The 70,791-nt window shown below is 35.5% G+C and overlaps 5 protein-coding genes across 9 annotated transcripts; 1 reads left to right on the forward strand and 4 right to left on the reverse strand.

The window, feature by feature from the left end:
* Positions 1 to 13,330: 13,330 nt before the first annotated feature.
* Positions 13,331 to 30,730, reverse strand: LOC125680697 (sodium-dependent proline transporter-like). 3 transcript variants are annotated; one of them, XM_048920417.2, is made up of 15 exons: positions 30,525 to 30,730; positions 25,182 to 25,302; positions 19,214 to 19,345; positions 18,876 to 19,097; positions 18,015 to 18,159; positions 17,646 to 17,784; positions 17,088 to 17,222; positions 16,725 to 16,828; positions 16,302 to 16,426; positions 15,745 to 15,857; positions 14,804 to 14,935; positions 14,392 to 14,491; positions 14,173 to 14,273; positions 13,839 to 13,991; positions 13,331 to 13,704 (listed from the first exon to the last, which is right to left on the reverse strand). In XM_048920417.2, the coding sequence occupies exons 1-15, from the start codon at positions 30,531 to 30,533 to the stop codon at positions 13,516 to 13,518; spliced, it is 1,920 nt and encodes a 639-aa protein (XP_048776374.2). In that variant the 5' UTR covers positions 30,534 to 30,730; the 3' UTR covers positions 13,331 to 13,515. The 3 variants fall into 3 exon arrangements, with proteins under 3 accessions (XP_048776374.2, XP_048776375.2, XP_048776373.2); XM_048920418.2 differs by lacking the exon at positions 30,525 to 30,730 and adding an exon at positions 24,048 to 24,170 and having other exon boundaries at positions 25,182 to 25,292; XM_048920416.2 differs by lacking the exon at positions 30,525 to 30,730 and having other exon boundaries at positions 25,182 to 26,003.
* A 5,913-nt stretch (positions 30,731 to 36,643) lies between these two features.
* On the forward strand, positions 36,644 to 39,650 carry LOC125680698 (uncharacterized). Of its 3 annotated transcripts, XM_048920419.2 has the most exons (4): positions 36,644 to 37,000; positions 37,274 to 37,326; positions 37,468 to 37,490; positions 38,495 to 39,650. In XM_048920419.2, the coding sequence occupies exon 4, from the start codon at positions 38,664 to 38,666 to the stop codon at positions 39,252 to 39,254; it is 591 nt and encodes a 196-aa protein (XP_048776376.2). In that variant the 5' UTR covers positions 36,644 to 37,000; positions 37,274 to 37,326; positions 37,468 to 37,490; positions 38,495 to 38,663; the 3' UTR covers positions 39,255 to 39,650. The 3 variants fall into 3 exon arrangements, with proteins under 3 accessions (XP_048776376.2, XP_048776377.2, XP_048776378.2); XM_048920420.2 differs by lacking the exon at positions 37,274 to 37,326; XM_048920421.2 differs by lacking the exons at positions 37,274 to 37,326; positions 37,468 to 37,490.
* Positions 39,651 to 40,132: 482 nt separating this feature from the next.
* Positions 40,133 to 41,129, reverse strand: LOC125680700 (uncharacterized). Its single transcript, XM_048920422.2, has one exon. It carries the CDS (start codon positions 40,835 to 40,837, stop codon positions 40,349 to 40,351), a length of 489 nt encoding a protein of 162 aa, XP_048776379.2. The 5' UTR covers positions 40,838 to 41,129; the 3' UTR covers positions 40,133 to 40,348.
* Positions 41,130 to 43,061: 1,932 nt separating this feature from the next.
* LOC125679524 (uncharacterized) lies at positions 43,062 to 43,916 on the reverse strand. The gene has a single exon (XM_048918802.2). The coding sequence runs from the start codon at positions 43,728 to 43,730 to the stop codon at positions 43,242 to 43,244; it is 489 nt and encodes a 162-aa protein (XP_048774759.1). The 5' UTR covers positions 43,731 to 43,916; the 3' UTR covers positions 43,062 to 43,241.
* A 7,008-nt stretch (positions 43,917 to 50,924) lies between these two features.
* LOC125681921 (uncharacterized) lies at positions 50,925 to 54,334 on the reverse strand. The gene has a single exon (XM_048922198.2). It carries the CDS (start codon positions 53,757 to 53,759, stop codon positions 53,268 to 53,270), a length of 492 nt encoding a protein of 163 aa, XP_048778155.2. The 5' UTR covers positions 53,760 to 54,334; the 3' UTR covers positions 50,925 to 53,267.
* Between the last annotated feature and the right edge of the window lie 16,457 nt (positions 54,335 to 70,791).

Raw genomic sequence — 70,791 nt, forward strand, 5'->3', positions numbered from 1 at the left:
TGATTGCACATGCAAACTCAACAATGGACATAATAAAAAGCATTTGAACAATGAAACTCTAAACCAAACCGTCGGAAAGTTGCAAGTAGGCGTTCGTCAGAGGGGTTAGCCAGATGAATTAAACTCCCTCCCTGTACAATAAGGTGGTTGTTCTAACAGTATTGTCGGAGAGGATCAATAAATCACCCCTAATCCCTGATCGAGGGTTGTGACAACCCCATGTAAAAAGCGTACGTAGGGCAATGTCGCTTCTGGGACAGATTTTTGACTAAGGATAACTCAGTTTACCTGATCAAAATATAGGGGTCATGGTGGATGTGACCGATGGACAGGGGGTGCTTACTTCTCCAAGGCACATGATCCCACCTTTGGTATATCCCGGGATCAGTGTTTGCCCAACTCTCCATTTTGTATTCCTTTTAGGAGTTATGAGATTGATCACAGTTCGTTATCCCCACCTTTCATATACGACTGCTGTGTACGACAAGGTGGGCTCAAATTGAAACGCTATAGGATCCGCTACAGAAAGCCTTACAACTTAAATCGCATTATCGACGTTACAGAGTGCAATGGACCCCGACAGAGGCCGAAACAAAATCAAAACTGGAAAAATAATTTTCATTCGATATAACCCAGTGAATTCATTATTAATAAAAGACAACACAGAGCCGTCCACGTTTGCTTGAAGGAAGATGATAAACTTTAATTTGGCTACATGAATTTTCATTCATGTACTAAAGCGGATTATTATATGACTGTACACACGGTAAATCTTTGATATCTTGAAGGATTATCTGTTAATCCGAGGGATACCAACCAATCTATTAGAGCATGTGCACTTTATACACTCTGTAGAGTGACACCTTTTTTTACCTGGCGACGTGTCAGCCAGTATTATCTCGTGATTGTTTCTATTGATGAAAAAAATAATATCGAGCGACAAGTATCCTCGGGAACTGTACAGCTCGATGGTAAAATGAAAGGCGAAGATAACGAACAGTGATCAATCACAGAGAGTTGGGCAAACACGGACCCCTAGACATATCAGAGGTCGGATCGGGTACCTCGGACGAGTAAGCAGCCCCTGTCGAACACTAACACCCGACGTGAGCCCTATATCTTCATCAGGTAAACGATGTTATCCATAGTCAAAATCAGTTTGTCAAGAACGGCCTAACAATTGGTATGAAACAAAAGTAGATCGCTTTAACGGCCATAGAATTTGCGAAATACTGACTTTAAACAAGACTGTTGAAACCCCTGCACCATCAACTTCTTTGTCAGTAGCCTCCCTCGATTTAAAAACTGATCATACGCAGAACAAGCTCTTGCATATCGAATCAGTTGAGATATATAAGTTATAAAATTTAGAAATTCATTTCAAAATTAAGGATTATCTCCCTAAGGCATATCTCTTATCCTTAAACGAATTTGAATCCACTTTTTTGGCACACTGTTTTTGCCTATAATAATGAATTTGCTGCTAGAGCTAGAAAAACTAATTTAAACTTCCTTTGGCCCAGATCTTTGGTGTCGGGTCGTTCAGTTTCACGGTTGATCCGTCCCAAGATGGTCTAGCTGTCTCGTTGATCCAGTCCATTTTACTTAGTCGATTCGGCCCCCGAATTAAAGATTGATTACTTAAGAAAAAAGGGATGATTTTACATGCATAATTTAACATGATTTGGCAGAGATATTATAAAACAAGTTTAGGTCTCTGAAATTATTATTTTTGTTTGAAGTACAAAAATCAATATGGTTGTTTATGAAAAAGTATGATCATTAATTATTGTAAAAACATTGTTATTTAAGTGTGCACAGCAATCAGTTTTAAAAATTTGTTCATTAATCATTGTTTAAAAACACTTATAGAGCTTTGTTTTACGATCTTTGATCATTAACCTAACAATTTAAAAAAAAAATTCTTAAGAAAAAGAATTACTCAAAGCTTAGGCATATTTTTTGAGCTACCCAAACGAAGGATATGTAATCCGATTTTCAAAATGGTCTGTCATTAAAATGTAAATAACACTGGGTAAAATTGCTTTAAAACGTAGTAATAAATTTTTCTGAAGGCTGGATCGACCTGTGGGGTATTAACTAGGGAACGGAAAATTTCATCTTGAAGAACATTCTAGGTGTACACAATAATAAAGCATCTAACTTGGCTAAAAAAATTGAACTGGGCAAATTCCCTGTACATGCTACGATATTTCAGCTCGCATACACATTATTTGACCCATTATAGGGAGCTTGATAGCCATGGTAACCCTCAAGCTTTCAAAGTCACTACATTGAAAATGCCCAAAACGGCTTATTAAAGTCAAGTGTAAACAGCACTGCCTGTGAGCAAAAACGCATTTCAATATTATGGTAATTCAAATATTTTTCAGTTTGAACATTAGATATGCATTAATGTGGGTAAAATATTCATTAAATAAATAGATAAGTCCAATTTCATTGCATATACATGTATAGGTGTGGATCCTTAATTTTTCTTTTTGTTATACAGTCTCCCTCTCCATTATGAAATTGATAAAAATCTTCAAATATGTATCTATTATGGCAAGGCCATGATTATCCTGAATACTGATATAACAATTCCCAAGTAGCAATCACATAAATTAGAACAATATAATATAATGTGCAGAATCCTATGTATTTCACACCTTGAGGCCTGAATTTTAGTATGCAAATATAGATATGCACCATACACCCAACAGGGGGAAACTTTTTTCATCTCTAGACTTGCAATGACTAACAACATTTTTCTATAGGTGCCTTTGTCTTTACAAACCATGTATGCTCTTGTCCTGTTTGATATTGATGGCTGCACGGCTATTATTGATGCTAAGAAGTTTAAAGTCCCTGATGCAAAAGCTTTGTGCAAAGGACAACAAGTATCTGTGCAGTACCAGAAGAAATCCTTAAAAGTGGAAGTCTTAGAGTTGTCAGGTAACTTTAAAGAATTGCAATTTTGTAGTACATGTACATCTGTCTAGTATTAAAGATATATCAGATGTTTACTGGTACAATGCGCCATGGTACATGTACCAATCACACCTACTTGACTATTTCCGTAACCGCAAATGAACCTCGTATGTGGATCAACGCCATCAGTTTGTTACACAAATGTAACGATGATGTCACATTCGTACGTTACAATATGAAACGCGAATTTTCAAATTCATCCAAGATGTCATACATATCTAAGGTATTCTACCACTCTCATTTTCCACTTGTATATACAGTTTATGTATTAGAGTGAATAAGACGTTGATGATACCAAAACTGAATCTGTGGTGAAAATATGAATAACGCATTATACAGGGAGACGGTTCTGGCCTTTTAACCTCATCCACAGTGCTTCCGGCGAGGAAATACATCGATTTGATGCACTTTTTGCACTGATACATGTCCGAGTCTTCTTACTATTTACACAAAAGGACGAGCGCGTGATCCGATCGGTACATGTACTCTTGCATAGAAAACTTCTCATTAATAATGACTATCATGACAAAAATATTGTTAATTTAATGTATATCTTAGATGGTATATTCTCATTTCATAGAATCCAGAGCCTTTCTGAATACATTTGAGGATGAGTGGTCTTCAAGCCATAGATCAATAGCTTTGGACAATGAAAAGAAAAAGAATAAAGAGCATGGATATCTGTCTGTCTGGCCACATAACCATGTACTGCAACTTGCAACATATATCAAAAGATGTCAAATAACATCTTCAGGTTTGGTACCATAGTCTGTGCTTTTAATTACATTTATTCATAAAATTTTATAGATTAGATAGATAAGATACATTGTAATATGTTTTATGAAAAAACAAAGATGGCTTGCATCATAGCAAGCCATGCATGGCTGAAATGTGTTCCTAAAAGGCAGAGGAGCATACAAGTGTACATTTCAGCTGTGGTTTGAGACATATATGACTTGTTGATTATGGAGCGCCAAATTAACATAAACTCAAATAATTGAAGATATCTTCAATTATTTGAAGATATCATCAATTCATTTGATGCACGCAACAAGTTAATTGAATTAATGATCTCTTCAAATGAATTAATGATTTCAACAAATTGAATTGATGCGTGCTAGAATTCAATTGAGAAGCACATTAATTGACATAATGCGCGCATTATTATTTTTAATAATTAATTTATTAGAGCAGTAATTGAATTGATGTGCACATTAATTCATTTGATGAGAGCAATAATTGATTAAATGCGTGCATTATTATTTTTAGCTCCTCTGAGCCAAAGGCTCAAAGAGCTAATGCTATGGCCATTTGTGCGGTGTGCGGTGTGCGTAAACTTTTTAGAAAAAGGACTATAACTCAAGAACCCCTTGGCCAATTTTTTTCAAATTTGTTACAGGGTATCATTGGCCCAAGGGCTTTCATACATACTAAATAAAGGGATGTGACCCTTTAACAAGGGGAGATAATCAGGAAAATACAAACAAAAGTAGTGGTTGCTAAAAAATCTTCTTCTCAAGAACCACAAGGCAGATTATCACCAAACTTACACATAAGGATGAGGATATGTTGTAGATTTAAAATTGTTCAAGGCATTACCCTGGGGCAAAGGGCATGGTCTCAAGGTCACTTCAAAGTTGACCTAAATTTAAAATTTTTTAAAATTCCTTAAATCTTAGATATTTTAGTCATTATAAGGACTAGGATCATCAAATTTTGACAGTTGATGCATCTTAGGACCTTGTGTCAAGTTGTCTCAAAAGTAGGTCACGGTGACCTACTTTTTGAATTTTGCAGGTATTTATTTTAAAATTAATTTTGATGCATATCTTGGACACTTTGAAGCCTATGATCATCAAAACTTGTCAGTTGGTGGATCATGGGACCTTGAAATGCGTCAACTGAAAAATAGGTCACCGTGACCTACTTTCTGAATTTTATGGCTTATCATTTATAGATATATTTTAAGTTGTTATTTCAAATACCGAGAGGTTTAGAATCATCAAATCTTGTAAGTTGATGCATCTTGAGGCCTTGAAACATATTTATAAAAAAAGTAGGTCACAGTGACCTACTTTTTGAATTTTGCAGATATTCAAATTTCACATTTTCAATTTTAGATGCATATTTTGGGCACTGTAAAACCTAGGATCATCAAACTTTGTCAGTTGATGCGTCTTCAGTCTTCGGTTTGTGTCGACCAAAAAGTAGGTCACCGTGACCTACTTTTGGTATTTGACAGCTAAATTACTATATTTCAGACACTATTTGACCTACAATCATCAAACTTTGTCAGTTGATGCATCTTGAGTCTTCGGAGTGTATCGACCAAAAAGTAGGTCACTGTGACCTACTTTTGGCATTTGACAGTTATATTTATATATTTCAGTCACTAATTGACCTACAATCATCAAACTTTGACAGTTGATGCATCTTGAGTCAATGGAGTGTGTCGACCAAAAAGTAGGTCACCTTGACCTACTTTTGGAATTTGACGGCTATATTTATATATTTCAAATACTATTTGACCTACAGTCATCAAACTTTGTCAGTTGATGGGTCTTGCATGTTCGAAGGGTTTCGACCAAAAAGTAGGTCAACTTGACCTACTTTTGGAATTGGACACCTATATTTATATATTTCAGATACTATTTGACCTACAGTCATCAAACTTTGTCAGTTGATGCGTCTTGCATGTTCAAAGGGTGTTGACGAAAAAGTAGGTCACCTTGACCTACTTTTGGAATTGGACGGCTATATTTATATATTTCAGATACTATTTGACCTACAGTTATCAAACTTTGTCAGTTGATGGGTCTTGCATGTTCGGAGTTCGCTGACCAGAAAGTAGGTCACCATGACCTACGATTGGAATTTGACAGCTATATTTCAATATTCAGATACTAATTGGCTTAAAATCATCAAACTTTGTCAGTTGATATTTCTTGGGTTCTCAAAATGTGTAAACCAAAAAGTAGGTCACATTGACCTATTTTTTTTGAATTCTTAGGATTTAACTAAAGATTTAGAATACTAAGAGGCTAAGAATAGAAATGGTGGGGTTGTACAATTTACCAGAAGAGCGATTCTAGGCCCTTGGGCCTCTTGTTAATAATTAATTTATTAGAGCAGTAATTGAATTGATGTGCACATTAATTCATTTGATGAGAGCAATAATTGATTAAATGCGTGCATTAATTCAATTAGAGAGCAATAATTAAATTGATGATATCTTCAAATAATTGAAGATATCTTCAATTATTTGAGTTTATGTTAATTTGGCGCTCCATAGTTGATAGTTTGTAAAAATAGGTTTTCTATCAATTGTATTCTATTATGGCTTTCTAGGAGGATGTTACAGAAGATCAAATGGAAAGTTCTGCATGTAACAACAGTGATGAGGAAACTCAAGAGAATGTAAGTTTTTAAAAAACTAATCTTAAAACCAGTATAGCTAATTTTTTGACTGGAAGCTAATTAATACCAAGAATGACTTTGGTATCTTTGGTTTCTTTCCGTCTGAAATTTTCAGCAGAATTATTTCCCTCAGAATTGAAAATTGTATGAGTTCCGAATTTTTCTGTAGTATGCTTTAGGTCAAAGAATATATACATGTAAATCACAGGCAGATTCAGAAACTTTGTGGGGGAGGGGGGGGGGGTGCATGATCATTTAGGGAAAATCTTTAAATATGAGTCAAGGTGATGCAGGTGAGCGATGTGACCCTTAGGTCTCTTGTTATTTAATCAGACAATTTAGAGTGATTGGTATATTTACATTGATTACAGAATGAAGAAAGTAATGACCAAGAAGAAAGGAATATTAGGAGAGACCAAGAAGAAAGAAATATTAGGAGAGACCAAGAAGAAAGAAATATTAGGAGAGACCAAGAAGAAAGAAATGTTAGGAGAGACCTTAAGGTAATTTCTAGCCAAATCAGTATCATTAACATGATTAAGTTAAGGTAATTCTGATGGAGTACAACTGTGCTTTTCATTATTAGCTTTTCTGATCAAAACTTGTTGGCATCATTGCCATAAACTTTCAATTTGATATGCATATTTTCGTATATCAAGTGCAAAAAGGTCAGTGTTTATTTCCATTACATTTCTTTACTGATCGCCTGTTGTCCATCTGTAAACTTTTTACATTTTCAACTTTTTCTCCAGATAATTATATAATTCATTACAAAATCGTGTGAATGCTTTTCCTCCTATATGGCTTATCGGATAGACTGAAAACTTTGTACAATGCTTCATTGCCATTTGTAGATGTGCATATTGTAGGAATAGGGGGATCCAATCGTTATCCTTAAAGTTAATAGTGGATCTGAAGTCTGAAAGATATAAAATAGTTTGTGAACACTTCTCCTATGTGAACACTTCTCCTATGTGGCTTATCGTTCATGTCTATGTTCCTGCTCATGCTTTCTCTTCCTTACCATGCAGTGCATTAAGGGGAAGTTTTATATGGAACACTTCCAATTTGGGGAGCTGCGGAGACATTTGTTTTTCATAAAAACAATCTCTAGTTTATCTTCAAATTTATTCAATAAGTACAGGTATTATGATCAAATCGCAAGTATTGACTATGGTCAACTTTATTTTAGGGTTCCAAGGGTAGAAAAATCTCCATCTTGTTTGAAGGATCTGCTGCAGGTCATTCACCAGATGCCAGCCCACAACGGGATCCTTGCTACTTCAGGGATCTTTCTACAGATGAGGCTGAAGTTGTAGAACTCCAAATGAAACATTTTTCGGAGGGAAAGATTTGCTCATCTTCTCAAACAGAACAAGTTATTGTGATCGAAGATGAACAGGAGATCGTTGATCTCATTTCAAAGCAAAATGGAAAGAAGGAAAGCAGAGAAGTATCGACTCAGACCGACACTGTAGAGTGTTTAAGTTCTTCTGTGCAGACTGACTCTCCTAATCCAGATCTTGCTGCAGTCCATAGGAAATTGGATGAGATACTTGGAATTCTTCATGGAGGGTTGGAGAATTCCCTAAAATGTAGCAATATAAGTGACATTGTTCGATGGGTAACAGATAACACCTCAACACCTCAGCCAGGTTGTGCATCTGTAACAATAGTTCCAGTGGAGGAGGCAGTACTTCCTGCACATTGTGAAACTGTTGCCTCCCCAATACTGACAAGGGAACCAATCCCGAGAGATGAGGAGCACATTGCCAAGTCACCAACATACTTTTTTGCTCTCCAAAGTAGTTCCCTCACCTCAAGATTATCACGACAGCCATCGCCAGCCAGTCCATCTCCGCCTGCCAAGAGAATTCTGTTTGAGGAGGACGCTGAGAATTTTGTGCTCAAGAAAGATGTTGAGCCTAATGGTGAAATGGAATATGGTGTGGCATTACCATTCATGGATGTCACTCATAGGCTCAACACCAAACAGTTATCAAAAGAAGAGAAGGTCATAGAGGTGGAATGGAGCCCTACAAAGACTTTGAAAGAAATAAAAGACATCTCTGACATAATTCCAGGTGATTTCGAGTTCAGAATTAGACGGGATATAATCACAGATGTGAAAACCAGTTCCTGTTCTGATGGCAATTTCATGTGGATTTTAACCAGGAAACTTTATAGAGATGATGAATTGATTGGAAGAAATTTCTTTGGAAGGAAAGGAAGAAAACCACTATCTCCACGTAGGAAAAAATGTCTTAAACATGCCTACATGGTTGCCTGTGGGACAAACTATAAGGAATTCACCAAAGCCGTAAACAGCATAAACAATGGAATCCGATCTCTTGGACGTTAAAGTAAAAATATGGTCCATGAATAGCCGACACGTACTTTTTGAAAATCAAACTTGTGCCTTATTTCTGAGTTCTTGAATGCTAATGCATAATTTTAAATGTTACCGTGACTAACTGACATGCAGGACACTGGGTAAATATGACATTATTGAATTCGTGTATGTTGTATAAAATGCTTTATTTTGGAAAAATATGACCTTCACTCTATATTTTCAATATGTGTAGCCTTTTTTTAGTTTAAGAGAAGTTATTAATAATTTTGTATGAAAGTAGACTTGCAGGTTTATATAAATAACTTAAATAGTGATAGTATTTAACTCTTGTTCGTCATATTAAAATGAAGTAGAATTGAATTAAGATATTTTTATGTTTTACATATGTATTCAACATTTGGATGCACAGAAGCATAACAGCACTGTGTAGATGAATGTAACTCATAAGCAGCTTAGTGCTCTAAAAAAATTCATCCAAACAAACGGACTTAAATCCGCCATATTTATAAAACAGTAATCTTCAATAATTTGAGAATTTAACTTAAAATTGTAAAAATGGTATTCAATGGTGTACCTTTAAGTCAGTCTACCTGTAATTTGCACACTTCAGGATTCACTCATATGCAGAATTAACATGCTCAAGAATTTATATTATACAAATGGGTTGTGGTTGATCACAGTTGTGTCCATGTGAGGCATCAGGGAAAATGTCAACCTAAGAGATGAACTTTGTTCTGTGCACGTTACTTTGTAGCACTCTGTTATGTACATGACAATACTAAAATTTGTTAAACATGGCAGAACTTTAGGTTATTATTGTAAAAAATATTTTTATGCTACACCAGAAAAATGTGATGTGGATGAAAAAGGGGGGATATACAATATTTTGAAATTGAAAACTTTTAAATTTACTTTTATTTAGTAAAAAAAAAATGCAGGAAATTTTGAATAGGTATATACATTTTAACAGTATCAACCCCAAAATTTACCATACCATGATAATTAAAATGAAATAGAGTAACTTGGTCATTGCTTCATTTATTATTACATCATTAACAAACAATGGAAATTCTCTTATTTTTAGTGCAAGCCATATCAACATGCATACAATTATTAAATATATAAAGAGAGTAATATACACTGTCCTCCACAAATTGTATATATATTCACATGCATCATCTACTCATACATGTATGTATTTACAAATGGAGAAAAGGTAAATATTTAATTACTATCCATACAGAATCTACATATCCAGTATACGATATTGTACTTGAATATTGCACATATCAATCTCAAGTTGGATGCTGTCAGTTATGAATGCAAACATAATAATGAAAATTAAAATCCTGGTGCTTCACCATCATTTAAGACAATGTAGGGTATGACTTTGTGTATATGGTCGATGTAGCGAGCACACTGTTTTTTAGTGAGGGACTCCCAGAAACATTTGATGCCTTGGACAAGTTGATCCTTTGTTCTAGGTGTTGCTACAGTCTGTAGATAATACTTCATGGAAGCCCACACATTTTCAATTGGATTTAGGTCAGGTGAAGAGGCAGGGGTTTTCATTATTTTGTCGCCCATACCATTATCTGCCATCCACTCTCTGGTAGATTTAGATGTATGTTTGCTGTCATTATCCTATAAAATGATTTACAAAATAGCAATGATAAGGATCTCAAACTAGCTATTGTAACTGTAAAGTGGCCTTAGGGGCAAGGCAGCACCACCAACATTTGAGCAATTTTCTTTACTCCTGGGCACAGCCCAAATTGTCATATAGTGTTTATGTGAATAACAATCCAATAAAACTATTAAATGCTATTGAAACTAAATAGATATTTAAAAGGAATATGTTATCTGTTCAGGTCTTCTGAACACCCATAAATGATTTTGTTAATCAGGGATAGGGTAATTGAAAACTGTAGTTGTAATTACTAATTAGCTGTATTTAAATACATTTTAATAAAGTAAATTCGTAATGCACAACAGTAGTATTATTTTAGAATTAGCCCTTGGTGCTATTGATACTTTTAACTGATACATTGTGTACCTATGTGACAGATACGGCCTGTTACAATTTAAGGAGGTGTGCTACATGTACACCAGAGAAATTTGAAATGAATGTAAAGTGGAGGATATGTACAGCACTATTTTGAAATTGTAAACTTTCAAATTTAATTTAGTCAAGAAATGCAGTTGAAGTAGAACGCAATCTGAGAAAAATTTAAAACCTTGCTGGAATCGAACACACAATCTACAGTTCAGCAGCAGACGTGGTAACCTACTGAGCTACTCAGCTAGGCGAGACAAATATCGCTTATATTTATATTTTCATCCATGTTTTAGGAGGAAGTCAGCCATTGTAACAATGTAGAGTACCTCCTTAAATGTATATATATGCAGTAGCTGTCAAACAAAACATTTTTAAGAATTAGATTTATACCTGATATAACCGATATCCATCAGGGAATCTCTTTCCAACAAAAAGTAGGAAGTTGTATTCCAGGATTCCTTGGTAGATAACCGAGTCCATCACTCCATTAAATATACATATGCTGGTTCGTCCTCTATATGAGATGCCAGCCCAAACATGCACCTGTTATTTGAAAAGTTTGTTATTATTTCTCAGTAGTAAAAAGATCAACCTCCAACCAATATGTTTTCATATTGTTGGTACTTTAATTACCATGTATAATAACACATTTCTGAAAGGAAAACGGAAAATAGGTAAAAGTCTTATTTTATCATTCATTTAGACAATTACATCAATTTATTACCTTGTATGAATGTTTTGGCTTTGGCTTCCTAGCACACTTCTTTAGGATTTTTGATGCATCCTGGTGAAAGAAAAGTCTGCCGTTTGCTGACATCTCCACCGTACTCTCGTCCACAAACACAACATTTCTAAATTTTTCTCTGTCCGTCAGAGCTTTGAGGCACCACTGAAGCCGCACCTGATATAGATGAATATATAAAATCAATAACTCTACATTATAAAGAATTCAAGAAAGCTAAAACGTACAATACAATAGGTTAAATGTATCAAGTACCAGTTTGTTTTTGTGGCTGATGAGCTGGCAAGTCTTGGAAATAACGGCCTTCCAACCAAGATCCTTCCGCCGCTTTCGAATTAGGCTGCACGAAACTCGTACACCAAACACTTCAAAGAGCTTCCTCTGCAGCACTTGTGTAGTCATTTCATTGTTTCTGGACAACCAGCTGTTCATAAACTTTAGATGCAGGGGTTTCAGTTTTACTGCTGTCGGGTTCACTGTCCTGGGTTTCCTCGATGAGCCTCTACGTAATTGCCATCGCTTTAGGAAATCATAGATGCCCTGACGACTTACAGTGACATTATGATAAAGTTTTACTCTCTGTCTTATTTTCTCAACAGACAAGTTGCTGTTCTTGTACCTAATAATAGCTAATTTAATGTTTTCCGTTAAACGCCCTGTCTTTAATCGAGCCGCCATTGTTTTCAATGATTCCGAAAAATAAATTTTTAGACAAAACGAATAAAGCTTTCGGATTACATCGTACTTTATCATTACATTGAAAGTGTAAGCCCGATAGTTTCCGAAGTTGCACGATAAACGATTTTCACGATAAACGGAAAACCTGATATACGCAAAACACGATACACGATAGACCTGATAAACGCAAAACACGATAGAAAACGGAAAACCTGATAAACGCAAAACACGATACGATAGGATACACGCACGATACGATAGGATACACGCACGATAGAACACGATAGGAATGTCAAGAATAACGTTGCGGGTACTGTATAACGAGTTAATTATCTCGTTATAACGAGATAATCAATTCGTTAAAACGAGATAACTAACTCGTTATATAAAGAAAATCAACTCGTTATAACGAGATACTAACTAGTTATAACGAGATAATCAAGTCGTTATAACGAGATAACCAACTCGTTATAACGAGATAATTAACTCGTTATAACGAGATAATTAACTCGTTATAACGAGATAATTAACTCGTTATAACGAGATAATTAACTCGTTATAACGAGATGATTAACTCGTTATAACGAGATAATAATTCGTTATAACGAGATACTAACTCGTTATAACGAGATAATTAAGTCGTTATAACGAGATGATTGACTCGTTATAACGAGATGATTAACTCGTTATTACGACATAACTAACTCGTTATAACGAGATAATTAACTCGTTATAACGAGTTAGATTTTTTTCCACTTTTCAAAAAATTAGCCTATCCGGCTTTTCGTACTAAAGTATTCTTGAAATGTGATAATTATACATAATAAACTTAAACAATAACGCACCCAAATGTTTGTTTTCAAAACAAATAATAAACTCTCTATAATAAGCTTCTAGCACGACATATAACCTTATTTTTTTGTAAAAACTTTTAAACATATTAGACTGTAGATTTTGATCATTTAAAGTAAAAACCAAAATTTAGGGGGAAATCGTTTAAATTAAAGGGTAGATGAGGCGTTTATTGAGGAGCAGTTTACTCATGTGTTATCCAGCCATGGTGTTTTCATATTGTAACATTACAATGCAATAACATTTTTGAGAATATTTAATATCATTATAACAAATGTAACAATGACAACATACACATATTTTAAAGTTTTCGCAACACAATAAATGAAATTTTCATAATAAATGTTATTACGAAAACAATTCCATATGCATTATCTTATTCTTCACAGTTATTGTTGTTCAATAAATATAAACTTGTTGCTTTTAGAAGTGGACTGTAATGGAGTCGTGACTGACGCCATTTTTCTTCACTTCTATCCCGGTCTCCATTTTTATACCGTCTTTTTCGCCCTCGGCCTCGAAGACCATATTATCGTGACCGTATTTCCCGGTTTTGTTTTCCTCCAGTGCGGGGCCCCAGTTATGTTCGGGTCTTGTTGCATTTTTAAAACCCTATATACAAAACAAAATATATCCATGAAAAGAGATATGAGTCATTTTGTAAATCCTAAGTTATTCTCAATAATTTCATGGTGCTAAAACAAGTGGTTGGACACGAGTTTTGAATTGGTCACGTGGCTTCGTACCCGATATCGGATAAGCTGTATTGCTGCCGTGGCGAACAGGAAGAAGAGGGGCAGGGCTACCAGTCCCCATCCACAGTTCTGGGCCCACTGTTCAAACGTATGATCCTCGTAATGTGAAGGGGAGAATCGAACTGCACTCGCTATCAAGATGGCCTGTTAACCGTAAAACGAAAGCTAATGTTAGCAAAATTATATTTTCTCTACTAGTTCAAGATAAGCATCATGTGAGAAAGAGAACACTGTTTAGTTTGATTATTTCAGACTCCCCGTGAAAGGTGGTACACAAAATTTATGCGATAAGACCTTTGATGTCACAGAAAGTTTAGACACTCACCACTATAAAAACTGGAGCAAGGACAGTCCAAGTTCCGATCCAGTAATAATTAGGCTTGAAACCCAGCATCAACTCAATGTCTTCTGAAAACCTGCGCCAACCTACGGAATCAGATACATGTAACAGACGGTGTCCAGAATTAAGTCTTTTGTGTTGAAACAGAAAGCCCAGAGACCAAAACCTCAGAGATCCTGTAATTAGGACAATAGGAGAACTTACCATAAACCCATGATATGGCGATTAGTTCACAAAAACAGACGAACAACAGGGAATAACTTCCGGAATAAGCGTCCATCAAAGTCAAAACGTAGATTCCACCCTGTTTGAAAATCGGAGATCATTCAGCAAAAAGAGTTCTAAAGCGTAACTTTAGAGATCATTCAGCAAAAGGAGTTATAAAGCGTAACTTTAGATCATTCAGCAAAAAGAGTTATAGAAAAAAGGAAACGTTTCAGATTTGGTTTCTTGGTGTAGGGACATGCAGAAAGTATTCGGTCAATTTTATAAAATTATTTGTACATGTATATAGTGTTTGGAATACTTTTTGCATGGCTCTCTATAGTGCTTTGCTGGTCAGTCTTGGCATTATTTTCCATATAGCGACAAACCGTTTTTGTATAGGCTGATTTACCTGTGTAACTAGAGCTAGTCCTGCGACGAATAGAACGAGACAGACGACGAATGTGAGGATGCTTTTGTGTTTGCGGAGATATCTGGGATATTCGTCTGCTAGGGCCGAGATTATGGCTTCCACCATGGCAAACTGAAAGTAGCAAGCGTAGATGAACTATACCGAACAACCGACAGAATTACATCGAGTAATGGACAGAATTATACCGAGTAATGGACAGAATTATACCGAGTAATGGACAGAATTATACCGAGTAATGGACAGGATTATACCGAGTAATGGACAGAATTATAACGAGTAATGGACAGGATTATACCGAGCAATCGACAGGATTATACCGAGTAATGGACAGAATTATACCGAGCAATCGACAGGATTATACCGAGTAATGGACAGAATTATACCGAGTAATGGACAGAATTAAATTAAGTAATGGACAGGATTATACCGAGTAATGGACAGAATTAAATTAAGTAATGGACAGAATTAAACTAAGTAATGGACAGAATTATAACGAATAATGGACAGAATTATACCGAGTAATGGACAGGATTATACCGAGTAATGGACAGGATTATACCGAGTAATGGACGGAATTAAACTAAGTAATCGACAGAATTATACCGAGTAATGGACAGAATTATACCGAGTAATGGACAGGATTATACCGAGTAATGGACAGGATTATACCTAGTAATTGACAGAGTCATACCGATTAATGGACAGGATTATACCGAGTAATGGACGGAATTTTATAGAGCCAAATATTGGGCGAAATTTTATTGAATAATGATTGGAATTGTACCATGTATTGAATGGGATTATACCGAGTATTGAATGAAATTATACCGAGTATTAAATGGAATTATACCGGGTACTGGACGGGAATTGTATCGGGAGACGGTATGAAAATGAATTATGATTGGTGCTGTCATATTTACCATACTGGAGAGTCCTAACAGTATCAACATGAAGAAGAAGAGGAAGGCCCAGATGGGCGGGTAGGGCATCCTGGCTATGGCCTCAGGGTACGCGATGAATACCAGACCGGGCCCTGTAATGGTGAAGACATGATAATCTGATACTAGAGAAATTCATATGCTTTAGTGGGTTATCTATTTCATACATAATCCTAACATTTCTTAATTGCACCCTCCCCAATATCCCCAAATATTACATAAACTGACAGATCAGCACAATCATCGAATGGGTATAGCGGCAGTGAGTCTATTGTCAGCCTTTTGGCACGACTAATTTCTGTTCGGAGACTGATTTCTCATACCGTTATTGGTTATGAAAGTAACCCACTCCCAAGACTTCCAATTCTATGTTAATTTTGTATATTAATTATGTTTTAATCGATTTTTGGCAGTCTAACGACCACTGATGACGTCACTGATAGATAAGGATGAAATATCCTCGAAAAGGACGTAAACAGCACATAAATAAATACTTTCCGCTAAGAACTAATTGACGATTTAGATCTATAAATACTTACCATCAGCCGCCACTTCCTGAACCGGTCTGTTGGTGACCTCCGACATGAACCCAAGGACAGAGAAAATGGCGAGACCGGCAAAAACACTAGTCCCACAGTTAATGATTGCTACCAGAATGGAGTCGCTGTAATGAAAATGGTATACAGTGAATTTCGATAATTAAGATATCGAGCCGGCATATGTAGGATTAGAAAGTGCACATACCGGTATTTTAGAATGGTTACCACTACACATAGTAACGTGACCAGTAGGTATTAGTGTAATAATAACCAGTGATTTTATTTCCACACTATGTAAATGAAGGCTTCGAAATATCCACTGAATTGTTCAATTAATGAAAACAGGAAAATTAAACAGAAAAATAAAATTCTTATTTCGTTAACTGTAATGCTGGTTCTGGCTGTTAGAGATACGTGTTTTACCGATAGCAGTTGTTGTTGAATGGGTTGTAACTAGACATAGTGATTAGACTTCCGAAGGCTGGGCCAAGCGAGTAAAAAATCTGAGAGGCGGCATCGGTCCACACCTATAAGTAAAGGTCAACGGATCAGATATAAGTAACGGGGGGATATGTCCTCTTTCACAATCGGCAATCAAAGCAGAAATGCATATATACCTGCAGTGATGTGGGCATGCGTAAGATATTAACCTCTTGGGCATGAGAGGAAAGACTTTTCATTTAAAAAAAAATAATTATGAACACTATTCAAACGTGCTGCTCTGAAGTATGATATTAATTGCATGAAGAAGCCAAGTCTGTATACGATGTATTGTATATCATTTACCCTGGGATCTGTTAACTTGTCAAACTTTGGAATCAAGTAAAACTCCAGTCCCTTTTGGTACCCCTCTAATGTCACCCCCCGGACAAGAAGAATGATCAGGACTATGTAAGGAAAAGTTGCCGTGAAGTAGATCACCTGTAAAGGTAAGCAAAGTTAAGGTGACACTAATTAGATACCTGTAGTGGGTGTTGAGTAAAAAAACCAAATTAAAAACGAGGAAATCTCCTTCATTGCTATATATAACGGAATCTACAAGAGAAAAGGGGGATGAATGCAGCATATCTGAAACTAAGAACAAGTATTTATTAATATTGCCACCAAAAGCACCCCATCAATCCCGCTATCCGAGTACAACATATTCTAGTACCACGGCACAGCACATTTTGTCCTCGAACGAAGTTCCCTGGAAACCTATATAAATCTGTTGGCATATCATTACATTGTAATCATGTTTTACGTAAAACGTCGTAAAATTGACATGTGGATTACTTGATGTGCTCAGTATGATATTGTGCACCGGATGTAGAGAACACCGGATGTAGAGAAATCCTAACCAACCTTTCCCGAAGATTTTACACCTTTCTTCAACGAGAAGAAAATAACGAGCCATGCAAACAGCAGAACAGCCACAAGCTTGGGACTTAAGTCTCCGATCCCACCGATCCCATCTGCCTGGTCCAAACCGAGGACAAAATTACTAGAAACAAAGACAAAAAAGAATTTATTTCCTGATGCTCATCATGACCTGCTCTTCCATTCGATGAACTGTTCGGTGGACGTATGCACGGGATGAAGTAACTCTCCACTGAAATAAATAGCAAATGTGGCAAAAACATTGATTATTCTTAAAATTTACTCATATATTTCACCATGTCAACTGAAACAAGTCCATCATCCCCTAGCGAGGGAATTTCAAGAGAATCCCACCTGAAGTATTCGTCACTCGGTGTTCGGATTTTATCCGTGAAACTGCAGGCCGTCAGGTTGGTAGAAGTGATGTTGTATGTAAGGTCGTCCCATTCCATCCCCCAGCTGGTCAGCTCTTTCTCGACACAAGTCTTATTCATTGTTCCTGAATTAAACAGTGAGAGATAGTACTAACCGGAAGGAATACTGGTACAACAGACTGAACAATTACAAGCTGTATGCACGTGTTGAACATTTGTGTTTCCCCTTATCAACATTCGCGGTAGCCCAGTGTTCAGATGCTCGCTTCACCACCGAGAATCCAGGGTTGAGTTCTCGATTCCAGCACCGCGTTCATTTAACATTCCGGTATATAGGTAGTGACAGTTCCTTCACTAAGTGTTCAGCGTTAGAAGTACAGACCACGGTAAGTTTTCGCATGATAAAGACACGGTCTGAGCGCCATACATTGGTAAAATTCTTTGGCACTTCGGCTATATATTGCGGTTGACGACTCTACATGTGTGAAAAATAACAAACAAATAATTTCCTCTACTGAAATATACACAGATGAATTCCTTTTAGAGACACTGTTAAATACTTTATACATTGTTATTACATCGAGACTACATTGGTCTTAGCTTGAGGGTGGTTCTTTTCTTCATTGCAATGCAGTGCTGTATTTTAACTGTAGGCCAAACTCGTGAAAATAAAACTGCATTGAAATATAACCTAGCCATATCATATATATAGAATGGCATAAATACCACGCATTAAAAACTATGTGAAAACATCTGAACAAGAAACCGTGAAAATAACCGAGAATGTAAAGCTGTATAAAGTAATATGTGCTGAAATACGTGCTGCTGCTTGTATACTGACCCAGGGTGATGTTGATTTTCTCGGATTCGTTCATATTTGAAGTGACCTTGAGGGTCTCTGTCCTGCAGTACATGGTGTTCCACTTATTGCCACATGTGGCCCAGGGAACGTTACTGTCCATGTTGACGAGGGACACAAGCAGGAAGTACATAGCATACGCAATGACCACGTTATAACTGATGGCCACCAAGGCAGAAATAATAATGGAGGCAAAACCAATCCCTGTAGAACGCATACAAACGAAATATATGTAAAATTATGAAAATTACGTGCTTGTGATCTAACTATTAAGATATGATAGTAACTCGTCTTCCAATTAAGTATATACAAAGCAGTACCTTTAAACAAGGGACACGCTCTCCATATCGTTATTGGGCCAAGGGAGGCGAATTGTCCGAAGGCCAGTTCCATGAAAAAAGCAGGAAGTCCCACCAAGGCGAGTGAGATGATATAGGGAATAAGGAAGGCACCTGCAAGAAAAGCAAAACAGAATTATCAGATGTAATTAGCAAGCAGCATATTAGTATTAGCTAAGAAGGTGAGACATTTATCATAATTTCCATAACTTTTTATCTACCTGGAAAAAAAAATACAATAGAAACAAAGACAAACTAACACACTAAAACTAAACTACAAAGACTGAGAAAAATCTCAGAACGTCTACATTTTGAAATCATCATGTGTAACACGGAGCAATAAAAACGTCTGTTGCGGAGAGTCAAGACTGAATTGAACTAATTAGCTGTTTCGCGGGATGAAGTCAAATCACCTAATCAGTATAATTTAGCTGTTCATAATCTCGTTTAGATGAGGGTCATTATAAATATTTCGGACCTGGAGGTGTGAAGCAGAACCGTAATGACGCAGTCCGATATCGAAGATCTACTATCTCAGCGACAATACAGATGTACGTTACATGCAACCACAACAAGGAGAGAAGAGCTGTCCTTCCATCCCGCGAGGACATTATCGTAAAGAAAGTAGACAAAGAGTCTATGGTAGTTGTTCTAGATAAATAATCGTATATAGCTGAAGACAACTGATGAGTGGTTTTACAAAAAGCTGAATTCAGACCCGACAAAGAAATAACTGAAACTCTCGGCAAAATGGACGAAAATGGGGAAGTAGAACACTACATGTATGACACTCTGTCCTGTTGACTGCTTACCAAGGCAGTTCTATTTCCTCCAAAAATCCACAAAGAAGGCATGTCTGGTCGACCCATCGTAAGTGCCATCAGACATCCCACGGAGAGAATTCCGGCATTCATCAATTTATGTCTCCGCCCTCCGTCTCATGTAGAAGATTTGCCGCCATATCTCAAAGACACCACCGATTACATTAATAAAACCTCCCCGACCAGACATTATTGGTGACGATGGACGTCACCTCCCTACACACCAACATTCCACACCAGGAGGGCATTGAAGATTGTAGGAAGTTTGCGATATGTTGTCCATTCACAGACCTTATATTGAACCATTCGTCAAGCTCCAGTAACATGTTAAATAACTTCATGTTCAACGGCGAACGTTATTTACAAGTAAGTGGCACTGCTATGGACATCAACATAGCTCCTTCGTATGCTAATATTTTCATGGGAAGACTTGCAGGCAGCAATAAAACCTCTCAGTTGGTTGCAATTTATTAACAACATTGAGGTGAAATGGGTAAAAAGTTGAGTGGACCTCTACAACTTCATCGGACTAGCCTATGCATTTTCACATCGAGTAACATCTTTCTAGACACCACGTCTTAGATTATTGACGGAAATGTTGAGTGTAGTCTCCACACCAAATCCACAGTCTAAAATTCATATCTCATGTCATCAAGCTACCGTCCTCCCCATACCATCAAAGGAGTACCTAAAGGTTTAGCCACCAGATACCGTCGCATCTGCTCCACTCCTGCACTTTATCATGAACAGAGCACCCATCTGCAAAACCTACTCTGCAAGAGAGGCTAAAAAGCCCCAAAAGTGCAAACAGCTATTGACAGAGTTCCAATGGTAACAAAGTGCCATCCAGTCCTGAAAGACCTTATCAACGTTTTGAAGACGTATTCCCATTCTTTACACGAACCCCAAAATGGCCGATGTCTTCAAAGAGCTCCATATGGTTGCCTTCAGATGACCCAGAAATCTTAAAGGCATGGTGGTGTCAACCAAATTGGAAAATCATTTGACCAGTGGGGGATTTAAAATTTGTTTTGATGGCAGATGTTTGATGTGCAAAAACCTTGAGCGAGCACAGGCAGTATTAAGAATTTTGTCACCGGACGATCCCACCGAATTCTTGTGGACACATCGTGTCGCACGGACAACAGCGTGTACCTCATAAACTGCAAGGCCTGTGACAAACAATACGTGGGTGAAACTGAGGACCCACGTAGAAGGATCAATAAGCACCGGTCTACCATTAAATCAAAAGGGTCAAAGAACCTTTTGCCCAACATTCTAATCTCGCAGGAGACGAATAGGAAGATATCACATGCAGTAGATAGTATTGATCATAACACTAACTGGACCGATGCAGAGAGGAAGAAGAAGGAAGAATTCTGGAGGCATAGACTGAAGTTTTCCACCCCAATGGCATGAATCAACAGATCCAATGGCTTCACCAGAATAAATGTGGATCAACTTCCCCTATTTATTACCCTGTGCTGTCCTGTCTGTTGTACACTTCGTATTCGTGGTTTACTTTACATTATAACAACACCATCATCAGCAATCAAGTTTTTCCTATTTCCCTAATTTATATTTTATTTATCTGATAATTTTTCGTAATATATATATATATATATATATATATATATATATTAGAAGTTGATTCGGCACAGTTGTAAATAAATACCGAAAATCAGAATGACATATTCCATAAAAAAACAATCATTTACTGCTAGCGCTTTCTCCATGTCTACATGGTTCATCGGGCAGTTCAAATATACAAAAAATTGTTTAGCAACGTCTTTGTTATGACGTCAATTAAACGAGTCCTTTATGACGTCATAATAACGTTAACCGGTAGCGTTTGGTAATACTTATCATTTCCATTAGTGGAACTCTTCAAATTAAAGGCGCGTAAAGTCGTGCTACCGGGACAACATAATGTAAATACATTACTTAGGCATAGTAATATGAATTATGGTATTGAATACATATTATAACCGACTGCAAACCACAACACTGATTAAAATTCTAAAGTCAAATTTAGGAATTGATTATTCTTACAAGAAAACAGACGAACTTATTAAACTATGTGAGAGAGAGAAACTACTAAATTTGCCAAATCTGACCGTGCGATATAAAGCATCAATCTCAAGAAGAACTGTAAAGGGAAAAACCTATATGCACATCCAACACAAGAAATTTTCTTGTAATTAATGTGCTCAATGTTTTTAAAGTTATTCTGTCAGACTATGAAGATATTCTATTTTATCATACAATTAGGACAGGTTCATATGGCATGGACTTTGTAATCGTACACGTACCACCACCCCCCCCCCCCCACCCCCCCCCCACCACCCCCGTCAATCTCCATATTTTAGAACAAGTTATATACATGTATATGCCAAACTGCATTTTTTAAAGACGTTTATAACACTAATTAACACACCTAATGCGTTTCCAAACTGCATCTAAGCTAATTTGAAAATTACAAAATATTGATGGACTTGGATGTCCAGAGAAGATCGTCGTTTGGAATATTTAAAATAGGTGTGGTGGAGTTTAAAAAAACATGTAACATCTTTAATAAGATAGTGTTAGAATATTTGAAAAATGCAGTTTGATTAATGGTAATTTTATTTAAAAATACACCATGTATTTTAACTCTTAAAAAGGGGGGGGGGGGGTGGGGTGGGGTGCTATGTACATTTCGTTCCGTTTATGTCCCAGTAATCTCGCACTTGCTCGCGAGATTTGTGCATTTTCTTACCAATGACGCACAAGAGTCATCAAAGCGCGATAACTCCAACGAGCTGGTAATGAGAAGTATTGTCTATAATACGCCGGTTTCGAGATAAACCCGAGTTATTTCCCTTTGGATAACTCGTATATAAGTGAGGCGCGAAACAATTTGTTTACACGCGGGAGTGGGACTAATATTCATCACTGCGTAAGTGAATGTACTCAGTAAGTTTCTCATACACTGTTTGATCACCCGAATTCGACTGATACACAAACTAAGTAAGTTATCAGTATTTAGGAAATAATTAAATACATAGAATTCTTATCATATCACGTTATTTCGTTGGTCAAAAGTACCATATCTAAGATAATATGTATACGGTGTGACCGTTGGACCGAGCGAAGCATGTAATGGTCATTGGAGTGTCCCAAGTGGTAATCATAATTCCGTTAAGTATGGTAGGTTATGATTCATTTAAAAAAATATATTTTTAATGAAATTTTCCTTGCGCTAAAAACCCAGTAACATCTCAATATTAAAGGAGTTTATATGGGGACAACAGTTTTACAGGATCCGCCTATTCATTGAACGCGGGAAATAAAACGCAAGGCGACGTAAACTGTGTATTGTGACGTCACATTTAGCCTCAACCCTTTTCAAAGCAAACAATTATAAACAACAATAATACATTTCGTATGCAATGAAAAAGGCCGTTATAAAACTAAACAAAATTAACCAATGAATTCAAAATGGTGAAAATGTAACCGTAATTTTATCGTATATTCTAATTTAAAGAAACTCATGAACTCGTTCATCTATTTAGTCGTATTACGGTTTTATATGTAATTATTTGCTAAAACCTATTACAATGATAATTATACTATTCACTTTGAACAAACTAAGTGTTTAAATTACGAATTGCACGTCAGAGTCTTCTATTATTGGCATTCAAAATTAACACGAATAACTGTTGAAGCAGGTGATGAAAAAATAAATGGCGGCGCCCATATGGATCACGAAAATTTCAGTGAACGTATAGAGAGATTGTCTCTTTTTCTTTTGCTGATTTTGACTTTTTTCTTTTACATACGTGTTACCTTTAGAGCCTTGCTTCGCGGACAGGCCTTCGGCCCGTCCGAGCTTCGCTCGGTATTACTTGCAAATATGACATTGTTTTTATGTTTTCACTTTAGTAAAACATTTCTATCGATAGTATTTTGTATTTCCCACATTTACATATCAAAAGAGAAGATGCTTTTAATACATTTCATCGTCTTCCTCGCTGACTGTAGGTCCGCTCTGTCCCACTTAGTCATTCAAAGTTCCACTAAATGCACCTCCTACACAGAAGAGTTCGTATCTCGAAACTGGTGTATTCCCACATATTCTATAAAAGTATTATGCTGAATTGTAGTTCAATTGTTCAAATAATTATTTTCTATTAAGGCTTGGATTAAAAAGTTCAATAAAATAGCCCTCTTTGGCTTTGCGAGTTATTTCATATATATATATAGATAGATATATATTATATATATATATATATATATATATATATATATATATATATATATACACGAGAGAGAGAGAGAGAGAGAGAGAGAGAGAGAGAGAGAGAGAGAGAGAATTGCACAAAATGTCCATGGTATAGGTAATAAGTAGAAAAAATATATCCAAGGATGACTAAGTACACATGATCCACATTTAATTAATTAATTTATATTTTAACCCGTTGCTTGATTTTGACTTCTTCCCACACAAAGGTTAATTAGTTCAGTTCAGTCTTGACTGCCGTATAGAACCGATTTGTTTTTAATTGCATCAAGTAACACATAATAATTTCAAAATATAGTCAAATAAAGCTTTGTCTACAACAGAGGAGGTGTAAGCATCCCCTGGAGAGTAGGGTAAACACTATAGGATTAAACATTCCTTTGAAGAATTTATCGATGTGTAAACTCCGGACATTTTACCCACAAACTGAATAAAAGTGCGAAGCACTTTTATGTTAAGTCTCTGAGTAAAATGTCCGGAGTTTACACATCGATACATTCTTCAAAAAAAAAAAAAATGTTTAATTCTTATAATTCCAATTCATTCACTGTATTAACAATTTCAAAAATTTTAATAGTTTCCCCGCACTACGTTATTTGTTTTCAGGTGCGTATGAATACATCGCGTTTTCGGATTTATTGATGTGTAAACTCTTGTTCAGCTTTATTTTTGTCCAATCAAAACAATTGTAATAAATAACATTGGAATTATTAAACTCTGGACAAAGCAGAGACATAAGCATCCCCTGTTGACCAGTCACATCCTCCGTGTTTCTGTGAATCGGCCATGATATTTTGCAAGTCATTAAGCTTTGTTTTTATAAGTATGATGTTTGTGTAGTGCTTACCTCCACCATTCCTGTAGCAGAGGTAGGGAAACCTCCAGACATTACCGAGGCCTACGGCATACCCCACACAGGACAGGAAGAACTCCACCTTGTTAGACCAGGCACCGCGGGCCACCTCATTCTGTGAAAAAGAGAAAATCAGCACCCTGTATCGTGTAGGGAAACCAAAACACCAGTATATTGTACTATACAGAAAACCAAACAAAATCAACATATTATATTATGATAATATAATAAGAAAAAAGAAATAATAAATAATAAGATAAGAAAAAAAAATCAACATGCATACCATGCAGAAAGAAAAATAACATACTAGTATTCAGTTATGGAAGGGGCTAAATCAAAACAATTCAACGTATTTACTTTGTAAGTTTGTTTTAAAGTATCATATACCATACTTCAAATCAACAGATTACATGCACGGGTATGAGATTGATCACTGTTTGTTGTTATCTTCCCCATGCACGGGTAAACTGATCTTTTCGCCAAGTTCTGAACTCTTAATTAATCAATAAAAGTAATTTATTCAGAAAGCGTGTATACTCTTAACCCAAATTATTTAAAGAAGATTATCACCATAAGCGACAAAACAAAGCGATCTGAGTTAAGATGCATTCTGCAGAATCCTAATGTCATGAAGGCGATTTAAATAATGTTATAATCATGAAATAGCGGAACCATGTTTACAGTTGATGTTATAATCATAAAATAAAGGGGTTATGTCTTCTATATTATTGTTATAATCATAAAATAAAGGGACCTTTGTAAAATTTTGATCATGATGTTATAATCATTAAGTGCAGGGACCATGTTTACTTGTAATATTATAATAATTAAATACAGGGACAATGTTTACTTGTAATATTATAATAATTAAATACAGGGGCCATGTTAACTTGTAATGTTATAATAGTAAAATACAGGGGCCATGTTAACTTGTAATGTTATAATAGTAAAATACAGGGGCCATGTTAACTTGTAATGTTATAATATTAAAATACAGAGACCATGTTAACTTGTTATATTATAATAGTTAAATACAGAGACCATATTAACTTGTAATGTTATAATAATATAATACAGGGACCATGTTAACTTGTAATGTTATAATAATATAATACAGGGACCATGTTAACTTGTAATGTTATAATAATAAAATACAGAGACCATGTTAACTTGTAATGTTATAATAATAAAATACAGAGACCATGTTTACTTGTAATGTTATAATAGTAAAATACAGAGACCATGTTAACTTGTAATGTTATAATAATAAAATACAGGGACCGTGTTTACTTCTAATGTTATAATAATAAAATACAGGGACCGTGTTAACTTGTAATGTTATAATAGTTAAATACAGAGACCATGTTAACTTGTAATGTTATAATAATAAAATACAGGGACCGTGTTTACTTGTAATGTTATAATAGTTAAATACAGGGACCGTGTTAACTTGTAATGTTATAATAATAAAATACAGGGACCATGTTAACTTGTAATGTTATAATAATAAAATACAGGGACCGTGTTTACTTCTAATGTTATAATAATAAAATACAGGGACCATGTTAACTTGTAATGTTATAATAATAAAATACAGAGACCATGTTTACTTGTAATGTTATAATAGTAAAATACAGAGACCGTGTTAACTTGTAATGTTATAATAATAAAATACAGAGACCATGTTAACTTGTAATGTTATAATAGTAAAATACAGAGACCGTGTTAACTTGTAATGTTATAATAATTAAATACAGAGACCATGTTAACTTGTAATGTTATAATAATAAAATACAGGGACCGTGTTTACTTGTAATGTTATAATAGTTAAATACAGAGACCATGTTAACTTGTAATGTTATAATAATAAAATACAGAGACCATGTTAACTTGTAATGTTATAATAATAAAATACAGAGACCATGTTAACTTGTAATGTTATAATAATAAAATACAGAGACCATGTTTACTTGTAATGTTATAATAATTAAATACAGAGACCATGTTAACTTGTAATGTTATAATAATAAAATACAGAGACCATGTTAACTTGTAATGTTATAATAATAAAATACAGAGACCATGTTAACTTGTAATGTTATAATAGTTAAATACAGAGACCATGTTAACTTGTAATGTTATAATAATAAAATACAGGGACCATGTTAACTTGTAATGTTATAATAGTTAAATACAGAGACCATGTTAACTTGTAATGTTATAATAATATAATACAGGGACCATGTTAACTTGTAATGTTATAATAATAAAATACAGGGACCGTGTTTACTTCTAATGTTATAATAGTTAAATACAGAGACCATGTTAACTTGTAATGTTATAATAATATAATATAGGGACCATGTTAACTTGTAATGTTATAATAGTTAAATACAGAGACCATGTTAACTTGTAATGTTATAATAATAAAATACAGGGACCGTGTTTACTTCTAATGTTATAATAATAAAATACAGGGGCCATGTTAACTTGTAATGTTATAATAGTAAAATACAGAGACCGTGTTAACTTGTAATGTTATAATAATTAAATACAGAGACCATGTTAACTTGTAATGTTATAATAATAAAATACAGGGACCGTGTTAACTTGTAATGTTATAATAGTTAAATACAGAGACCATGTTAACTTGTAATGTTATAATAATAAAATACAGGGACCATGTTAACTTGTAATGTTATAATAGTTAAATACAGAGACCATGTTAACTTGTAATGTTATAATAATATAATACAGGGACCATGTTAACTTGTAATGTTATAATAATAAAATACAGGGACCGTGTTTACTTCTAATGTTATAATAATAAAATACAGGGACAATGTTTACTTGTAATGTTATAATAGTTAAATACAGAGACCATGTTAACTTGTAATGTTATAATAATATAATATAGGGACCATGTTAACTTGTAATGTTATAATAGTTAAATACAGAGACCATGTTAACTTGTAATGTTATAATAATATAATATAGGGACCATGTTAACTTGTAATGTTATAATAGTTAAATACAGAGACCATGTTAACTTGTAATGTTATAATAATATAATATAGGGACCATGTTAACTTGTAATGTTATAATAGTTAAATACAGGGACCATGTTAACTTGTAATGTTATAATAGTAAAATACAGAGGCCATGTTTACTTGTAATGTTATAATAATTAAATACAGAGACAATGTTAACTTGTAATGTTATAATAATAAAATACAGGGACCGTGTTTATTTGTAATGTTATAATAATAAAATACAGGGACCGTGTTTACTTGTAATGTTATAATCATACAAAACTGATTTTTCATATTCGCGATTTTACCATGTTAGTCTACTACAGATGTGTTTAAGGTCAGAGGAAACCCAAGCAATTTTGGAGACATTAGATTTTGCTGTGTTTACGTGAGATTTTCTATTATTTGATCAAACGTCAATGTAAACCGGGCACCAATACTTCAAATGTGCCAATAAATAGGATGAATTTCAAGTATTGCGTAATGTTCTTTCGTTGAATTTTCTTACAAAAATCTTATAAAATTTTCAAACTTGTGAATAATTTAAAAATAGAGGAGGTTAGATAGGAAAATTTCGTTGTAAATATGAGTTTTTAACAATATTAAACATTTACAAATAGTTGTACAAAATTCTGTAACAAATTCTAAGGGGTATCCTATGTCCTTAAAAATGGCATCCATAAATCTAGATTCTCAGCCATCGTGGACAGGTTTCATTCATAACTGTAGGTGTACCAGTGGGAAAACAGGTGGAAAGTTTTGCGTAAATTTCCACTAGTGATGATTGCCCAACGTCTCTCTGATAAGGTAATTCTGACATTGTTATGTCGGGTGACAAAATGCATTCCATTGACAAGAGAAACACGCCGCATGCCCAACCCGCGAGTGGTTCCAAAATTTATGTGAATGAATGTGTGGTATTAGGTCAAGTTCTATAAGTCAATTCATTTAGTGCCAACCAGGAGGAAAGTGAACACAACCAAGGATCATTGTAATAAATTATGTTGGATAGTCGCTTCCATACTTACCTTCACAGTTCTTCCTAGCACAACAACTCGCTACACACTGCAGTATATTAGTATTATTATCATTATTGCTAGTATCATTTTTATTATCACAATTCAGAAGTCAATGAGGCACAAAAACCGGTAGCAAGCAACTTTTTGTATTTTTATTAAAACTTTTATTTTCGGACATGAAATAGGAACAATATACAAATTTAATCTAATTTGTAAATATATAAGTGCGATGACAATGGTCAATGTTTTATGCAATATTGACACTTGTAAAATGTTTTGTTAAGAGAAACATAAAAGAAAAACAAGATCCGAAATGTCAGAATGTTATGCCTTTCATTTCATGACGAAAATTTTAAGGCGAAAAAGAAACCGAACTTTCAAAACATATAGGACTGATTACGGTTTTACGCCGTTTAGGCAATATTTCAGCCATTTTACGGCGGAAAAATAGAAATCATTTGTATATTACATTGTACATATTAAAGTTCTTGCACGCTTAAACAGTTATATTACATGTAACCTGCAATATTCCGTGTAAATTAATAAAAGTGGATGCAATATCAGATTTATTTCTTACAAGATAAAACGACAGCTTTATATACTCTAACACTTCAAAATTTACAACTCATTTGACACAATTCTACCGCATAAATATGATTAATGTTGAATAGAAATTTACTATCTTTAACAAATCGAAAAATAATCTCCTGTGTTTTTTTTATGTAAAAGAAGGAATGATAGAGGTTTTATTTTGTGTGTACTTGTGTATCAATCCCAGACAAGAGCTTATTGCGTATTCAGTGTTTGTTAAACACTCCAGGACTGGGGTTTGACGGGCCGCAGAGATAATGGTCGCCAGGTCAAGGCACGAATGAAATTCATCAGTGTCCAAGAAAACAAAAGACAACCTCAATAAGAACTCGTCCACGGCACCCTTAACTAAAACCTTTTTATCTTTTAAAAAAATGCGAATAAATCTTTGACCGTATTTTGCATGAAACAATTTACCATATCTAATTCTTTTAATAGTTTTCTCCCCGAATTTTACTAATCAATAATTAAGGCATTAAATGTTCAAAGTTGAGAACAAATGCTAATTTTGTTTTCAACAGAAAATTTAGAAACTACAATCCTAAATACTTAAGGTTATCGCTTTATATAAGATTTTAAGAATGAAACTGGTTTAATCAAATACATAGCATCATTCCAATACTTTATCAGTGTAATTTGTTTCGAAATTACAGATAATCAAACAATTCTACACAAATAATTCACACTGGTCTTACCTGTGACATGTTGTAAAGTTATTGAAATAACTGATATTTCTTTTTCGGTCTGAACCGTTATCGGGAAACCAGCACACAGAATAAGTCCGGGTACAGATATGACCCAACGTCGAGGTCACGTGGTGACAGCAAAAATTTCCCATGGATATGTTGCGGTGTAAACCCCAAATCAATTTGTCTTAAGATTTCATGAAAGGGATATTTCACTCAAGCGTTTTACTACATGCAACATTGCTGCAATACCTACAAGAATGCCTATTGACCAGGTACATTCTCATTAGAAAAGTGCTCCATTTTCAGAAACGGTCAGGTCCATGTTTCCTGTTATTTTACACCTTATTGAACGGCATAAAGACAACGTTTGATGAGATCTGTTGCTTAAAAACATTTTTTTAAAATATAAAAGTCTAGTTAATGGTATATTATTTTAAAGGGACATAGGATAACCCAAAAAATGTTATAGAAATTTGTACAAATATTCGTAAATGTTTTAATATTGCTAAAGAAACCCATATTTACCACAAATTTTCGTATAGGAAACATTTATATATAGTTTTGCAAAATTCTATAATTTTTTTTTTATTGAATCCCATGTCCTTAAATCCTTGAGTATGCCTGAAATATAGAGTAAGCCGGAATCCAGTTATTTTTCAAGACAAATTCTAGAATGTGAACTTGTATACACACAAGCAAATTCAGTTGTTGTATAAATATGGTTATCATTGACGAATTCTTTCATTGGTCGTCGAGGCACCATGGACATGGGTTTCTCGTATCGTCACTCCCCTCCAATTCTGGCTTTTTCTTGTCTGGCTTCGATTTCTCGAGAGAAAAAAACCCCAAACTTTAGTTTGAGTATTCCTTATTTGAGCAGTCAAAATTTGAGTAAAATCTCAGATTTAAATCCAAGTTTCGACTTAAAATGTAAGTTGTCAAGAAACCAGGCCCTGGGCCTCTGAAAAGTCAACCCCTGTCCGCGCCTGTAGGCTACGAAGTCCACCCGTTCCTTGTTTTGTTTGCCTAGTTTCCTATCCACGCCAGTATATGCTACGATGTCCGCCCGTTCCTTCTTTTGTCTGCATAGTTCCATATCCACGCCTGTAGGCTACGATGTCCGCCCGTTCCTTCTTTTGTCTGCATAGTTCCATATCCACGCCTGTAGGCTACTATGTCCGCCTGTTCCTGCTCTTGTCTGCTTTGTCCTAGCCACGGGTCATGAGGTATACAACTAATGATGATGCTCTAGTGAAAGGGGTTTTAAAGAAATTTTCTGTACATTTCTATGTAAAATCTGTTTACCCTTGTTGTGGCCCCAATCTACACTATGCGGAGAAGCTTGTATCTTTTGAGGAAGTATACTAATGTGGTTCTGAGGAAGAGGATTTTAAGACCATTTTCCTAAATACCCCTAATATAGCTGAAATAATGTGGTCCTCTCCAACTTTTGGGAAGGGTTACAACTCCTCAGGATCTCCGTAATGGTGCAGATCCGGGAGTGATTCACTACCGCAATATTTTCAATCATTCTAATCATTTGCTGGATTTCTTTACTTAAACAAGTATTATTATGATATTTTTCTTAGGTAATATATAAATTTATAACCTGCAACTTGCGATTTATGAGACTCTATTCTACCGTTTTTGACAATCTTGATATATCCCGATTTCTCGATTCATATTGTGCGCCATGTTAGATATACTGAAGCTGAAATTCCGGTTGTCAAGTTATTTGCATATGCCCATATAAGGTAGTGTTTAGATCAAGGTACGAGTACGGAAGACAAAGCAATTTCGTCGGTATTGGAAATTGATATCAAATTAAAAAAAGAACAGAGTGTAAATGTTTTGTGCCACCATGTGATTGCCCTTTGTTTGTCGGAAAGGCTCGAGTCCATGCTGAACAACTACATTTCGCGTTGATTGTCAATGTTTTAGTTTTTCAGTAGAATCTCTGTCTTTTCTATTTACGAGATCTCGCGATAACAATCATGGCGGAGCAGACGAAGAGCTTTGCATCTTGTACGCGATGTTTAATGAAAAAACGCCTTTATCAGACATGCCCAAGCGCGAAGTTGGTACTCCTTTTAGTGTAAACAACAAACATTAGAGACAAATATAATTATCATAGGTTATTCATAAAATTGTTTTGCACCATTACGAAAATCCAATGGTAATGTAGCCCTCTCCAGAAAACAGAATCGGAGAGGGCTACATTATTGCAACAACCCGTAACATGCACCCTCTCCATTGACGCAGGAGGTCATATGAACAAACTTGAATCTGCAATGTATATGAAGATGATTACATACTAATTTCACACTTTGCACTCTCTTAGTTCTTGAGAAGATAATCTAAAATAAACCACAACTCTAGGGTCATAAGAAGGCAAATGTCGTATTTTTATCGCTCTAGATTTTAAGGAGGACAATGCACATCCGGGTTTTCCGTATACTACTTGGATGTAAAGAGATTCCATATCTACCATGTCACAAGGATTGTGAAAACAATGAAACGCTAAAAAACATGAACTGATTTGTTTCAAATTTTTCTCAAATTACAAAATGTCGCAGAGCATGAGGAATTGATAAGGAGAGAGAATTCAAGTAAAATTAGCCTTCGGAAGCAAAATAAAAAGGGGGTACTGAAAAGAAGGCATGGGTCTGCGAACTGTTTTGACCCACCCCAACGCACCCGGCCGCAAGCCGAAAACGCCTGGCTATTTGTCGGACTAAGATGTCTTACAGTCAGTTTTCGGTTATTTAAATTACGCATCATGACTCGGTGGGGGCTCAGAGACCTCTCAGTCTACTGCATGATATTTCTTTTTGCCTGCCTAAGCGGTCGTGTATCGACAGTTGCCAAAACTGTATAACGGTGGCCAGGGACCCCTCGGAAGCTCCGATAACCCAATGGCCCGGGACCCCTCGGAAGCTCCTGGTGTTACATGGTGTGGACTGAAGCTGCGTGATATAATTTCTATTGTAGGCGCATACACTGGTCTACCTGTTTGAACAATTTTGCAATGCACAACACGATTAGATAAATTTAGTTGTCAATCTGATTTTGAAACTCAAGCACCTTGGTTTTGACTAAACTAACTAGTAATGTACTTTACATTGTATATACGTCATTGTAATAAAATACTTTCTCTCCTCTCTCGACGAGAAAAGTCCACCCTCCCAAATCTTACGCATATGAAAAATCATGAATACAAAATATAACCTCATCTCCCATAACACATATTAGTGACCCTTAACTTCTTGTCAAGTACAAACAAATATTTTGCTTCACTAAATTTTGGTCGTTCATTATCGCTGGTTGGAGAAAGAGGGGCCTCGTTCCCTTGTTGTCATGCATATTTTACCTGACTTAGCCTCGAGATCACTTCTGTAACCTCACGGGGCGATATCGCGAAGACAAATTGATACGAACGTCCTCTTCATAAGCCTGCGAGGACGGTCCGCCACTACATAGCTATGGCACAGCTATGCCAAATATAAACAATAGATAATTATGTACTTCAAAATGGTGGCGGTCGTTAACGTTTCGGAGTTAACTGAACAAGACACATGAGACTTCTGTCAACATCGACTGTCACCGCGTGGCACGAGGCTCCGATAATAAGATGAGCGAACTCTCCATGTTGTAAGCGGCCTAACGGGTTCATGTCGACTGAAGTTGGATGGGAAAGCAAATAACGCTACATCTTGTACACCCTCCACTCGGATTCAATACACACATCCCCGGTGCCATTCTTTGTCATTACTTACAATTGAAATGGAAAGGAAGCCCCGTTTCTTTCTGAATGTGGATGTTCCACCATCTAAAGAAAACCATGTACATACATTAATTGATTTTGAACAATACTTGATAAAAGGAGGAAAGCAGGGTCATACGTAAATCTAGACTTACTAAATACTGAAGACTAACTGTAGACAAACAAACGTAAATCTAGACTTACTGAAGACTTACTATATATAGAAATACGTAAATCTAGACTTACTGAAGACTAATTATAGACAGAAATACGTAAATCTAGACTTACTGAAGACTTACTATAGATAGACATACGTAAATCTAGACTTACTGAAGACTTACTATAGATAGAAATACGTAAATCTAGACTTATTGAAAACAAACTGTAGACAGACATACGTAAATTTAGACTTACAGAAGACTTCCTATAGATAGACATACGTAAATCTAGACTTACTGAAAACTAACTGTAGACAGACATACGTAAATCTAGACTTACTGAAGACTAATTATAGACAGACATACGTAATCTAGACTTACTGAAGACTTAGTATAGATAGAAATACGTAAATCTAGACTTACTGAAAACTAACTGTAGACAGACATACGTAAATCTAGACTTACTGAAGACTAATTATAGACAGACATACGTAATCTAGACTTACTGAAGACTTAGTATAGATAGAAATACGTAAATCTAGACTTACTGAAAACTAATTATAGATAGACATACGTAAATCTAGACTTACTAAAGACTAACTGTAGACAGTCATACGTAAATCTAGACTTACTGAAAACTAATAATAGATAAACATACGTAAATCTAGACTTACTAAAGACTAACTGTAGACAGTCATACGTAAATCTAGACTTACTGAAAACTAATAATAGATAAACATACGTAAATCTAGACTTACTAAAGACTAACTGTAGACAGTCATACGTAAATCTAGACTTACTAAAGACTAACTGTAGACAGTCATACGTAAATCTAGACTTACTGAAAACTAACTGTAGACAGACATACGTAAATCTAGACTTACTGAAGACTAATTATAGACAGACATACGTAATCTAGACTTACTGAAGACTTAGTATAGATAGAAATACGTAAATCTAGACTTACTGAAAACTAACTGTAGACAGACATACGTAAATCTAGACTTACTGAAGACTAATTATAGACAGACATACGTAATCTAGACTTACTGAAGACTTAGTATAGATAGAAATACGTAAATCTAGACTTACTGAAAACTAATTATAGATAGACATACGTAAATCTAGACTTACTAAAGACTAACTGTAGACAGTCATACGTAAATCTAGACTTACTGAAAACTAATTATAGATAAACATACGTAAATCTAGACTTACTAAAGACTAACTGTAGACAGTCATACGTAAATCTAGACTTACTAAAGACTAACTGTAGACAGTCATACGTAAATCTAGACTTACTGAAAACTAACTGTAGACAGACATACGTAAATCTAGACTTACTGAAGACTAATTATAGACAGTCATACGTAAATCTAGACTTACTGAAGACTTAGTATAGATAAAAATACGTAAATCTAGACTTACTGAAGACTAATTATAGACAGTCATACGTAAATCTAGACTTACTGAAGACTTAGTATAGATAAAAATACGTAAATCTAGACTTACTGAAGACTAATTATAGACAGAAATACGTAAATCTAGACTTACTGAAGACTTAGTATAGATAGAAATACGTAAATCTAGACTTACTGAAGACTAAGTATAGACAGAAATACGTAAATCTAGACTTACTGAAGACTAATTATAGACAGACACACGTAAATGTAGACTAATGCTTTACGAAAGAACTTATCGCTACAGTAAAAAATTGTTAATACATAATGTATTACAAAATAATCGGTATTAATGTAACTACCTGTTTGTCACATAATGCATTACAAAATAATCGTTATTAATGTAACTACCTGTTTGTCACATAATGTATTACAAAATAATCATGTTGGTCTGGGTGTTTTGTTAATTGTAAATTATGTAAAGATTGTATTAAGCGTTGATACAACATGTCAGTAAAGTAAAATATCATGTTTAGAAAGACAACACTTCTTTTCTGATTTCATTGTCATTAATCAATATAACAATATGAGAATTTTATTTAATCTCGATTTTTTTTTTTACAAAAACAATAACGTAAGCCTTGTAGAGCTTTTTACTCTTATATTCAACCTAAAGATAAGAATAATCGTAGACTAATCGTAGATTTCAGGTTAAAACTTTGATGCTGTACATTATATAATTACTTTAATAATGTCTTTATGTCTTCTTTTTTATTTATTTACTATTTAAAAATCATTAACGACTCTCCACAAAAAGAAAGATAACTCAGCAGAGTTTGTTTGCTATTTCTTTTTGCAGTTGCTTCCCATTTTGTAGTTAAAGCCTGTTATGTTACGTGTGACTAACTCTAAATATTCGGCGGCACAGAACAATACAAGGTGGAAATTGACACTTAGTGAGATATTGCAATATTGTTAAAACCATTGTTAATCAACTTCATCGTCTAAGTACTAACACTATAGAATTTCAAACGCACTTTCTTTTTAAGCAAACGAATGATTATAAACTGCAATACATATGGAACCCTTATACAGTCTGCATAAAGAGTGTGAATTCTGTCGAAAGGGCTCTTGAAATTGTTGGGAAATTGCGTAATTTAAGTAAGTACCCCCTAGTCAATAGGCTGGTAACATCAATAACATACTTAATCAATTTAGACTTAACTCGATTTGGCGGTGAATAAAATCCGACAGTTTTATATACACCCAATACGGAACAGTTGTAATGAAAATGCGAACGTGGACGTGCCGCGTTTACAATTTATCGAATTAATCACATTATTTTCTTATTTGAGTAAGGTTCGTCTTTAATATTAAGAATATTTTCAAAAGAGGCAAGCTCTTTAAGCTTATATAATGATTTATCAAACATAGAGAAAGACCCACAGGAGTTTAGGAATATTGCTCTCCATCAACAGATCCTTGAGGTTTGTTAGTTCAAAACAAATCCTGTTCTTTTTTTAAAAAAAATATCTAATTTTGAATGTTTTGGATTATTGGTGAAGAAACATCAATTTGGATCACACTTACAATCTAAATTTGTACTAATTTCCGTCGTTCATTTTCAGCTTTGGATACTACTTTTTCTGAGGTATAGTACATCTTTACATGTAAAACATCTACTTATTCGAGTGGGTGTAGTTATTGACGAATGAGACGTATCATTGTAGTATCTATTTCATCCGAGGTAAAATTCTACAACAATTGTTCAATTTCCATTTTAAATATATCATAAGCTAGTTAAGGATGAATATAGATTAACGAAATCAGAACAAAATAGCAATAGAGTCATCATCACAGATCAATGAAGAGAGAGAGAGAGAGAGAGAGAGAGAGAGAGAGAGAGAGAGAGAGAGAGAATGCGTTAGTAGACACCCCCAGACTCTGTAGGGATAAAATATTGCTAATTAATGCAACAAATTAACATTGACGGAATGATATGATATTTTGTATAAATAACAATTATGCCGCGGGGTATGTGTAAAAATATTCAGATTTGCGTCCCTTTGTATTCTTCACATGGTTTCCGGAGATGTTGAAACCATGTTTTCTGTATATGTCTATAAATGTTTATCAGGCAGCTAAAGAAATATCTCTATCAGTGAAAGTCTTGTACTTTTAACGATGCAAAAACACAAAGAAAAACGGATTATATTTAAAATTTTCAACAATTGGGGGTAGTTCGATGTAAACAGCAGAAATGACAAAGGGCCTATTGAATTTGTTTGCACAGGATTCAATCTTTCGGAATTGGAATTTTTATGAGTCCCATTAAGGAGGATTATATAGGGACTCGTAGCTTCCGTGTCGCATGTCTATCTTAAATCGTCATAATGAACGAATCGTAGTATTTGTTTTAAATACAAAAGGTTTTGTTTCCATATTTGTAAACACATTTCGACATTATCGCTAGTATCTAATGTGGGGGTGGTAAAAAAAAATATAAAACGGTAGAAACAGGTAAAAGCGTTAAAGAGGCTGTAAATCCTTTAAATTGATTGGATTTAAAATAAAAAAGGAATTTATTGCGGCTGACAAGGCCCTATTTATAATTCAGTATATACAATGTCATTAGGATTTATCCTCTACTTTCAGATCCGCCGAGAAATAAAAATTTCAATCTGATGATTGCCTGAGGAATAACACGGACTGTGATGGACTGATGATTGCCTGAGGAATAACACGGACTGTGATGGAGGTGTTTGCATGTAGTGTTGGAATTAATTAATGACGTTTAATTAGTGGTGGTTAAATCAGTGACGTCATGTTGGGTGATGAACCCGATGAGCAGTGTGAATTAGTGACAGAGTGGCTGGAAGGCTTCAGTCTTTCCCATGATTCTCTGTACGAACTGAAAGTCGTGCTGGAGAAACGCCAGTTGAATGATATTTCCACCGCTATGTCAACCGAGGCCAAGCTGGTAATAAATCAGCTCAAAGAAGAGAGTAAATATCCGGTGGCAGAACAACATCTGAAGGACGAGGCTGAGGACAAACAACATAAGTCAAAGCACCGGAAGTCAAGTCGAAAATCTTCAAAGAGCGGGAAAGCGAAAAGGTTCTCCGATACCTTCACCAAAAATTTGTCATTTCGTTTGGAGGGTGACATCACGGAACCCTCTCGATCTGAACACGATCTCATGAGACGGTCCCTCACCGGAGATCACATAGAGGTTACTATGGAGACGGTAGAAATAGTGGATTCTCAGACGTCTCTGAAGGAGGACGACACGGATGAGATCGCCATAGAAGAAATGACAAAACTGAACTCAATCGACAAGTGCATGGTGTGGATGGAAGTCAACGACAGTGAGGAAACTCCGTCAATGACGTCAAAGGAACAAGAAATCACATGACAACGTCTTCCTAAAAATATGTTTTTGCTCACACCGATAATTACGGAATTATGTGAAATAAGTATTTCGTGATAACTGAATTTTCGTGGATTTCTTGATAACTTTGTACGCTTGAATTTTTGTCATTAGTTAAACATATATATAGCTCCACTAAACAAATTAATTCCACGAATCTGCTTCATTATTTACAAATTAAACTCACGGAAATTGACTGTATCACAGTCTATGAAATCATACATTAGACACTCAAAAGAAAATGACAGTTTTGAATGTATTGAGTTTTGTTTACATCTATATTCTATGCACTAAAGGAACACTACACACTGATTACTTTATCATTACACCATCAACTTTGTTCTGTTTCCACTTTTGAATAAAGAATATTTGAAACAGTCATCTACATTTTATTTGATTTAAGTGAATATATTAAAAAAGCGACTGAAAAGCTAACCGTTTCAGTATTGTAAAAATTTTCATTGGTCTAAATTAAAAACAGATTTATCTTTATTTCCAAAAGATGGACCGACTGACGACTCATATTGAACATGATTTGCATCATGAACAGATATATATGTATACTGCATACGAATGAAATGGCTGAATGGTTACAGTACTACTTGCATCCATTTGTTTGAAGCCATAAGAGACGGACTGTATTTACCTGCGATGGGGATCTGTTATCGTTAGTGACTATAGATGTCCGTTTCAGATTTCTCACAGTGACGTCATCGTTCCTCGGACGTGATGGATAGACTGTGGACATTTTACCCACAGTCCAGTATATATACTGTATTCTGTGTTTTGAATTACATTGGGTAATCATATTGGCGTACACATGTAGGTAGAAAAATGAGTTAAAAAAGACAAAAACAACGTGATTGTTTGTAAACATCAGATATATATTTTTAACAAGTAAAAAATATTGTATAAAACAACTGTGAACATGATAATGCTAAAACAAATGACATTGCCCACACAAAATGTCCGTCTTTTATCTACATACATATACTGAACTGAGCACCATATAACAGAAAAAGTGTCCTCCATACAAAGTCGATGATTTCTATAAAAAAAAAAATCCAATATTACCGTCTCTAAAAGTCAAACTCTTTAAACATGGCGGACTCTTCTTTGTCCTTCCTCCTGCAACATCTTTCTCTGTAGTGGGTATGGTGACCCCAGCGCCAAAAACGGCGGTTCTTCTCAAAAGCAGTCTTTTCGTCCGCCCAGAATTCCAAGGCCGGTTTTCCTGTTTCTTGAAATTTTTCCCAACGGCCCTGCATTTCCTGCACATACGTTTTACCGAAAATAAGTGTCGTCTGTTCTACGGCAGCGTTCTTATCGGGGGACATGGCCTCTTTACCGCGTTCAGTTTTCATGTCGTGCCTCCTTGAAAAGTCTTGATTTATTTTATTCACTTCCTCGTACCGTGCTTCCCAAATATCTTTTGGAGAAGAACCTTTTTCGATCATTTTTTCCCATTCATCCGTAAAGACTGGTTTGTTTTTCCAGTTCCTTCTTTGTCCCATCCAGGAATTACCCATCGCAGGGTGACCGCCGCTAAATGAAGAAAATCCCCACATTTTTTCTTTTTTTTACTGTAACACAAAATTCAGAGTTAATTTATCGCTTGTCTTTAAAATCGATGTCTTTTCTTCGATTTGTTTTTGGTTTAACTGTGACCTGGGATGGCGGCTGTTTCCTTTATATACAGGTAAAAAGTAAACACGACATACTGACATTTGCATGTGGTATTACATCAGACGTCTGATGAAACATTGCGTAGTCCGACATAGTCATAGCGATAGAGTGGATTTGCAATCTTGCAGTGTTATTGAATAGACACTCTAACTTTTAGATTTCGATACTATTGAAGATAAATTTTTACCTCAAAATTTAATCTTTTACACACGAATGCATATTAAACACAGATTGTTAAGGAAAGCGAGATAACTCTGAAACACTACCTTGCTTTTGCCCTGCTTTTTGCATGTATTGATTTTGAAAGCCTTTCATATCGCTCTTCCACCACCTTGACACCAGTAGAACTACATCTGTTTACCTGCTTATAGTCGCTGAAAAACTCCATTGTTCAATAAAATTTATCAATTAACATGGGCGGATCTAAGGGGTTCAGTGTAGGGTTGTGGGAAGGCTGGGAGTCTAGCAATCTGATTAAAATCAGATCCTCGATCCGCTCCTCTTTTTTTCCCTCTTGTCGCTACACCTCGTGTAGCGACAAGAGAAAAAAAAAGAGGAGCGGATCGAGGATCTGATTTTAATCAAATTGGGAGTCTAGGGACCGGTTTTGGACTATCTAGTGGGTCCAGGGCAAAGCCTCGGAAGCTTCCGTGTAAATTTGTTGTATTTTGATAACGAAATTGTCTAGTTGTATGTCTACTTGTTAAAGATTTATGTAATTCACAATTATGTATTGTTTTTAATTTCATATAAGGAATTCGATGGAGAAAAAGACTGTTTTTTGCTAAAACTGTTGAAAGGGGGCGGGATATTTCATATTATTTTATCTAAGCAATTGATATTTTTCAAAGGTTGTTTCACAAAAAGAATCAAATATAACCCCCACCCCCCAAAATTTATAAAAAGACCAATATATATATATATATATATATATATATATATATATAAATAATAAATAAAAACCAACAAAAAACTCAAAATCCCCCCCCCCCAAACAAAAACCAACTAACCAAACACACAAACAAAACCCCAGAACATTGAGGTGAAAATGCGTTTGATCTATAAAACAAGATCTTTCTCTTCCTTTAAAAAAAAAACCTATCTCCAGAATTTTTTAATGTTGAAACTGCTTTTAGCTACAGTACCTGACCATAATACAGTACGCAAAATGGCCGCCGTAAAATAAATTCTACACACATTCCTGGTGTTTTGGTTGTGTTTTTTCCACCAAATTAAAATGTATTCTATCTTACTATAGGACAACCCTATATTACTGTAACCCAGTAACAACTTCACGACAAATTTTCTGAGACACTAGCCACACTGGCAAGTGAATAAGCCCGATGTCTTTATGAAAATTTTACTAGCCCGAAAATAAAATAAAATAAACATAAAAGGCATGGTTTATCGGGATGAATTCAAAACACATACATTGAAAAGCACTAATCAGACTAAAATACCAACAACAAAAAAGGTCATTGTAGATTTCAAATATCTCTCTCTTTCTCTATCTATCTACAGTTCAAATATAACAATAAAATATTATATGCGCGTTTTCCTTTTATGAAGATTGACATCCATTTCCACAGTATCAGTACTCGTTCCTACAAAGTCGGACCAATTTATTTTTCCTTACAATGCTTAGTGAGGCATAGGACCTTCCTCACTTCGCCAACATCTCTACATGTTTGAGCCAAATAATATTTTTGATAGCACTTACGTCTTTAGAAATATGTAACTGCATGCTAAGCATCAAATGGTCACGATCAGCGTAATTGAGTCTAGGCTTCTGTACGGATCTCAACATATCGTTACCAAATTGGAGAGCGGGCAGGGTCACATATAGAAAATGTAAATATAAATTTATTTACCATATGCGAATGCCAAAATATTTTTTATATGTGATCACTGGGTTACAGATTGGAGATTAGAATTCAGACTGACAGTACAGGAAAAGACACAGATATAGCATTTAAGTTACGGACATCCTTTATTTTGGTTTTCTTGTCAGTTACGGACATAGGTTTTTTTTTTTTACACGTCCTTCTTCGCCCCGTTTTCAGTACGGTATATTTCTTCATTTAGGGATTAAAGAATGAAACAAAATACTGCAGTGTATTTTTATTTCTATATCTAACTACACATCAATGAAAACATAAAGCACGAGAGAATAATCCGTTGATTACAAAATCATCGATAATAATTTTCAGCTGAGTTAGCGTCATCCATCTTGGGGTGTCCGTAAATCACATTGACCCCAGTTCCATCCCTCTATGCACTTAATAGCTAATATTTAATTCTTTTTTCATCAAACTCACTGAACATGGCTGATTTTTCGCTTTCCTTACAACATCCGCTGTTCTTTGACGATTTCTTCCCCATGCACCGCCACCACCAGTGTTCTCTCTCGAACTTTGACCTTTCCCCACGCCAGAATTCTGCAGGGCTCCCTCCAATGTCCTGGAACTTTTCCCATCTGCTCTGCATGCCCTGCACGTAACTTTTCCCGAAAATTAGAAGCACCTGCTCAATGGCTGTCAATAAACTGGGCGTCATTGAATCTTTTGGTCCGCTCTCGGACTTACACTCAAACTTCCGGAAAAAGTCGGAGTTTATTTTGTTCACTTCATCATAACGAGTCTCCCAGATTTCCTTCGGGGACACGCCTTTCTCGATCATCTTGTCCCATTCGTCAGTGAAGAGCAGGCCACAAGATTTTTTTTTACCGTCAGCCATAGATTTGCTCTTCTTATCGTTGCAAGACGTTGTCCACATGATGGGTGCAATTCAGACTTTTCTTTTACCACACTCAGGAATGTGTTTTCAAAATAGTTTGATTTCTCTATGCACAAACTGGGTCGAATTTGTGTATATATATGAATTATCACGTGTACGTGGCTTTCCGATAAATGATGAAATGTCTCCCCGTCTGTTACAGGTGTTAGTGTGTATTTTTATGAACAATAGAACAAACTCATGACTATGAGTGGAATTTCAGAAATTGGAAAAACCAAATAACACAGATCTGTCTATTCAAAGCGAGATAACTCGAAGTCATAGCGATTTCGAAATCAGGCAATTGGATAGTATGTTTAATTGTACATGGATTTTTGAAATGGTATTCGAATTCTAAACATTTGAATCTAGGGCCTACATGTACATGTATCAGTAGAGGTAGTTTCGCACGTATCGTACAGGACGGCTGGAAATGTGCTACACAGCTGAAGCTACACGTTAAAAGATTATTCCACTGAATAATTTTTTTTAAAAAAGTTTCGTCGAGTCACATCTGAATAGAAAACAATAAGATCCTAATGGTCGCTATATGATGCTACAGCACGGAAACAGATACGGGTTTTCGGATCATTTACCGTTGTTTAATATTCTAAATCTGATCTTAGTTTTGTTGTGATCGAACACGGTAATGACGTCAAATCATTCTCAGATTAGCATGATAACTGATAGATATTCAATATAAGCGACAGTCACGGGGACATTTCTCAAACGGTGACAGACTGACATAAGTAGAGCCCGGGGAAGAGGAGGGGTGTGTGACGTCATAGTGCGGGGGTAAGGGGTCAAACATGAGCCGCCAGGAAAATATCCACGCAGGAAAAAATTAGTGTCAACTCAGCATAAAACGCGAAAAAATCTGTCAACTACTGGTGCGTGGGATTATGTCAGGAAAAGTGCTGAAATCAATTGGGCGCGGATCTTAGAGAACAGTTCATTGTCGCATCGACTTGATAGTGATTTTAACCGCGTATCGGGACGACGAAGTAAACTTGACTCCACAGGTATATATTTAAAAAAAAGCTTACCGTCTTTAGCAACAGCTTTTAAGAGTGAATTTGAATGATCTCTTAGTTTTGATTATCAAAATGTGCTGAAATGGAAACCCTTACAAAAGCAGTATTCTGAGTCCCATTGTATAAGATTTTCTTCACTAGTATGACCTTGAAATGAATGGTAAAAAACCGGGGCTCCCTAACCCCTCCTAGGCACCTGATTTAAAGGAGTTATGAGATTGATCATTGTTCGTTATCCCCACCTTTCATTAGCACCTATTCAAACCTCTATATTAAAGCTGTATGACCCGATGTTCATGTATTATTTTTGTACACAATTACTTTAAAGCAGATTAATTATTTTATAAAGTTATTAACTTCTCCTTAATTACATGCTTGAAAACATCTGCATGTAAAAGAAAACAGTGAAAATATTATTTAGAAAGTAAATATAGTGTGGTACATATATATTATGCAGTGTTAGACGTCTATAAATAGATCCACGCGCTTCAGGGGAATCCCAACATGATGTATTACCTCATACGCAACTGTCTAGTTTTAAGGCTGAAAGAGCGTAAAACAACGAATTACTAAGAGGTATTTGATATTTTTATTTCTATTATACTTACGGCACGGTACTGTTGTAACAAAATACACAGCTTTACACAGATAAGACCACCGATGATCTGAAAGTTTGAACAGGTCACGTGACTGTCACTTGAAATGGCAGAGTGACGCGGTTATTTGTAAACATCGATTTAAAATCAAATAATTTTGGTTAAAACAGATGAAATAATGTATGATATGTCATACAGCCTCATAACTACATACGTGCGATGATTTAATAGCGTTTTTACGAGATGGAAAAAAATATTGTAATTCGGACCATACAGCTTTAAAACAAAGAAAATGAGATTTCCAGTGTGTTTAATGAAATATAATTTTTTAAAGACTAGAAACAAAGCAAACAGGTTTTTGAATTGGTCAAATTTTCATACAAAATAATTCTTGCACAAGTAGTACAACTGTATTAGAAATGAACCTGGATAAAAACCTGTAAATACTGGATAGAAACCTGTAAATACTGGATAAACCTGTAAATACTGGATAAACCTGTAAATACTGTAATAGTTTGGCCACATATTATATCATAACGTACCGGTATATGAAGTTTGATGGAAAGATGAATAATTGTTATTAAAATGTGAACAATTGCAAATAATAAAATAAAATTTGTCCTAAAAGAATAGAATAATTTAACCACAGAAATCTGAAAAAAATGCAAAAGCTTGAAGTTAACCTGATACAAATAGTTTACCTAAATCGTAGACTTGCTCAAGTCTCTATGTTGTTTTTATTACTTTATCATTTCATCCAAATTTTACTGTGTTTCAGAAATCTAAATCTCTGGTCTCTACCATACTTAAATGCCACCGAACATATCAAAGTTTTGGGCATTATTAAAGCTGACATGAATTGATAAATAGGTACACATTTCTCATCGAGTGAACTTCATTTTTTGGACAGTTTTTATTATTCTTATGCAAGTCTTAGCATTACATCACTACAAAACTGTTTATAGTGATTAGTCCCACCAAATAGAAAATTCTTAAAACACAAAGAAACAAAACAAAGAACAACGAGTGTTTCTGTTTTTATGCCAATTTTTTTTTTAATGATAATAATAAAAGAAGATGATTTCTATGAATAATGATAAATGCCTTGTAATAGTTGTGTGTCAATTTCATTAATTGCAACATATCTCCCTTGGGTAAAACGGCATTTTAACCAATGGAAATTAAGAAAATTTTCACATCATGCATTTTCTACCAATCATAGCAAAGAGGAAGTGCACAGTCCGAAGACTGTAAATCACTTCAACTCTGTATACCGTTTTCCAAGGAAGACAGTAATGATAATGGTGTCCGCCATGTTTCTCTGTGTTCAGCTGTTAAAAAGCAACTCTCCCAAAAAGGAGACATATGTCCCCCGCCGGAGGACGTCCAGTGCTACGTCATGGGGACTTTTGGCGGGACTTAAGTGTGAAATGAGTGGTGGGGCCCCGTATCTGCACTACCTACAAAGCACTCGCCGCGGCCTCGTTCTGGCTCTGTAGTTGCTGACATGCACTCAATAAAAGCAACATACGTTGACCAAATGACATTTTTCTATGGTTGTTATATACTGCATTGTTGTGTAGCTATTGTTATTGTTATATATAGCTTGATGTTGGTGTATCGTTATTTTTGTTTATTGTTTATAAAGATGGCACCAGCCGATGATGCAGCTCCAAATTTCAAAATGGTCTCAGTTTCAAATCCAAAATGATCGCAGCTTCAAATCACAAAAGCCCCGGTCTGATCCCAAATCACAATTACCCTTGTTACAACCCCGGTCCCAAATTCCGATGATCCTGGCCCCATACCTAATTCTACATCCAGATGGTCTAGCCTAAAATCCACTCTTAAATCACAATGACACCAGCCTCAATATTCCTGGCCCCAAATCCAAATGGTCCAAACCTTAGTCTCAAATCCTAATGTTTCTGTCCCAGTTGCAAACCCAATGACCCTAACCCAAATCCCAATTTACTGAGTCACCAAAGGCAGAATCTGGTCCATCGAATTATCTGTCGGAATGTAGATTATATCACCAGTGTCTCACTGACGTTGATTTGTTTAAAAGTGTGTGGATAATAGTAATCAAAGAAGAAAAAAAAGAAAAAAAGAAAGAACCGGGAGTGAAAATTATGCAACGCCCCTTATTCTGGACGAGGACAAATTTATCTGTATCCGTTATGTGAAAAGAATTCCGGTAGTTTCCGACAATTTGAAAAGTGATAACCCGCGCTTAATCACGTGCTATAATCTAAGACGGTGGGGGCAGTTACGTTTTGTTTCCATTCGACATGGATTCGGTTGATTAGAAAATCGATCGACGATTTGTTAATTAAGAAACGCGCGGCATGTTCACAGCAGGTGGTTTTAATTATCTAATGCATACTCAGACCGATGTTTTTTAATCATTTTCCTGTTGCACTGCGGTGTCGTACTTTCATTCACAGGAAGAGTGTAGGCATGTTACATATGCAATGGTATTAATTATATGGTTCAAATTAACGTGAGAAATTAATTGACTTGTTTGCGGCTTACATTGCATGCTATCGAAGTCATCAGTTCCATTCACATGCCCACAGATATGAAAATCCATTCTTGCCTTAGGAAAATACCAGGTCGATCAGAGTAGTGCAGGAGGACGTAAAAGAACGAAGTTAGTTTGGTATCGTATTTGGCCCCCTGAATTATTAAAAAATGAAGTACATGTTGAATCAAACTTCTACATTGCAAAATACTGACGGAGATACACTTGTCTCAAAAATAAAACGAAACTTTGAAAATGTGTCACATTTCTACTACATTGACGTTGCCAAAATACGTACGGAACACAAATTTCCGGAAAATTTCATAAAATTTAACCACTTTTAAAGATATTTGAATAGGTCCGCATAATATCACCACTTTAAAATTTTCACACATAAAACATTTATGTGCATGCATTTCACATAAAAAAAAATTACGATGGTGATATTGTGCGGACCATACTGATTTCTTATTTTACGTTCATATTTTTAGCGTTTTTACAGCATGGAAATACACGTCATGTTTATGGATGTTGTTATATATGTGTTGTTACATAAGTTTACCTATATTTTGATTACAAAAGAAAATACTCGTCTAACACCGCATCAAATGATAAAATTCCTAACATCAATTTAAAGGGGCAATGTCACGATACGATATTTACATGTCTTCCCTTGTGTTGTGTATTATATTCTTACTTCCGTCCCTGTAACTAAGCGACATGTACACTAGTTGGGAATACTTTGATATCAATGTTACCGGGTGATAACTCCAACAAGCATACCGGTCACAAGGTTTATTTATCACAATCGATCAGAATAACATCATTCACAGATCATCCAAATGTTATCCGATAAATATCATCCAAAAGATTCTACAACAAGTAATAACAAATATTAAACATGCACTCATTACATATGACACGACGTAAAATCACGGACAGACATGACAAAGAAATAATTCCATATTAAATTCCATTAATCACATAAATAGAATTGTCTTTTCTTCATCAGATCACATCATTGATATAAAATCATAATTAATCAAATTTACTTAATATTCTGCATTTAAACTAAGAACCTGTCCAGAACATATAATGGCAAGACAAACATATCAAACACCACCTAAACAATACATAACACACTCTTACCAAATATGTGGTATTAGAATCCGGATGGATCTATAGTAATGTGTAGATCTGGTGTATATCTATCAATTAATACAAATATATATATTACTCAGATTTCTGAAGCAATACACTCATTATGAAAAAAATAGAAATAAAATAATCATACTACTCTTACTCTCACTCACTCTATGCATAAAATCCTTAACATAATTAGTAACTGACCTGATTAGTAGATTGTAGTCTGTATGTCCAAAGTTTTCAACTAAAGTATGACACAACTGCCCAATTCAATTTCTAAATTCAAACTGAATCTTACACTGACCAAGAACTGCCAAGCGACCAATAATTAAGAAACGAACCGATGAACCACGAAAAACAATCCATAACCAACCTAAACTATAGCTGGCCATAAGGGAAATACTCAAATATTAAAAGTTGTTTAATACCAACTATGGAAGCCTGTTTGTGTATTTGTAACCGTTCTTGAATATGAATTTCACAAGATGGTTGTAGGGTAGTGAGTTCATTTATTTCATCAATCATACGGAGTAAAACATATACGAGATGAGATGTGATGACCCGGTTTATGGAACCGAGTTAGCCCCTTATACAGTGTTGGCTCAAAACTGGGCTTTATATATACTGACAGGTAAAGGTGTTGTATAGAACAATCCAAGTACTTTTAGATTTATAAAATGTAGTCACACCTATGTAAGACAAACTATTCTTCTCCTGGTCTAGCAACTCACTAACTACTCACTTTGAAAAAAAAAGAATACCTGCAAGCACCCTGAAATTCCCGCCAGGGTCTACCATTGGCCAAAATACAAATAACCAGCCAATAGAAATTTAAACCCAGTACATTACCTATTAAAATGTACATACTTTCACCTAGGCTATTCAATACCTGAGACCTGGACTTAACCATTATAAGAAATAGGGGTGTTTAGGTTTATTTAAACACATACACACAAAACTGTAGTTAGTAGCGCTGCGCATGAATGAATGCAAGCATGAATGAATGAATGAGAATCTGGATTAAATCAAAGTATAATGTAAAATAATAAAACAAAAGTCCAACTATCACATATTTATTGCACATACTAAGCTGATATTATTTATCGTAAAATTAAAAACACTGAACACATGTAGTAATATAAATTAAACATTTTATTATTCCAGACGGGTAAGGATGCTCTACCACATCAATCACTGGGTGTAACATGAAAACCCCTCTCATTGAATAATGAAACCATGATAATGTGTTATATCAGGCGCTCTTTACCCCCCTTTATGTGCTACCAGTGGGTCTGGCGTACAACATACACACTGTCTGAGATTGTAACTTAGTGGTTATAATTGTTCTGTTGTACAACATACACACTGTCTGAGGTCGTAATTTATTAGTGGTCATAATTGTTTGAGAAAGACTGACATAAGTATTTACTGTGGATATAAAATATAACCAATGAGTTTAGGGGATAAAATAACTCATTTTTCTCTAGCCAGATAAGCTAGTATTGAGAAATTTTCTACAAGACAGTAGCCTCAGGGAGTTGGGTTAGTGAATTTTAATAAATACTCGCCATTACATTCTACATGTATATAAATTAACCAGTCATCTTTCTTCAACATCGAGGTTTTATCGAATCCCCTCGATATGCATATTCTATAACTTAAATATTTTCAAACTGGACACGTCCAACTGAAACCTAAACTTAAATCCGCCAGTGTTTTATCTATAACTTGATACATATCATCAGTGTAATTTACCATTGTAATGTAGAACGTTATATTTTCAATTTTACGTTGATAATTAAATCAAGTGTAGAAAATATCTTATCCGTGAGATGATTTTTTTATACATACATTTATTTCATACATATTACAATGCCATGGAAAATCATAATAATTCTTTTTATACATACATTTATTTCATACATATTACAATGCCATGGAAAATCATAATAATCTAAGTATCAAAAGTTGTGAACAGGAAGAGCGAAATGTGATTGGAATCAATATCAATCATTATTAATTTCATGTCAAACATATATCACAGCATTAAACACCGCCTGATTCTTAACGTCATACTGTAGAGGCAGTTACAGTGAAAACGAGAGTGAACGTAAAACTCCCACAATGCATTCAACATCAAAGATACCAAAGAAAATGACGGAAAACGCCCACAAATACATACATTCTACAAAGCAATATTGATATACAAAATGAAAAACAAGACAGTATTCATTACATAAAAATATAGAAAAATACCCCTGAGTAATTTTTAAAAATCAAAATCAAAATAATATATATCATTAATAACATAAATAAAATCAAGATAATACATGTATATATAATGTAAAATATATACTCATCTAATACAATGAAGAAAACCAGAAACACTTATTACGTATTTTATTCTAGAATACTTATGATTTTTAATTATAAGTTCATAACAGTGACTGATTATCATATTTTTAATCATAAAAATGGTTATTGAATTTAAAATAATGTACGGAATATATAAACTATGCGATATCTGCATTTAAAATTACAAATTTGATACAAATTCATGCAACAAAAATATTTTTGTATGAAACACATGTATATGTTTGTAACTATTTTTGTTCAATATTTTTAATTGGAACGATATGGATGTCTTATTCACTGTATAAAACACACAAATGACCGTACAGAAATCAACATTTATTAATCCTCAGCATTATACGTAGAAAATCGCAGAGACATCTACATTGAAAAATACCCAAATGTAAATGCAAATTACAAATGGCCGCATAGAAATCGACATTGATAAAATACTAAACATTGAAAATATACAAATGATGATACAGAAATACCCAGCAATATAAAATACGTAAATAATCGAATAAAAATCTACACTTATAAATACCAAACATTAAAAATATACAAATGATCATACAGATATACCCAATATTATAAAATACCTACATCTACAATCATAAATACTCCGAACCGTGCCGTTACTGTGTGTATCATAAAAATAAATACCAAGCTATAATGCTGTTATGGTGTGTTCATAAATAGCCGGCGTTATGGTGTGTTCATAAATAGCCGGTGTTATGCTGTGTTCATAAATAGCCGGCGTTATGGTGTGTTCATAAATAGCCGGTGTTATGCTGTGTTCATAAATAGCCAGCGTTATGGTGTGTTCATAAATAGCCGGTGTTATGCTGTGTTCATAAATAGCCAGTGTTATGTTGTGTTCATGAATAGCCGGCGTTATGCTGTTCTGGTGTTTGGTGCTTTCTGAGACAGTCGACCAGCGGTCAGAGGGATTTATGCTGTTCTACACTGTATGTTAACATACCAGGAAATGTCTAGTTATAGAAGCATAGTACATTACCATCACTGCACATGGATTTTGTGTGGACATTGAATATACATATAGATTTGCATAGATAAATGTAAACATCAGTGAGATGGTAAAAATGAAATAAAAATAATTATTAGATCGATGAAAAATTGTCATGAGGTGTAAGGTTATTCAGTGAAATCAAGAGGGGGGGGGGGGGGGGGGTGTCATGTCTCAGGCTTGAAATTTTGCGAGGTAAATTTCAATGTACATTTTACACTATGACGTATAAATGAATCCCATGATATATAACAAGATTTCTTGTGAAAGATACCTACTATATGTTCACTACAAATGCATACAGTTTTCTCTAAAACATACAATTTAATTCGAAAGCTATTTACAATCTGTTAAAGAATTCACAAGCTCCGTTACATCAAAGAGAATAAATGCTCTCAGTTTCAAAATTCATTCACTGAATGCCCTCAGAATTAATAATACACTGTACGAGAACTGGTTTCATTAAATCTCTTCAATATGCTACAATTTTTGAAATTTGAATGTAAAGGGGGGAGGGGGTCCTTACAAATGAAACTTTCGCTGTTTTGGCAGTTTTGGAAACATTACTGTAAATACATTGCTCATTAGAGGATCTCGATAACATTGTATTTCTGTGTCTATATAATGATCGGGATTATTGTGATATACGTATGTAGAGTAATACACATTTATTGAAAATCCTCTGTACTATACACGATATGCTCTGAACAATTCAATGCTCTCTCTCTCTCTCTCTCTATATATATATATACCTGGTACAGTTCATATTTAACAATGTATTATTTGCATGCATGTTTTCCTTGTAGAAATTCCTTCGTTAAGGAATGACATTAATGTGCACGTTTTCACTCTGTACACTTAATCTTTAAGAATTTCTTCATCAAACTCACTGAACATGGCCGATTCATCGTTTTCCTTACGACGTCCGCTGTTCTTCGACGATTTCTTCCCCCACCGCCACCACCAGTGCTTCTTCTCGAACTTAGACCTTTCCTCACGCCAAAATTCCGCAGGGTTCCCTCCAAAGTCCTGGGACTTCTCCCATCTGCTTTGCATGTCCTGCACGTAACTTTTCCCGAAAACTAGAAGCACCTGCTCAATGGCTGCCGATAAACTGGGCGTCATTGAATCTTTTGGTCCGCTCTCGGACTTCCACTCAAACTTCCGGGAAAAGTCGGAGTTTATTTTGTTCACTTCATCATAACGAGTCTCCCAGATTTCCTTCGGGGACACATCTTTCTCGATCATCTTGTCCCATTCGTCGGTAAAGAACAGACCACAAGTATTTTTCTTACCGTCAGCCATATATTTGTTCTTCTTATCGTTGCAAAACGCTGATAATCTCCACATGATGGGTGCAATTCAGACTTTTATTTTACCACACTCCTGTGCTTTCAAAATCGTTTGATTCTTCTACACAAACTAGGTCGAATTTGTTTATTTATAAATTAACACGTGTACGTGGCCTTCCGGTAAATGATGAAACACGTCTCCTCAGTTACAGGTGCAGGTGTTAGTGTGTAATTTTATGGACAAAAGAACAAACTCATGAATATGACAGGAATTGAAGGAAATTATGACAAAATCATCAGAAATTGGAAAAACCAAGTACTGTGGTAACAGAGGTCTGTCTATTCAAAGCGGGATAACTCCACGTTATAGCGATTTCGAAATATTTCAGATCGTGTCCGTGTTTGATAACAACAAAATCGGTTACGGGTTTGGAATTGGATGTTTGATTGTACAATCAAATTGGAATTCTATAAACCCTGAATCTACTCGTACATGTATCTGTAGAGATGCATTGTAGTTTTGCATGTATAGCACCGGACCAGCTGAGATATATTGATATTAATTACCATGATTGTGCTAGACAGTGAAAGCTGCATGTTAAAAGATTATTTCACAATATAAATTGAAAAAAAAAAAAATCTGTCCGAGTTACATCCGAATAGGAAACAATCAGATCCGAATGGTCGCTATCCGATGCGAGAGTACGAAAACAGATTAGGGTTTTTGATGTTTTTTAATAGTCTACAGCTGATCTTCGTTTTGTTGTGATCAAACACGACAATGTCGTCAAATCTATTTATAATCATGAGTTATTGCATCATTGTCTACCAAATAAATATATTAGACTAGCATGACATGGATATTCAGTATTATCGACGGTGAACCATTATCGACACTCAGTCATGGAGACTTATTTCTCAGAGTGTGACAGACTGACACACGTAGGGCCCGGGGAAGAGGAGGAGGGGTGTGTGACGTCACAGTGCGAGGGTGAGGAGTTAAACTCCATGATCTTACAATTCATTTGCTCCTACATGAACCGCCAGGAAAATATCCACGCAGGGAAATTAGTGTCAACTCTGCATAAAACTCGAGAAAATCTGTCAACTAATGGTGTGTGGGATTATGTCAGGAAAAGTGCTGAGATCAATTGGGCGCGGATCTTGGAGAACAGTTCATTGTCGCATCGACTTGATAGTGATTTTAACCGCGTATGGGGACGACGAAGTGAAGTTGATTCAATGACAATGGTGTCAGCCATGTTTCTTTATGCTCAGCTGTTATACAGCAACTCACCCAAAGAGGAGACATATGTCCCCCGCGGAAGGACGTCCAGTGCTACGTCATGGGGACTTTTGGCAGGACTTAGACGTCGAATGAGAGGTGGGACCCCGTATCTGCACTACCTACAAAGCACTCGCCGTGGCCTCGTTCTGGCTCTGTAGTTGCTGACATGTACTCAATAAAAGCAACATACGTTTTTCTATGGTTGTTATATACTGCATTGTTGTGTAGCTATTGTTATTGTTATATATAGCTTGATGTTGGTGTATCGTTATTTCTATGGTTGTTATATACTGCATTGTTGTGTAGCTATTGTTATTGTTATATATAGCTTGATGTTGGTGTATCGTTATTTTTGTTTATTTTTTGTAAAGATGGCACCAGCCTATAATGCAATTGCTTGAGTGATGAATGATACAAAAATAAATCTTCTGAAGATTGTAAAAATGTTGCCGTTTATTTTGTCGTCAGCGTTTTCTCAACTGTTCGGCACTAGACAACAGTTTGTCCAAAATAGCTAATTATTCCGAATTATAAGATTGTCTGTCAGGGCTACCTATCAAATACTCTGAATCGTTTTAATCAAATTTTGAAATATTTACCCCCTGACCTTCATAACATAGTACTTTTACTTCAATTCTTTATTCTCCCTACCAATAGTACAATGGTATTGAGAAAATACATATAAGTATTCATACAAATATACAATATGATGTGTTCACAATATATACATATGTACAAACTGCAGCAATATAAACAAAGTCATTATAGAGGGTGCAGAGTATGATGGATAGCTTTTAAGAATTTACTTAATTTTCTTAACGTGACAATATTGTCAGAATTAAAAAAAGATTTTGATGTTAATACATTTGGTGGCGACCTTTTTCTCCATTTTATACATTGATTTCTAATTCTAGCAAATCTACTACATTTAAACAAATAATAGTATTCATCATCAATTTCATTGTCATTACACAAGGTACATTTTCTCTGGGATCTTTCTACGCCGTACCACCTGCCAACTTCAATAGGTAATCGATTTTTACATGTACGAAATCTACACGAAGCTATTCGGTCAGAAGGATCAAGTATATCAAGGTATTTTTCAAAACAAAAAATTTTCTTTTATTATACGATAGAAAAATCCTTTAGATGAATTAAATGTATTACTATACCATATTTGTGCAAACTGGTCACAGATTCGTTGCTTAATAATATGTTTGAACCATTCAAAAGTAAAACCTCCATTCGAATCCCACATATTACTGAAACCTAAATTATTTAGATGTTTTCTCACATAAAGCATCCACTTAAAAAAGCAAGAATCTTGTGTGAATTGGCATTTACAAATGGAAGGATTCCCTATCATGTCCTACACTCTAATCCGAATGGTCCCGGCCATTGTCTCAAATCCTAATGGAACACAGCCCCAAATCACAAAAGCCCATGTCTGGTCCCAAATCACAATGACCTTTGTTCCAGCCCTGGTCCCAAATTCCAATGGTCTCGGCCCCAGTTCTAATCCCACATCCAGGTTGTCTCACCCAAAATCCCAATGTCCAGTCCCAAATCACAATGGCCCCAATATTCCTGCCAAAAATCACAATGACCCCAATATTCCATCCACAAATCACAATGACCCCAATATTCCTGCCACAATTCACAATGACCCTAGCCTTAGTTGCAAAACCCAATGTTCCGGTCCCAGTTGCTAATCCCAATGGCCCTTCATGACCCCAGTACCAAATTCCAATGATTCTAACACTAGTCTCCAGGAATGAGAAAATTAAGCAACACCCTTTATTCTGGACGAGGACAAATTCAATTGTATCCGTTCTTTATAAGAAATATTAATAAACTATGCTCCCCGACCCAATGACTACTCGAATCTAAAATTGTATATGTTGCCAATCTCCATACTCACACATGCCTTAAAACATTTAGTGATATATTACCATCACTTTTATATAAGATACATGTACTAAATCTCAGTATACAACTGTGTAATTGTGATGAGAAATAAATTCAGTTCAGTTCAGTGAAAAGAATTCCGGTAGTTTTCGATAATTTGAAAAGTGATAACCCGCGCTTAATCAAGTGCTATAATCTAAGACAGTGGGGGACAGTTACGTTTTGTTTCCATTCGACATGGACTCGGTTAATTAGAAAATCGATCGACGATGTGTTAATTAAGAAACGCGCGTCATGTTCACAGCAGGTGGTTTTAATTATCTAATGCATACTCAGACTGATGTTTCTTAATCATTTTCCTGTTGCACTGCGGTGTCGTACTTTCATTCACAGGAAGAGTGTAGGCATGTTACATATGCAATGGTATTAATGATATGGTTCAAATTAACGTGAGAAATTAATTGACTTGTTTGCGGCTTACATTGCATGCTATCGAAGTCGTCGGTTCCATTCACATGCTCACCGCTCTTAAAATCCATTCTTGCCTTAGGAAAATACCAGGTCGATCAGAGTAGTGCAGGAAGACGTAATGTAAACCTGTTTCGTTCCAAATTCAGACCACCAATAATTCATTGTCTCTCGCAATGTTCTCAAGATATTTTCAGAGAAAGAGGTACGGGAGGTAACGTGTAAACCCCTCCCATTGAGTAGTGAACCCCTGATAATGTGTTATATAAGGCGCTCGTTATCCCCCTTTATGTGCTTCCAGTGGGTCTGGCGTACAACATGCACACTGTCTGAGGTTGTAACTTAGTGGTCATAATTGTTTGAGAAAGACTGACACGAACATTTACTATGGATATAAAATATAACAAATGGGGTTTAGGAGACAGAATACGACCCATGGGATTTCATTCGATAAAGAAAAATGGAATACAAGATATACAATGTTTTCTTGTAAATAACAAAATGTTCTTGAAAACCTCAGACTGTCCGGAAATACAATACACACACTGAACCTCGTGATTTTCATTCTTTAAAAGTAACAGGCTATGTTAAGTTTCTCATCTGCCTGGGAAGAATTGAAGACAGTGCATTGTTCTTTTACGTCCCGTCGTCGACAATACTTTGATTAACTATAGTCAGGAAATTACAACCGATGATAAATGAATGAATGGATTACTGGTGTCAGAATTCTTCTGTTACACCGGTGAAAAGAACGGAGGGAGAGTTTTGACGTCATTTTCTCTATTTTTAAATTCAGTGATCAGAATTCGAGATCTCGAGGATCATAGGAATTGTTCCTTGAACACATGATTCCATATATATGACAACAGAAAAAGTACAGGGAGAGTTCTTTTGCTGATGCATAACTCAAATACCCGTATCACACGAAGAATAACACTAGTAGTCTGAACTGGATTCAAACTGAATTTTATACGGAACACTAGTTTAAAATCTTACAGGTATATGTGCCGTATTAAACAGAATTTTTCGAGGTTAAAAAACAGATCCAAATTTTGTCAGTATGATAAACTATGAAAAATAGTACGATTTGATAATTTTGACAAATTATATGCGGGTATTAAAGGAGAACTGGCTTACTCAAGATAAGATGAAAACGGTGATTTTTATGCATATTTATGGTGGAATAACGTTTATGGTGGATGTGCGCAAGCGCGCGAGAAAAATATTTATTTATTAGAAACATCAGGGCGAAAGGATTTCGTTTACAGTATGACGTCGTACTGAATGATGATTGCGTGTTAAACATGAAATTAAACCCCCTCCATTGCTCAAAGTGGTTCCCCCTACCCTGTTCTCTACCCTGTTTTTCATCTGACTGACTTTTATCGCTGAAATTTTCCCGCCAACAGCCTGCCGACTGTCCACACTTTCGCGTCCCCATGCTATTGTTTACTTTCGAAATTCAACGAGCAAAGTCACGTGATCATGAATATTTCGAAATGTGGCGTTCACTATCCGACTCGAAGAATACATAATTAAATAATAGCAAATTACCTTGATTACTTTGTAATTTGATTGAGTTAAATTGCATAATTTGCATAAATTGTAAAACTACAGTGTAATATACCTTGATCTAAAACATGGTTTTTATTCTTTTGATAATATCCAAAGATTATGGCACATATAGCTTGAAGATTTCTTCAATCTTTATCAATTTTTACATGAGAGAGACCAATATCATGGGTTTAAACTATTAGTACACTATAAGGTTTGGGGGTGGATTTTGATATAATGATTGCACATACATGTATGATGATCCCAGGCACAATAGTGGCTAGTAGTGAATCATCTTATTATCGTTTTTGATATTGATAATATAATCTTTGTTGATGTTCTATTTATTTTTAGCACACTACTCGTTCATTGCTACTTTCGATATTGTTGACATGTGTATGTAAACAATTATCTATATTGCATACATTGTTTGGTATTTAAGGTATTCAGTAAAGCTACAGTCTAAGACAGATGTGTTGGTGTAAGTTATATCGAGAACATCAAGTGAATTATGATTGTAAATCACCTAACTTACTTCTACTATCACATGTTGAAAGTTAGCCGCCTGCCATCTATCATGTGATATTCTCTCTCTCTCTCTCTCTCTCTCTCTCTCTCATCTTATAGTGAACAGTAACATTGTCCGATTGTTTAGATATTTCTACTTCATTTGTTTTATATGAAGTAACTCATTTGCAACATAAGTGATCAAACTACCTTGAACTTAGTATGATGGAGTAATGTACAATTAACGTATTGCTACGTATAGGATTGTGGTTGTCATTTTTATTATAAAGAATTATTTTGACGTATGTTTGTTTGAAATCGTATTAACTTTGGTTATAATTCATTGTGTTGGAATAGGACACTTTGACATTATGAACTTCAGAACTTTTCTATATAGATCTGAAGTTTTGTACTTAAAAGTAGTGCCGAAATGCTCTAGAAAGGGCAATGATTATTCATTGGTTGTTTTGGTCACATGACCATTTTTAGAAAGTATATAAAGCGGGAAGTTTGCCAGTTTCATCATCCTGATCTGCATCGATTACATCGTTCATTTCAAAGAATCAAATATACTTAAAATTCACTAGGTATGACTATGTAGAAATTATACGAAACATATAGCTTTAGAGCTCTCCACCACACGGACACCACGATCCACAACGATGTTTATTATTTATTTATCATTACCCGGCATGGCATTATTGTATACATGTATATGACGTCACTGACTGGAGGAAGTCCAGCAAATCAATTCATGATACTTAGTTATCATTAAAGTCTTTAATAACGAAGGAGCGAAGATAAGTAAAATAAATATGTAGTCCAGGGAGGATGCAGAGTATATCTTGTTCGCTGATTGGCATTATGGCAGGGTGCCAAAACGATATAATGCACTAAAATCCAACAGCACTCAACATCCAAAGTGTCAGATCTAATAGTAGATGCGAGGTCAAATAAATCAGGATATATAAAGCACTAAAATGATGACCAACCACACGAACAACTGTGAATTGTCAAATTTTCAAGACGACCCGTCACTTCCTCAGGACCATTAAATATTTACTAAAAGGTATAGGTGAATATAACAAACAGGTACAGGTGAATATAACAAACAGGTACAGGTGAATATAACAAACAGGTACAGGCGTATAGAACAAACAGGTACAGGTGTATATAACAAACAGGTACAGGCGTATATAACAAACAGGTACAGGTATATATAACAAACAGGTACAGGCGTATATAACAAACATGTACAGTTGAATATAACAAACAGGTACAGGTGAATATAACAAACAGGTACAGGTGAATATAACAAACAGGTACAGGCGTATAGAACAAACAGGTACAGGTGTATATAACAAACAGGTACAGGCGTATATAACAAACAGGTACAGGTATATATAACAAACAGGTACAGGCGTATATAGCAAACATGTACAGGTGAATATAACAAACAGGTACAGGTGAATATAACAAACAGGTACAGGTGAATATAACAAACAGGTACAGGCGTATAGAACAAACAGGTACAGGTGTATATAACAAACAGGTACAGGCGTATATAACAAACAGGTACAGGTATATATAACAAACAGGTACAGGCGTATATAACAAACAGGTACAGGTGTATATAACAAACAGGTACAGGCGTATATAACAAACAGGTACAGGTATATATAATAAACAGGTACAGGCGTATATAACAAACATGTACAGGTGAATATAACAAACAGGTACAGGTGTATATAACAAACAGGTACAGGTGAATATAACAAACAGGTACATGTGAATATAACAAACAGATACAGGTGAATATAACAAACAGGTACAGGTGAATATAACAAACAGGTACAGGCGTATAGAACAAACAGGTACAGGTGTATATAACAAACAGGTACAGGCGTATATAACAAACAGGTACAGGTATATATAACAAACAGGTACAGGCGTATATAACAAACATGTACAGGTGAATATAACAAACAGGTACAGGTGAATATAACAAACAGGTACAGGTGAATATAACAAACAGGTACAGGCGTATAGAACAAACAGGTACAGGTGTATATAACAAACAGGTACAGGCGTATATAACAAACAGGTACAGGTATATATAACAAACAGGTACAGGCGTATATAACAAACATGTACAGGTGAATATAACAAACAGGTACAGGTGTATATAACAAACAGGTACAGGTGAATATAACAAACAGGTACATGTGAATATAACAAACAGATACAGGTGAATATAACAAACAGGTACAGGTGAATATAACAAACAGGTACAGGTGTATATAACAAACAGGTACAGGTGAATATAACAAACAGGTACAGGTGTATAAAACAAACAGGTACAGGTGAATATAACAAACAGGTACAGGTGTATATAACAAACAGGTACAGGTGAATATAACAAACAGGTACAGGTGTATATAACAAACAGGTACAGGTGAATATAACAAACAGGTACAGGTGTATTTAACAAACAGGTACAGGTGAATATAACAAACAGGTACAGGTGTATATAACAAACAGGTACAGGTGTATATAACAAACAGGTACAGGTGAATATAACAAACAGGTACATGTGAATATAACAAACAGATACATGTGAATATAACAAACAGGTACAGGTGAATATAACAAACAGGTACATGTGAATATAACAAACAGGTACAGGTGAATATAACAAACAGGTACATGTGAATATAACAAACAGGTACATGTGAATATAACAAACAGGTACATGTGAATATAACAAACAGGTACAGGTGTATATAACAAACAGGTACAGGTGAATATAACAAACAGGTACAGGTGTATATAACAAACAGGTACAGGTGAATATAACAAACAGGTACATGTGAATATAACAAACACATGTATAGAACAAACAGGTACAGATTTATATAACAAAGCAGGTACATGCATAACCTATGTAGACCCTCTCCCAATGAGTTCATTTATGGTAGTCGGTGATATTGATTTACCTATTGTTATTGAGTTCATTGGTGGTAGTCATTTCTTTGTACTCATTGAGGTTTATGAGAATTGATATATGGTAGGTACTTGAAAAGTATGGCAATCAAGAGTAAAACGTGCTCTTTCCCTTAAATCACTCAAATTCCCTTCCAGTTAATCGTCCGATATATTCATTGAATTTAGTTTTCGTTTGATTCAAATATTTGAAGTGATTTAACTGAGTAAATTGTGGATCAGCCTGTTGGACGAATAGGACGTGTCCCTATTCGCTCCTTAAAAAGCATTGACTAGCAAAAACAAAACAAAAAACCAAACCACACATCAATAAACATGTAATACAGTGTAAATACGTTAGTAGATTTAGTGTGGTTTTAGTGCCAGTGTTTTTTGTATATCTCTAGCCATTTCGTTTTTACCTGAAGATAGGACAGTCCCAAAAATTTGACAATCTAACTTTTCGTGTCGTTGGTCATTTTAGCGTTAGCTGGCTAAATATCGACAGACAAATCAATTCGTCTCAGAAGAAACGGTCTATCTTCTCTTTGCTTACCGTCTATATTTCCTTGTCTTGTAAATACGTTACAATTTGCAATATTGAGTTTTGACTACTGGATCGTTAGGATTAAATGGATTTTGATTGGGGGTTTGCACATAGCAGCGATATCACTATGAAAGCTGTTTTTCAGTGCTAATCTTTTCTATTGGGACAGATTTTATGACAATTATTCGCTGTTGAAATAATATTATCTGCTAATTCAAGTGATACATCATTGATTGATTTCGGAGAATCTGTGGGTTTGACTTCCAAAACCCAAAACTTCCAAAACTTGGCAGCCGTTGATGTATCTCTTTGGGGGAAAAGTGCATCGAAGAAGAGGGACAGAAAGGCATCTTACCATATATAGCTTGGCTGTAATTATTAGCTCACCTGAACCGAAGGTTCAAGTGAGCTATTCTGATCACATTTTGTCCGGCGTCCGTCTGTCTGTCTGTAAACTTTTCACATTTTCGACTTCTTCTCCAGAACCACTGGGCCAATTTCAACCTAACTTGGCCAAAAGCATCCTTGGGTGAAGGGCTTTCAAGTTTGTTCAAATGAAGGGCCATGTCCCTTTCAAAGGGGAGATAATCACAAAAATGCAAAAATAGGGTGGGGTCATTTAAAAATCTTCTCAAGAACCACTGGGCCAGAAGAGCTGAAATTTACCTGAAAGCTTCCTGACATATTGCAATTTCAAGTTTGTTCAAATCATGGCCCCCGGTGGTAGGATGGGGCCACAAGGGGGGATCAAAGTTTTACATACAAATATATAGGGAAAAACTTTAAAAATCTTCTTCTCAAGAACCACTAAGCCAGAAAAGTTGAGATTTACATGAAAACTTCCTGACATAATGCAGATTCAAGTTTGTTCAAATCATGGGCCCCTGGGGTTGGATGGGGCCACAATAGGGGATCAAAGTTTTACATACAAATATATAGGAAAAATCTTTAAAAATCTTTTTCTCAAGAACCACTAAGCCAGAAAAGCTGATTTTTACATGAAAACTTTCTGACATAGTGCAGATTCAAGTTTGTTCAAATCATGGCCCCCGGGGATAAGATGGGGCCCCAAGGGGGGGATCAAAGTTTTACACACAAATATATAGGGAAAAACTTTAAAAATCTTCTTCTCAAGAACCACTAAGCCAGAAAAGCTGAGATTTACATGAAAGCTTCCTGACATAATGCAGATTCAAGTTTGTTCAAATCATGGGCCCCTGGGGTTGGATGGGGCCACAATAGGGGATCAAAGTTTTACATACAAATATATAGGAAAAATCTTTTAAAATCTTCTTCTCAAGAACCACTGAGTCAGAAAAGCTGATTTTTACATGAAAACTTCCTGACATAGTGCAGATTCAAGTTTGTTCAAATCATGGCTCCCGGGGATAGGATGGGGCCCCAAGGGGGGATCAAAGTTTTGCACACAAATACACATGTATATAGGGAAAAACTTTAAAAATCTTCTCAAGAACCACTAAGCCAGAAAAGCTGAGATTTACATGAAAGATTCCTGACATAATGCAGATTCAAGTTTGTTCAAATCATGGGCCCCTGGGGTTGGATGGGGCCACAATAGGGAATCAAAGTTTTACATACAAATATATAGGAAAAATCTTTAAAAATCTTCTCAAGAACCACTAAGCCAGAAAAGCTGATTTTTACATGAAAACTTTCTGACATAGTGCAGATTCAAGTTTGTTCAAATCATGGCTCCCGGGGATAGGATGGGGCCCCAAGGGGGGATCAAAGTTTTGCACACAAATACACATGTATATAGGGAAAAACTTTAAAAATCTTCTCAAGAACCACTAAGCCAGAAAAGCTGAGATTTACATGAAAGATTCCTGACATAATGCAGATTCAAGTTTGTTCAAATCATGGGCCCCTGGGGTTGGATGGGGCCACAATAGGGAATCAAAGTTTTACATACAAATATATAGGAAAAATCTTTAAAAATCTTCTCAAGAACCACTAAGCCAGAAAAGCTGATTTTTACATGAAAACTTTCTGACATAGTGCAGATTCAAGTTTGTTCAAATCATGGCCCCCGGGGATAAGATGGGGCCCCAAGGGGGGATCAAAGTTTTACACACAAATATATAGGGAAAAACTTTTAAAATCTTCTTCTCAAGAACCACTGAGTCAGAAAAGCTGATTTTTACATGAAAACTTCCTGACATAGTGTAGATTCAAGTTTGTTCAAATCATGGCCCCCGGGGATAGGATGGGGCCCCAAGGGGGGATCAAAGTTTTGCACACAAATACACATGTATATAGGGAAAAACTTTAAAAATCTTCTTCTCAAGAACCACTAAGCCAGAAAAGCTGAGATTTACATGAAAGCTTCCTGACATAATGCAGATTCAAGTTTGTTCAAATCATGGGCCCCTGGGGTTGGATGGGGCCACAATAGGGGATCAAAGTTTTACATACAAATATATAGGAAAAATCTTTAAAAATCTTCTCAAGAACCACTAAGCCAGAAAAGCTGATTTTTACATGAAAACTTTCTGACGTAGTGCAGATTCAAGTTTCTTCAAATCATGGGCTCCGGGGGTAGGATGGGGCCACAAGGGGGATCAAAGTTTTACATACAAATATATAGTTAAAATCTTTTTCTCAATAACCACTGAGTCAGAAAAGCTGATATTTACAAGAAAACTTTCTGACATAGTGCAGATTCAAGTTTGTTCAAATCATGGTCCCCGGGGGGTAGGATGGGGCCACAAGTGGGGGGGGGGGGGTCCAAAGTTTTACATACAAATATAGAAAAAAGCTTTTAAAGAACCATTGGGCCAAAGAAGTTGACATTTACATGAAAGCTTTCTGACATAGTGTAGATTCAAGTTTGCAAAGGGTAGTTTGGGCCATAATAGGGACCAAGGTTTTACATGCAAATATATATGGAAAGTCTTCAGATATGGGCCAAGGTGACTCAGGTGAGCGATGTGACCCATGGGCCTCTTGTTTTTTATGACAACCTCTACATTTTCAGTATCAATACAAGATTTAGAGTCATCGGCAGTAGAAGAGAAAGCCATGGGTCTTTCAGATATTGTCTTAAAAACGGAAATCCCGTATCAGGAAAGACGTTGGCACGATAAAAAAGACTTAGTGCTCCGGCCTCTAGCCCCATGCACACAACGTCAGTCTGTGGCAGTTCACAGTTGTTGACGCCACAATATGAGAGAAAAATTCTCGAATGGTACGTACAATAACAAACAAAACCAAAAAAACAAACAAACAAAACATAGCGGAAAAAGACCATTTTGATATAAAAATGACAATCGTAGTTATAGGAATAACATGACAAACTTTCATGTATCAAGAAATTTCCTGATGTCAATACATAAACAATTATACTAGCTCCATATGGAGTGTCACGTGTTAAGTTACCAAATATTTCAGCCAGGACTCGGTCAATATTCTCATTTGACTAGTACAACAATCACAAAGTCCTTTAGTTTTGTTGACTCTGTAATTTAAGAGCTCATGCTTAGCTCACTTATGGTCAGATGGTGTTAGGGTACTGGTCAGATGGTGTTAGGGTACTGGTCAGATGGTGTCAGAGTACTGGTCAGATGATGTCAGAGTACTGGTCAGATGATGTCAGAGTACTGGTGGAGGTCATCTGGCTACGGTCAATGATTAAAGAAAGTGTGAAATTGCCCATTTCTGTCCAGGCCATAACTTTCTAATTTAGAGATAGTTGAAGCTCATATTTGGCATATATAGTGATGTCTATCAATATAGAATCTGTCTATCATTATAGAATCTGTCTATCATTATAGAATCTGTCTATCAATATAAAATATGTCTCTATAAATGTGTTGGTGTCTGTCTGTCCGTATGGCAGGTATTTTCTATTGATATGGTATGCATCATTTGATATGAATTTATCAATCAATTTGGTTGCTGTGTCTATCAATCTCGCAACTGCCTCTCTCAATATGGTACGTGTCTCCAATTATATTTTAGCTGTCTTTATTAATATGGTAGCCGCCTCTATCTATATGGCGGTAACTGCCTCTATTGATAGTTTTGTAAATATAAATGATCTCATTCACGAACTGTCTTGATTCTACACAACAAAAATATCGAGTGGCTTTCCCATTGTCTTTACAATTCGCATTCTTTGTTTCTGATTTCCTCTAATTCTTTATACTTGTCTCATGTAATTCTTCCATAGATTGTTTATATCCTCAATTCTCAGTTCTTTCTCCATTCCGGCTTTATTTCTAAAAATGAGAACTACGAAACACATTTACTCAAATTTCCATCAAAAGTGTCTCCTGAAACAGAGATAGTGATTACAACTTAATTTAAAATAGCGCCGTCTGCTTCTTCTCGTCAGTGATATTCATAATGCACCTTCTTCTCACCGTCCTTACGTGGTTTCACTGCTCTGGGGAAAACTTGCGAATATACCAATTTTCTATTTGGATCCCCTCCTTCTCCTTCCTGTTCATGATTCTCACCATATTTTCCTTTTGGACCCCCCCCCCTTCTCCTTCGTCTGTTCTTATTCATTCGGAACCCCTCTCTCTCCTTCGTGTGCATGCTTCTCGATAATATGTTTCCATTTGGAACCCCTCGAGGTCCCCGTTCTCTCAGCAGTCTTTCTAGACCACATTACGGGAAATGTTGACAACCGTGTCCGCACACTGAAGTATCACAGTGCATAATCGCCGTACAGCGAGAAAACGGAAGTCGTGCGTTTCGAGGCGAGAACTAATTTTCTGTAATCACCAATCGCTTTAGATCAACAAAATACCCTTTAAGTAGACCGATATGTCATCATAATGACAGTTCTTTCGTTTGAAATCCTAAGAGATGCAAGGCTAGCACAAAGTTCAATGTCGCTTTGTTCATCATTGTGGTCAGCTTTATGATATATTTCTGAAATACATAGCTGGAATTTCATTAAATGTGTGTTTGAAATCGCTGACACATTTCTACATAAAATGATGTCAATGAGTTAGTAACTATGATAAAAATGAAGGTTTACGCAGTAAATTTTTCGCATATTAATTATTGACTAACATAATTTTGACTAAACCATAGTATTTGAAAAGGTATTCATTCCCTGTAGCCTGTGTGGATTTCTGACGGAAACTAATGTTTTCACTTCGATTTTCATGGGAGGACACCTGTCCACGTCCATAACTGGCTACTTTCACGAGGGTCCTCTATGCTATAATTTCACCAAGTTTGAGAAAAATCATATTATGTCTGTCCTCAAGATATCTCCGTAAACCATATGTTTTCCAACTTAATTTTAAACTATGCGATTCTCCTCTATATTAGATAACCCCTTCATTAGATACCCACGTCCCCATATGAGTGAAATATTCTCGAGAGGGACGTAAAGCAATATTCAATCAATCAATCAATCATTAGATATCCAATAACGGCAATAATTGAAATATATGCTTTCATTGTTAAAGATTTTTATTTTTTTTTTTATTTTTTTTTATTTTTTTTTTTTTTTAGAAATGACACTTTATATTTTCCTTGACCAGATGGTCAAGATTGTTCTGGGGTTGGTACAATATCCGGTCATAAGCAATCTTTATGCCAAGTATCAGCTCTCAAAGTATCAAAGTTGAGACACGAATAAACGTTTTTCAGCAGTGACCTTGTCCGTGGCCATATGACCTTGGTTCAAGGTTATGATAGTGTCTAACTAACAACGTCCAATACATTTTCACTATTTTATGGCGCAGACATGATGTTGGTTTGGTTTTATACTGTTTAACGTCCCTCTCAAGAATATTTCACTCATATGGAGACGTCACCATTACCGGTGAAGGGCTGCAAAATTTAGGCCTTTGAGCAGAGAGGGATCTTTATCGTGCCACACTTACCGTGACACGGGGCCTCGGTTTTTGCGGTCTCATCCGAAGGACCGCCTCATTTAATCGCCTCTTACGACAAAGCAAGGTGTACTGAGGACCTAATTCTAACCCGGATCCTCGCGGTAACAGACCTGATGTGAATGAAGGGATGGCGTGCAATATGTAGGTGCTATAACTGCGCATCTGAAGTTTGTTTATAGGTGTCAGGGCGGTACTTCACATGGGGAAATTCTAACCACTTTATTCATGAGCTTTATATTAGGTGATCTTAAGGTTATGAATATTCATTAAACCCGTAACTTTAACAGAAGTTATTGTACCGCGTACATTTAAATGGCAATTCGTGGTGTAAAAATTAATTTTAAAAAATTGAAAAGTTTTGACACCACAATATTTAAACCACGAGAGGAATTTAAAAACAAAATATACTCCCTGGCACATACAACTTTGTCCACATAATATTACACAGAGGATCCTGTTCGGTAAGTCAATGTAGCCCCCCCCCCCCCCCCCATTCAACAACATACACCATCGGGCGATCCCACCTCTACCCGGCAATTCTATCTCTTGAAAATATTAATGTTTATTTTAACTGCAGGTACGAATACATATTCACAATAAATGTTTCCTTTGTTTTGAAGATGCATCAAGTTTCAGTGAGGCATCATATTTACATAAATGCTGGTTTTCCGAAATCATTTAAACATTTTGCAGGTATCCCTTTTGGGGGGCCTCATGACGTCAGTACAAGTGTCAAGGACAGAAAACATGACATTTCTATTCATAAAATGAATAGGACCTACATGTGCATGATTGCATTTTCTGGTTTTGATTCAAAAACAAACTTTTTGGGAAAAAAATTCAATAAATTTTTGAACAGATTCCGGAAAAACATATCGGCAATACCCTCCATATACCCCATCCCTAGGTTCGCATCCTCGACCCCCACAAATCACAATATTTGTTTCCGCAGTCCAAAATATGTTTCATAGTAGTTTTGAATGAGGTAGGTGGTTTGATAATAATCTATGATTTATTTGACAGGCATTGATGGTCTCTCTCTCTCTCTCTCTCTGGCTATATTTCAGTCAATGCTGCCGAACACCTTAGACTTCCCTTTACAAGTTTTAGCATTCGCAGTGTTATGCAAGTAAATTACAATGTCACAATGGTTTACCATCAATTGATTTATATATAAAAAAATTATCACATAAATTCATACATATTTCAATACTCTATACATTAAACCCCATCTTAACAAGGAAAATACTTAGTATATTGAATGTAATCGATTACTGTACGATTACAAATAATAAAAATTTCCATTAATTACATCACTTAATGTGATACAATTTCTGACCATATACCGTGTAAATGTCATGTTTTTTGGAAACAATGCAATTTATATGACCAATAGATATAAGAAATATACGCAATTTGACAACGTTGTGAAGAACAATAGCAATGTTTTACTATGAAAAGCAAACAGTGTTTTGGCCAAAGGAAACGTATAACCAATCGGAGTATAACAAATAAGTTACCAAAGGTCAAACATTTGTGGAGACATTTTTATCATGAAAGAAAAAAAAAATATAACACTGAAAAAAAATTTGTGCACATTAGAAAAACGTCGATTTATTTTTTTCTCCATGGAATAGATCGGAGTGAAAATTGAAGATAAGCAGATTTGCACTCTGAGTAAGCAGTATGATATTGACGAACTTAAACGTTTAAATAATGTTTTGTTTCAAGGTATTCCATTGATAAAAAATAATTGTGATTGACGTCAAACCTTGTGTTTTACATATATCTGTTAAAAAAAATCAAAGATAAAATTTGTTTTATATGCTTTGGAAAAATCACTTCTATCTTATTAAAAATGACAAACTGTGATAGCGTTTTTGTTGAAAGGAAAGCGGGTCGATCAGTGTTTCAAGCAATGCCCGAGGCTGCCTTCAATCCGGGGTCTAAAGTC

Source organism: Ostrea edulis, chromosome 2 (genome assembly GCF_947568905.1).
Source record: "Ostrea edulis chromosome 2, xbOstEdul1.1, whole genome shotgun sequence".
In the NCBI taxonomy this organism is placed as follows: domain Eukaryota; kingdom Metazoa; phylum Mollusca; class Bivalvia; order Ostreida; family Ostreidae; genus Ostrea; species Ostrea edulis.

Excerpts from the sequence above, each read along its gene's own strand:
- LOC125680697 (XM_048920416.2), bottom strand. The coding sequence starts at position 25,395 with ATGTTGATTTTGTTTGGTTTTCTGTATAGTACAATATACTGGTGTTTT. Across the intron at positions 14,492-14,803 it reads GACTAGCTCTAGTTACACAG|GGTGGAATCTACGTTTTGAC; the intron begins GTAAATCAGCCT and ends ATTTTCAAACAG. Across the intron at positions 14,274-14,391 it reads CGCCATATCATGGGTTTATG|GTTGGCGCAGGTTTTCAGAA; the intron begins GTAAGTTCTCCT and ends CTGATTCCGTAG.
- LOC125679524 (XM_048918802.2), bottom strand. The coding sequence starts at position 43,730 with ATGTGGACAACGTCTTGCAACGATAAGAAGAGCAAATCTATGGCTGAC.
- LOC125681921 (XM_048922198.2), bottom strand. The coding sequence starts at position 53,759 with ATGTGGAGATTATCAGCGTTTTGCAACGATAAGAAGAACAAATATATG.
- LOC125680698 (XM_048920419.2), top strand. The coding sequence starts at position 38,664 with ATGTTGGGTGATGAACCCGATGAGCAGTGTGAATTAGTGACAGAGTGG.
- LOC125680700 (XM_048920422.2), bottom strand. The coding sequence starts at position 40,837 with ATGTGGGGATTTTCTTCATTTAGCGGCGGTCACCCTGCGATGGGTAAT.